General features: G+C 36.7%; 4 pseudogenes; 1 reads left to right on the top strand and 3 right to left on the bottom strand.

The window, feature by feature from the left end:
• Positions 1-5,417: 5,417 nt before the first annotated feature.
• LOC123940444 lies at positions 5,418-6,337 on the bottom strand (annotated as a pseudogene).
• A 20,164-nt stretch (positions 6,338-26,501) lies between these two features.
• LOC123940485 lies at positions 26,502-27,464 on the bottom strand (annotated as a pseudogene).
• An 11,650-nt stretch (positions 27,465-39,114) lies between these two features.
• LOC123940758 lies at positions 39,115-54,239 on the bottom strand (annotated as a pseudogene).
• An 8,774-nt stretch (positions 54,240-63,013) lies between these two features.
• On the top strand, positions 63,014-63,928 carry LOC123940757 (annotated as a pseudogene).
• The last annotated feature ends 8,161 nt before the right edge of the window (positions 63,929-72,089 follow it).

The following is a 72,089-nucleotide window of genomic DNA, read 5'->3' as shown; positions in this document are numbered from 1 at the left end:
CTCTCCCAATCCCACCTCCACCCAGCAACCCCCAGTTTGTTTTGTGAGATTAAGAGTCATTTATGGTTTGTCTCCCTCCCAATCCCACCTAGATGTCCATCAACAGATGAATGGATCAAGAAGATGTGGTATATATACACAATGGAATACTATGCAGCCATCAAAAGAAATGAAATCTTGCCATTTGCGATGACGTGGATGGAACTAGAGCGTATCATGCTTAGTGAAATAAGTCAATCGGAGAAAGACAACTATCATATGATCTCCCTGATATGAGGACATGGAGAAGCAACATGGGGGGTTAGGGGGATAGGAGAAGAATAAATGAGAACTTCCTTTTTAAAAGAACTAAAAAGAAGCCTAGAACAGAGATTATAACACATACCTAAATGCACTCAGTGAGATTGTGCCATAGTCTCTCAACAAACCAAACTTCAGGAATACAGTTCCAGTTTTGACTGGTGCTTCTTTGTGTGAATATAAATTTAAATTCTTTTGTTGTTTTTTTTTTTAATATGATGTTGGAGATTCTGTCAGAAATCTTCTGAAGGGTAGGAGGTATTAGAAAATGATAAGAAAAAATAGATATGTACATCCATGTATATAAAATGAGAGGGATAATGAGTTCTTTTAAATCCCCAGGTTAAGAAAGTGAATATATCTGCATAATGAGGAGAATTTCATGTATATTGTTGGTAGTTTCATGAGATGGTTTAGTCAACATCATCAGTGTTCCAGACAACTGAGTAAACTTACCAATGTGATATTATATTTTACACTTAAATAATCATTAGATAATACATATGTAATTTTATAGTTTCTTTTTAAAGAAATCAGCAGAATATCTTGTCCAAACTGTGTATTTTGCACAGATGTCTATTTTATCTTTTTCCCATATGCCACTGAAGCAACAAAAATTAAGTACAAAGATAGAAATATCTATAAGAGAGAATGGGATCTCATAGTGGACTAGGGGACTTTGGTGAATTCCTGGAAGGCATAAAGTACTTGGTATTCCACTGAAGGTTAAATTAGAGCAGAGGAATCTATAGACCAGACATGCACTAGAGGTTGAAGAGGAGGTCTGAGCTTCTGAGACACCCCCAATTTTCTGACCTGTAATCATAAAACCTAAAGTAAGACCTGTCAGGTAACATACCATACTCCTATACTCAGCTTGATGTGAACCTTCTCATTCAAGGAAAATACCACTTAGGGAACTGGACTGTTATGATGGCAGGAGATACTAATTGTTGCATTATCAATCCAGTCCTTGGGTTGTAATAGTGAATGAACAAGTAAAAATAAAGACAGTTAAAGGAAGCTGTCAGTACAGTGAGAATATTACACAACAACAAAAATTTTAAAAACTATAGACATAGCAATAATATGGATTATTCTGGGAGAAAAACCATAAAAACAGCTTTACTGTGATCCACTCTTCCCTTTCTTAAGTCTTGGTGATATCCCTCAGGAGCAGATGATCTTCTCTAATCTTGTGATGTGGACTTCCAGATTATAGAATAGCTACAATTTTTGAATGCTTATCTATTTTAAAAGAGGGAGTTGAGGGAAACTGGAAGGTGAGATGAACCATGAGAGACTATGGACTCTGAAAAACAACCAGAGGGTTTTGAAGGGGCGGGGGGGGGGGGTTGGTAGGAGGTTGAAGAACCAGGTGGTGGGTAATAGGGAGGGCACATACTGCATGGAGCACTGGGTGTGATGCCAAAACAATGAACACTGTTATGCTGTACATAAACAAATAAAAAAAAATCTTTTAAACACATAGCTGTTTAAACCAAACAACTAACTGAAGCCCAGAAGCCAATTCTAGCAATAAGAACAGAAATAATTCACCTTAAGTGTATGATATAGGCAACTGTCATTAAAGAAGCAAGAAGGTGAGCTAGGCTGCACCAGCCATCCCAGGGATGGTAATCTCCTGGGCTCGTTGCAAGATTGAAAATGAGTGATGTGAGGCGCCTGGGTGGCTCAGTTGGTTGAGCAACTGCCTTTGGCTCAGGTCATGATCCCGTACTTCCAGGATCGAGTCCCACCTCTGGCTCCCAGCTCCTTGGGGAGTCTGCTTCTCCCTCTGACCTTCTTCTCTCTCATGCTCTCTCTCACTCATTAATTCTCAAATAAATAAATAAAATCTTTTTAAAAAAAGAAAATGAGTGATGCACTCTTACTGCATTCTGTTCATTTGGGCTCAATTCACTTTTACAAATATTTTACAAATACTTATTTAGGACCTCACATGTGTATGCCTTCATGCTAAACACTGGGAAAAATAGAGACTAGGACATTGAATTCATAATAATAATCTTGAAATGCCTGTAGCCCAGAAATAAGTATTATACAAAGTCAAGTGTGACCTAACAAGAATAAGTTGCTAAATGTTTCAAACACAAAAACTAAATGTTTCAAGTAAGCATTATATCCTCTTCAAGATAATCAGGAAAGTTGTAATATTAGAGATAGACCTTGAAGAAAGTTCTTTCCCTGTGTAAGAGACCTGTATTAGCAAAAGCATGTATTTGAAAGAGTAGAAAGTATTCATAAAGCTTTCTGAAACTCATTTTGGGTATAAAACTAGGAGAATTAGGAGAATTTTGGAAGAAGAGACTTCAGAGTTAACTCAGGTTTTATTTGAAAGGACCTCAAATAACACCAGGATGGCAAACCAGAATATAGAGAGAAGGAATGAATGGATAGATAGATATGGAAAAATATACATGTAGTATATATAAAATCTACATATACAAATAAATATATAAAATGTATAATAATATATAAATCTAGACATACACATGAACACAAATTTACACATATGTATATATGGAGAGCTAGATATATACTGTACTTGCACATAATCTGGTAGCAATGATAACCCATTAAAATTATTGAAAAGATATGATTTAGTCAAAGTTTTTTAAGAAAAACAAGGTGACAGATTTTCCCGCTGGCCTGGGCTGGGAGTGCCTGGTCTAGCAGGAAAATCTCAGTCACCTTGTTATTCTTAAAAAACTTTAACTAAATTCTGCACAACAAAGGAAACAGTCAACAAAACAAAAAGGCAACCCACGGAATTGGAGAAGATATTTGCAAATGACAGTACAGACAAAAGGTTGATATCCAGGATCTATAAAGAACTCCTCAAACTCAACACACACAAAACAGATAATCATATCAAAAAATGGGCAGAAGATATGAACAGACACTTTTCCACTGAAGACATACAAATGGCTATTAGACACATGAAAAAATGTTCTTCATCACTAGCCATCAGGGAGATTCAAATTACAACTACATTGAGATACGACCTCACACCAGTTAGAATGGCCAAAATTAGCAAGACAGTAAACAACATGTATTGGAGAAAGGGGTACCCTCTTACACTGTTGGTGGGAATGCAAGTTGGTGCAGCCACTTTGGAGAACAGTGTGGAGATTCCTCAAGAAATTAAAAATAGAGCTTCCCTATGACCCTGCAATTGCACTACTGGGTATTTAACCCACAGATACAAAAATAGTGAAAATAAGGGCCATCTATACCCCAATGTTTATAGCAGCAATGGCCACAGTCGCCAAACTGTGGAAAGAACCAAGATGCCCTTCAACGGACGAATGGATAAGGAGGATGTGGTCCGCATACAGTATGGAGTATTATGCCTCTATCAGAAAAGATGAATACCCAACTTTTGTAGCAACATGGACGGGACTGGAAGAGATTATGCTGAGTGAAATAAGTCAAGCAGAGAGAGTCAAGTATCATATGGTTTCACTTATTTGTGGAGCTTAACAAATAACATGGAGGACATGGGGAGACGGAGAGGAGAAGGGAGTTGTGGGTAGGTGGGAGGTAGAAGGGGAGGTGAACCACGAGAGACTATGGATTCTGGAAAGCAACCTGAGGGTTTTGAAGGGGCGGGGGGTGGGAGGTTGGGGGAACAAGGTGGTGGGTATTTGTGAGGGCACATGTTGCATGGAGAACTGGGTGTGGTGCAAAAACAATGAACACTGTTATGTTGAAAAGAAAGAAGGGTCAGGGGTGGGAGGTTGGGGGAACAGGTGGTGGGTAATGGGGAGGGCACGTTTTGCATGGAGCACTGGGTGTTGTGCAAAAAGAATGAATACTGTTACACTGAAAAAATAAATAAAATGGAAAAAAAAAAGAATAACAAAGTGACTATGTTATGGAAGAAATAGTATCAGGATACAAAAGATAAGTAACCAAAGTTTTACAAAACACAGAATCAGGGCCAAGGCTTCAGGAGTATCAGTAGAATAGTGTGGATTTTCCATGTTAAGAAAGGAAGGACAGGATTGGACTTGAAGTTGGGTCACTCATTATACTTAGATTATGGGGTAGAAGAAAGTTAACACTTAAAAATTCTTAGAACAGAGAACATCCAAAATCTTGCTCATTTTCATGATAGAGACACCCTCTAGGTGCTCTGACATCATATTATCTTAACATTATTTCAATTTTGGACACATGCTTTTGAAGTCTACACCTCAACAACAAATTAAAAAATTACATATTACTGATGTATCTTACTAGCTTTATTCTTCAAAAGAAAGAAAAAAGGAAAGAAAGATTGACTATTTCCTTCCTCTTCTCCTACTTCTCTTTTTTTCTCCCTGACCATCCCACTTAAAATTCTGTAGTCTCTTTTCTTACCTTTCTGAATTAGCAGACTTTTACAGATTACCCTACAACATACAAACACAGCTAGAAAGGGCATGTAGAAGGCATCATAGACAATGAGAGGCAACATTCCTTTTCCCCCCTGCCTGGTTCCATTTCATTTCTCATAGACCCACACTGGGCTAAGACTATCTCTTACAATGTGGCTGGACACTCACTGTTTTAAGTCCCTTCTTATATTTTCCTCATGGCTCCCCCATTTCTTTTTACTTCCCTTAGTGCTTTGAGAATTGTTGAATACCCACATGAAGTGAAATTCACTATGCCCCAAATAAAGTAGAATGAGAGACCTTTAAATGGCTAGCAGAATTCTTGGGTCTTGTTGTTGATTCAACCATAAACCTGCCTCCACTGGTGTGTATGGTCAATGGGTATGGCAAAATGTGCATGGCCCACCCTCCAGGCTAGATGGCTATATAATTATCAAAGACATCATAATCAATTCCTGTTCAGAAGAAGTACAACCTACAGCACTGAATTATTTTATAAAACTACAAGGAAGAATATGTAAGCATATAAGATATTTTTATTTGTTTTATGCTTCAATGATTCTAGTATGATATGAACACTTTTAATAAATCATTAAACCCTAGGGCAATTATAATTGGAAATTCTTTTCACACTTGCCAAACAGAACCATATATAATCTGCATAATTTGTCATGCTTTTAATGAAAAAGAGAACAGATAAGAGCATGAGATCTAAACACTTCTCTTTAACATTTTTCTCATTGAATCTATGACTATTTTTTTATTTCTCAGGCTATAGATCATTGGATTTAACAAAGGAATTATGACAGTATAAAACAGAGAGTCCATCATATCTTGATCATCCGATTGTGCAGATCCAGGACACACATATCTGAAGAGAAGAGGGCCATAATATAAAGATGAGCTCCACAGGTGGAAGAGGATTTTTTAATGCCTTTCAGAGACTTCTTTCTTCAGATTGTTAAGAGAACACGTGTATAAGAGACTAGAACAATCAGAATGGTAAATACCTGTATTGACCCAGAGAAAATAAAAACCATCAGAAAATTAAGTGAAGGGCCGGTACAGGAAATCTTAAACAATGGCATGATGTCACAGTAAAAGTGATATATTATGTTAGAATTATAAATGATTAATCTGAATAAGAAACCTATATGAATTACAGAATGAACAAAACCACCTACAAATGATGAGACTAACAGCCAGGTGCAAAGACTATAGGTCATAATCACTGGATAAAGTAACGATTTGCATATGGCTACATAGCGATCATATGCCATTGTTGCCAAGAGAAAACATTCTGTTGTTCTACCAAATACAAAGGAAAAAAGCTGTATCATGAGTTCAGAGAGAGAGATCATCTTACTCTTAGTTAGGAAGTTGACCAGCATCTTTGGGGTCACTGTGGATGATATCCAAGCATCCACAAAAGCTAAACTCCCAAGAAATAAGTACATGGGGATGTGAAGGTGAGGGTCATTACATATGAGAGCATTTAGCCCAAGGTTTCCAACAATGGTGATGAGGTACATCACCAAGAACACCAGGAACAGGGGTGTTTGCCACTGTAGTTGATATGTGAATTTTGTGAGAATAAACTTTGTCATCAATGTTCCATTTTCAGGATCCATCTTGTTACAGGATGACCCCTGAAATGAAATGCGGTAAGTATAGAAAGAGCATTCATTAGGATTATATACAAAGAAAAGAGGAATAAAGTAGTTGAAATAAAGCCATAGAGTAATCAGAATGCTCTTACTTTTATTTACTGCTACTATAAAATATGAAAACTATTTGGGGAACTGAGGTAACAGAAAATGAAATTATTTCAGTTCAAAAAATGTACAGGGAGATGAACCATGAGAGACTATGGACTCTGAAAAACAATCTGAGGGTTTTGAAGGTGCGGGGGTGGGAGGTTGGGGTAGCCAGGTGGTGGGTATTATATAGGGCACGTATTGCATGGAGAACTGGATGTGGTGCATAAGCAATGAATTCTGTTATGCTGAAATGAAATTTAAAAAAAAGAAGAAGAAATTTCACTATTAAAAATGTACAGGCATTAACAGATTTAAAAAAAAAAAGAAAGACATTTCAAATATTTTTATTAAGTTACTAAATTTATGGGGATACCTGAGTGTGTTAGAGAATTTATGGAGATACCTGAGTGTCTTAGATAATTCTGGCACATGGTTGAGGGGAAAATAAGGGAAAAGAATTTTGTGAATTGTGACAAAATGAATTGAATGACATATGAAGGACCTTGAAATTTATTCCTCAGGCAATAGGCATACACCAAAAACTTTTAAGATAATCAGTAGCACCATAAATATTTTTTAATTTATTTATTTTAGAGAGAAAGAGAGAGATAGAGAGCACGGACATGTGAGGAGGGGGAGAGACAAAAGGAGAGGGAAAGAATCTCAAGCAGACTTTGTGTTGAGCACACAGTTGTACGTGATGTTTGATCTCTCATCTCTAAGATCATGAACTGAGCAGAAACCAAGAGTTAGACACTGACTGAGCCATTTAGGTGCCCAACAATAATTTTTAAATTAAATACCTTATAGTGAAGAGAATATGCTGCAGGGAGGGGAAACTGAGTCATGAGTACTACTTAATGAGTTTTTAATATGGTTCAGTGATTCTCAAACCAGATTACACAACAGAATTTAGGGGAAACTTCTTGTACAAAATATAGATTGTGAGGTATTACTCTAGACGTTGACTCAGAGGGTAAAGAATGAAGTCTAATAATCTGCATTTTACAAATCCCTTCTAGTTGATTCAAGTGTATGTAAAGTTCTTAGTTTATGTGTAATGCAATATTGGAAATGATGAGGAAAACAAAGAGATAAAAATAAATCAAAAGGTAGTCACTAGGGCTTGATGACATGCTAGATGTGAAGGAGAGAAGAGACACATGGAGACTGGGAAGATGTTGAGATTGAGAAGTTGAGATTGAGAAGTCAGATGCCTTATTTGTGGAGAAAGAGCCCTCTGTACATATAGGTGAGAGAGCTTAGTAGTATGAGTCTACTGAAGCTTAGTAGAAACAATGACTTGGGAGTCATTTTGGTAGCTGAAGGCATACTTACAGATGGTATACTTACAGATACTTACTCTCCACTGGAGAGCAGATAATAAAAAGAAGGAGGACATAGAAAGAAACTTGAGAAAAGACGTTAAAGAGGTTGGACAATAGATACATGTCTTTTTTGGATAGCTGGGAACTGATCCTCTTTGCCACACAAGTCTTGGTTTCAGCCAAATTCTACCACTCTAGAGGTCAAAAGAGCCAGAAACTTAGTTTCCCATCCCCATTATATCTAGTGTGACCGGACTTGATGTAGGTTTAAGCAGTCAATCACCTGATGCTTTCTCTAGAAATCCTGCTGGTTTTACTTGGAGTACTATTTCTCCACCAGTTTTTTCAGCAGAATAAAATTGAGTCAAACTCTGGAACTTAGTACAGGTGACAAAAATAACCACTACCAAAATTCCAGTGTTTAATTGTATTTTTATTTAGAATGGAGTCTCTTAAATGCAGTTCAAAATCTCAATTTAAAATTCTCAGAATTAATTTCTGTGATGTGTGTATTAAGTCATATGGTGTAAAAAGTATTGGAGGCACGTTTTTCTATAAATTTCTTGCTAATATGTTTTTAAAATACTCAATGAAATTGTTGCCAGAAGTGGGAGAAAGGCTAGAGGAGTTAATATGTACATGACTTACCTTAAAACTTAAATCACAGAATTTGATTAATTGAGAAGAATAGATCATCTAGTCAGCATAGTCAGAAATATTTATTATGTAGGACACATGACCTGATATTAAAATTCAGCTTAGGGGCACCTGAGTGGCTCAGTGGGTTAAAGCCTCTGCCTTCGGCTCAGGGCATCATCCCAGGGTCCTGGGATCGAGCCCCGCATCAGGCTCTCTGCTCAGCAGGGAGCCTGTTTCCTCCTCTCTCTATGCCTTCCTCTCTGCCTACTTGTGATCTCTGCCTGTCAAATAAACAAGTAAAATCTTTAAAAAAATAAATAAAATTCCGCTTATATAGTTTAACATTCGAGTTCACTAAAATTTATAAAGTCATTATAGTTATCATAGAAAGATAATAAATTATGGTAAGGTGAAAATTTCAGATTTACAAGTATTTTGCTTATCCAGATTAAGTCCTGAAAATAAGATCGACAGATAATTAAGAGTTTTACATTTTGTGCATGCCATTTTCGGGATCTAGTTAAGTTGATCTAAAGCTATTACAAATTATACAGTATTTTGAATTTTTATACAAAGAGTGAATGTTGTAGATACTATTTCTCTCTTACCCATATCTTATAACAAAATATGGAGTTCCTTTTGAGAGTTACACTTTCTAAAGTAGAAAAAATATAGTAACACTGGAATGACAAAACACAACTAACAACACTTATTCATTTTGGATGCTTCGTTTACCAAGTTCATGAAAATGTTGTTTATATCAGTTTGCTTCAAACACAAGAGTCAACCAATTGTACAACTGTGTGCTTTTGCCAAAAGAGGAAGGCACGAAGAGCTAAAAATCCCCTAATAGCTCCCACGGCTTCCATTTAGGACAAAACCAAGCTGTTCCTCTGGGCATTGTAGATCTGAACATGTGTGACAAGTCCAGGTGTCCCATTGGGCATTATGGATTCTGTCACTATATACAGTACTAATGCTAACAGCTGAAACTACTTTATGCTATCTTCCAGCACAGATGACACTTCTGACAGATTTGTGCAAATTTCAATTGATCTAAAAATTTTGATGTTCTGATTACTTTGATTAGTATGATCTTTTGAGCTAATCAACCATACACCAATTTAATGAGACCAAAGTCCTTAATTCTCTTCGTGATCTAAATTTAAATACAGTTGTCAACCCTCATACAAACTGCAGGTCACATTCCAGACCTACAATGAACTTTCCACTTTAATATGAAAGCACATGAAAAACCTTGTTAGGCATAGGGCAGAGGAGAAGAAAAGGAAAATAGAAAAAAGGACCACAGGGGAGGTGGCATATATGAGTGCTTCTCAAATGGTAATATAGGTGAATACTCTGTTGTTATTGTTGTTTTCTGAAAATGCAGATTCCACTTGAATAGGTCAAGAGTGAGGCTGAGAGACTTTGTGTCTAACAAGGTGATGCCCTGCCTGCTTTGCGATTGTCATTTTTATTATTTCTCAATATTAGTATTTCCCCTTTTCTCCCCTCCCCACATTGTTTTTAATTTAATTTTTTTTCTTTGTGGATATTCCATTTTATCCTGAAAATCCATTCTATTTATTCACAGACATTTGTTTCTTACTACCACTAAAACTTATATGGAATATTCTGAATGAGTCCAAATTTTAAACAAACTAATCCAAGTTTAGAACCCAGACATCAAGAAATGGGTAGACACTTGGCACATATTTGTGAAAGAAAACTAATAGTGGGCAATTGATCCAAACACACATACTTAAGTCTGTCAGACTTTTCAATAAATAACTATCTGTTGAACTAGACACTCTTTAGTCTCTCTAAGAAACCTCTCATTGTTGTCAGAACCTACGGTCATTTTGCCATTGTAGATAGCCAGTCAGCCCGAGCATTAATGCTCTTTTCAAAGACTTAAGCGATATAAAATAAGGAGGTTATCTAAGATCCTTTCCCCCAAATATGGGCATATAGATTTATTCAAGGTGAAGTATGGCAGCTGTTTAACCAAACTGTGTTTGTCTACAAGAATGGAAGTGAAAAATACAGTGGTTTACTTGAAATTTTAAGTTGGCAAATTGTAAGCATTCCAATTCAGCAAGATGAGAGGATTAATCTTATTTTACTTTACCATTTTTTTAAGCTTTCCTTAATGTCAGTAGGATTTTCAGTTTTTCAGTGCAACCAAAACATTTTGGATTTTTGCTCTTTGCCTTCCCGCACATCAGGCTTATTAAGAGTGTTTACTTTCTAACACCACTGGGGCCACAGAGTAAAATTTTCCAACTCCTATCTTATTTCTTGCATGTACCATGAAGAAGTTTCCTCCATAATGACCCTCTGGAGCCAGGAAAACTACCACAAGACCTAAAGCTTTGGGTGGTCTTTAACTTAGAACTAAGGTTTTTATTTCTTGTGGTGAAATGATGTGCCTTCCTTGTCTAAATCCCTTCCTGGTGTGTCTGAATGTTATTTAACATCTATTTCAAACATTTTTTAAAATAAATATGTCTATAAATATAAAACCTTAAAAACTCTTATTTATTTATTCCACTACTGTAGACTTGACACACTTTTAAGAATGTTACTTACTAATATCTTACTGTATCCTAAATCTGTCTTTTTTAAAATTTTTTATTTATTTCTTATTTTTTTATAAACATACAATGTATTTTTATGCCCAGGGGTACAGGTCTGTGAATCACCAGGTTTAAACACTTCACAGCACTCACCATAGCACATACCCTCCCCAATGTCCATAACCCCCCTCCTCCTCACCCAAACCCCTCTCCCCCCAAAACCTCAGTTTGTCCTGTGAGATTAAGAGTCACTTCTGGTTTGTCTACCTCCCAATCCCATCTTGTTTCATTTATTCTTCTCTATCCCCCTAACCCCCATGTTGCATCTCCAGGTCCTCATATCAGGGAGATCATATGATGGTTGTCTTTCTCTGATTGACTTATTTTACTAAGCATGATACCCTCTAGTTCCATCCATGTTGTCGCAAATGGCAAGATTTCATTTCTTTCGATGGCTGCATAGTATTCCATTGTGTATATATACCACATCTTCTTTATACATCATCTGTTGATGGACATCTACGTTCTTTCCATAGTTTGGCTATTGTAGACATTGCTGCTATAAACATTCGGGTGCATGTGCCCCTTCGGATCACTACATTTGTATCTTTAGGGTAAATACCCAGTAGTGCGATTGCTGGGTCATAGGGTAGTTCTATTTTCAACATTTTGAGGAACCTCCATGCTATTTTCCAGAGTGGTTGCACCAGCTTGCATTCCCACCAACAGTGTACAGGGATTTCCCTTTCTCCACATCCTCGTCGGCATCTGTCATTTCCTGACTTGTTAATTTTAGCCTTTCTGACTGGTGTGAGGTGATATCTCATTGTGGTTTTGATTTGTATTTCCCTGATGCAGAGTGATGTGGAGGACTTTTTCAGGTGTCTGTTGCCATCTGGATGTCTTCTTTGCAGAAATGTCTGTTCAGGTCCTCTGCCTATTTCTTGATTGTATTGTTTGTTCTTTGGGTGTTGAGTTTGCTAAATTCCTTATAGATTTTTGATACTAGTCCTTTATCTGTATGCCGTTTGCAAATATCTTCTCCCATTCTGTCAGTTGTCTTTTGGTTTTGTTAACTGTTTCCTTTGCTGTGCAAAAGCTTTTGATCTTGATGAAATCCCAATAGTTCATTTTTGCCCTTGCTTCCCTTGCCTTTGCCGATGTTCCTAGGAAGATGTTGCTGCAGCTGAGGTCGAGAGGTTGTTTCCTGCATTCTCCTCAAGGATTTTGATGGATTCCTTTCTCAAGTTGAGGTCCTTCATCCATTTTGAGTCTATTTTCGTGTGTGGTGTAAGGAAGTGGACCAATTTCATTTTTCTGCATGTGGCTGTCCAATTTTCCCAGCACCATTTATTGAAGAGGCTGTCTTTTTTCCATTGGACATTCTTTCCTGCTTTGTCGAAGATTAGTTGACCATAGAGTTGAGGGTCGATTTCTGGGCTCTCTATTCTGTTCCATTGATCTATGTGTCTGCGTTTGTGCCAGTACCATGCTGTCTTGATGATGACAGCTTTGTAATAGAGCTTGAAGTCCGGAATTGTGATGCCACCAACTTTGGCTTTCTTTTTCAATATTCCTTTGGCTATTCGAGGTCTTTTCTGGTTCCATATAAATTTTAGGATTATTTGTTCCATTTCTTTGAAAAAAATGGATGGTATTTTGATAGTGATGGCATTAAATGTGTAGATTGCTTTAGGTAGCATGGACTTTTTCACAATATTTTTCTTCCAATCCAGGAGCATGGAACATTTTTCCATTTCTTTGTGTCTTCCTCAATTTCTTTCATGAGTACTTTATAGTTTTCTGCATATAGATTCTTAGCCTCTTTGGTTAGGTTTATTCCTAGGTATCTTATAGTTTTGGGTGCAATTGTAAATGGAATTGATTCCTTAATTTCTCTTTCTTCTGTCTTGTTGTTGGTGTACAGAAATGCAACTGATTTCTGTACATTGATTTTATATCCTGACACTTTACTTAATCCCTGTACAAGTTCTAGCAGTTTTGGAGTGGAGTCTTTTGGGTTTTCCACATATAGTATCATATCATCTGCGAGGAGTGATAGTTTGACTTCTCCTTTGCTGATTTGTATGTTTTAATTTCTTTGTGTTGTCTGATTGCTGAGGCTAGGACTTCTAGTACTATGTTGAATAGCAGTGGTGATAATGGACATCCCTGCCGTGTTCCTGACCTTAATGGAAAAGCTTTCAGTTATTCGCCATTGAGAATAATATTTGTGGTGAATTTTTCATAGATGGCTTTGATGATATTGAGGTATGTGCCCTCTATCCCTACACTTTGAAGAGCTTTGATCAGGAAGGGATGCTGTACTTTGTCAGATGCTTTTTCAGATTCTATTGAGAGTATCATATGGTTCTTGTTCTTTCTTTTATTAATATGTTCTATCTCATTGATTGATTTGCAGATGTTGAACCAACCCTGCAGCCCTGGAATAAATCCCACTTGGTCGTGGTGAATAATCCTTTTAATATACTGTTGAATCCTATTGGCTAGTATTTTGGTGAGAATTTTTTGCCTCTGTGTTCATCAAGGATATTGGTCTGTAGTTCTCGTTTTTGGTGGGATCCTTGTCTGGTTTGGGGATCAAGGTGAAGCTGGCCTCGTAAAATGAGATTGGAAGTTTTCCTTCCATTTCTATTTTATGGAACAGTTTCAGGAGAATAGGAATTCGTTCTTCTTTAAATGTTTGGTAGAATTCCCCTGGGAAGCCGTCTGGCCCTGGGCTTTTGTTTGTTTGGAGATTTTTGATGACTGTTTCAATCTACTTACTGGTTTTGGGCCTATTCAGGTTTTCTATTTATTCTTGGTTCCGTTGTGGTAGTTTATATGTCTCTAGGAATGCATCCATTTCTTCCAGATTGTCAAATTTGTTGGCATAGAGTTGCTCATAGTATGTTCTTATATTTGTCTCTATTTCTTTGGTGTTATTTTTGTTCTCTCCTCTTTCATTCATGATTTTATTTATTTGGATCCTTTCTCTTTTCTTATTGATAATTCTGGCCAGGGGTTTATCAATCTTATTGATTCTTTCAAAGAACCACCTCCTAGTTTCATTGATTTTTTTCTTTCTTTTTTTTTTTTTTTTTGTTTCTATTTCATTGATTTCTGCTCTGATCTTTATGATTTCTCTTCTCCTGCTGGGTTTAGGGTTTCTTTCTTGTTCTTTCTCCAGCTCCTTTAGGTGTAGGGTTAGGTTGTGTACTTGACACTTTTCTTGATTCTTGAGAAAGGCTTGTACCGCTATATATTTTCCTCTCAGGATGGGCTTTGCTGCGTCCCACAGATTTTGAACCATTGTGTTTTCATTATCATTTTTTTCCATGAATTTTTTCAATTCTTCTTTAATTTCCTGGTTGACCAATTCATTCTTCAGAAGGATGCTGTTTAGTCTCCATGTATTTGGGTTCATTCCAAGTTTCTTCTTGTGATTGAGTTCTAGCTTCAGATCTTTGTGGTCTGAAAATATGCAGGGAATGATCCTAATCTTTTGATACCAGTTAAGACCAGATTTAGTACCCAGGATGTGATCTATTCTGGAGAATGTTCCATGTGCACTAGCGAAGAATATGTATTCTGTTGCTTTTCGATGAAATGTTCTGAATATATCTGTGGTGTCATTTAAGGCCTTTATTTCCTTGTTGATCTTTTGCTTGGATGATCTGTCCATTTCAGTGAGGGGAGTGTCAAAGTCCCCTACTATTATTGTATTACTATTGACGTGTTTCTTTGATTTTGTTATTAATTGGTTTATTTGGTTTTCTGCTCCCACGTTAGGGGCATAGATATTTAAAATTGTTAGAGCTTCTTGTTGGACAGACACTTTGAGTATGATATAGTGTCCTTCCTCATCTCTTATTATAGTCTTTGGCTTAAAATCTAATTTATCTGATATAAGGATTGCCATCCCAGCTTTCTTCTGATGCTCATTAGCATGGTAAATTGTTCTTCACCCCCTCACTTTAAATCTGGAGGTGCCTTCCAGTCTAAAACGAGTTTCTTGTAGGCAACATATAGATCGGTTTTGTTTTTTTATCCATTCTGATACCCTGTGTCTTTTGATTGGGGCATTTAGCCCATTAACATTCAGGGTAAATATTAAGAGATATGAATTTAGTGCCATTGTATTGCCTGTAAGGTGACTGTTACTGTATATTGTCTCTGTACCTTTCTGATCTACTACTTTTAGGCTCTCTCTTTGCTTAGAGGACCCCTTTCTATATTTCCTGTAGAGCTAGTTTGGTGTTTGCAAATTCTTTCAGTTTTTGTTTGTCCTGGATGTTTTTTAAGTCTCCTTCTATTTTCAACGATAGCCTAGCTGGATAGAGTATTCTTGGCTGCATGTTTTTCTCATTTAGTGCTCTGAATATATCATGCCAGCTCTTTCTGGCCTGCCAGGTCTCTGTGGATAAGTCTGCAGCCAATCTAATATTTTTACCATGTATGTTACAGACTTCTTTTCCCGGGCTGCTTTCAGGATTTTCTCTTTGTCACTAAGACTTGTACATTTTACTATTAGGTGACGGGGTGTGGACCTATTCTTGTTGATTTTGAGGGGCTTCTCTGCACCTCCTGTATTTTGATGCTTGTTCCCTTTGCCATATTAGGGAAATTGTCTCCAATAATTCTCTCCTATATACCTTCTGCTCCCCTCTCTCTTTCTTCTTCTTCTGGAATCCCAGTTATTCTAATGTTCTTTCGTCTTATGGTGTCATTTATCTCTCAAATTCTCCCCTTTTGGTCCAGTAGCTGTTTGTCCCTCTTTTGCTCAGCTTCTTAATTCTCTGTCATTTGGTCTTCTATATCACTAATTCTTTCTTCTGCCTCTTTTATCCTAGCAGTGAGAACCTCCATTTTTTATTGCACCTCATTAATAGCTTTTTTCATTTCAACTTGGTTAGATTTTAGTTCTTTAACTTCTCCAGAAAGGGCTTTTATATCTCCAGATAGGGTTTCTCTAATATCTTCCATGCTGTTTTCAAGCCCAGCTAGAACCTTCAGAATCATCATTCTGAACTCTTGATCTGACATATTACCAATGTCTGTATTTATTAGATCCCTAGCCTTTGGTACTTCCTCTTGTTCTTTTTTTTTTTTTTTTTGTGGTGAATTTTTCCACCTTGTCATTTTGTGCAGATAAGAATATATGAAGGAGCAAGTAAAATACTAAAAGGGTAGCAAAGACCCCAGAAAAATGTGCTTTAATCAAATCAGAAGACACCCCAAATCGTGCGGGGGGGGGAGAAAGGGGATAAATATAGGTTCAGAAAAAAAAAAAGAAAAAAATTTAAAAAAGAAAACAAATAAAGAAAAAATATAAAAAAGAAAGAAAAAATATATATTAGATAAACTAGTTAAAATGTTAAAAAAGAAAAAGCTAAAAGTTAAAAAATTAGCAGAAGAAGAAAAAAAAATTGAACAAAAAAATTAAATTAACCACAAGACTAAAGAATCAATGGGAGGAAGCCATGATTTCCATGCTTTGCTTTCTCCTCTGGAATTCCACTGCTGTCCTTGGTATTGAACCTGCTTTCCTTGGTAGATGAACTTCGTCCTGCCTGGATTTTTTGTTGATATTCTGGGGAGGGGCCTTTTGTAGTGACTCTCAAGTGTCTTTGCCAGAGGCGGAATTGCACCGCCCTTAGGTCGGACTAATAATCCGCTCGGGTTCGCTTTCGGGAGCTTTTGTTTCCTGAATGCTTTCCATAGAGCTCTGGAGGAACAGGAATGAAAATGGCAGTCCCCCAGTCTCTGGCCCAGAGGAGCTGAGAGCCCGGGGGCCCACTCCTCTGTGCACCCCCAGAAAACAGCACCCAATCACTCCCATACCCCCAGCCTCAAGCCGTGCTCCAAGCTCACCAGCCTGCAACCAGTTCAAGGTAACCCTGAGCTGAGAGCTCAGTCCTCGGCTCTCTCTCTGTAGCCAGCTTCCCCATTCTAATACCTGTGAGCTCTGTGAAACTCCGACACCCCTGATCCTTCTGTGACCCTACGGGACCTGGGGCTACACTGACCCTGCCTGTGCTTCACTCTGGTTTAACCTCTGGAGCAATGTTCTTAAGTGGAACTGACTTTTAAAAGTCCTGATTTTGTTCTCTGTTGCTCTGCGGCTTGCGGGGAGCTGGCCCCTCCCCCGCGGCCTATCTTCCTGTCGTTCTGGATTCACTTCTCCTCCATACCTAACTTTCAGTATGTGGTTGATTTTCTGTTTCTAGACTTGCTGTTCTTCTTCTCTTCGATCTCCCATTGGATTTGTAGGTGTTTGTAATGTTTAGATTAGCTATCTAGCTGATCTCCTGCTACCTGATGTAATCTCAGCCTGCTACTTCTCCGCCATCTTGACTCCTCCCCCTAAATGTCTTTTTAAAAAAAATAAAAATAAATGAGAAGAAACTCAATTGTGTATCATGTCTGAGTTTATTTAAATCTCAATATTTTAGGTTAGAGAAGTACAGGATTCTGAACGACTATCTCTGTGGTTCTTCAGAAAATGTCTTGTTTCTGGTGTCTGTATTATCTTCCAAAATACATGGGAACTCTTTGCCCACATTAGAAAATAAGAGCCTCTTTATCCATTATATTTCAGAGTTTTAAAAACGGGTTTTCAGAGTAGTTTTGTGACCTGTGTGTCCTATTTAATGTGGCTAGATTTTCAAAAAGACATATAATGGCTGTAGGTATTTGTGTTCTCTAGCACAGAAATAATCAAGTCTGCTTCTGACTTACAGCAGAGCCAGTACTACTCTGTAGCTGATTATTGCCTATGCAGTTGCTGCTTACTCCCTTTCCTCCTCTTACTCACTCTTCAAGTATCATGCCTTTCAGCACCTTCCCTGGAAGGCAGAAAACCTAACCAAAGATGCAAAGTGCTTGGGAATGGGGTTTTAAAATTACTGACTAACATGGCATTTTTGTATTAGGATGTTATTTATTTCGGACAGTGACCATACCTCTTGCCACCCAAAGCTGTCTGTGAAAGTCAGTCCAACATCAGTCTTTAATATGCACTGTGGAAAGTCAGATACAATTGGACTTTGTGAGTTATAGCCTTACTGGTAGTATCCCAAAGCATGGAAAGCTGGCACCATAAATCCTGGTATGGAATACATGTTGTGGTTGATATTCCAAGCACATTACAAAATAGCTGAGGTCATCTTCTCTTGCAAAGACTTTATTTCCTAGAAACAGGGGCTGGGTTGTTTCCTTTGATGTGAAAATTAGTTTTCCAGCTGTGTTTTGCTTCTAATTAGGTAGAACCATATGAAATTGCTGATGTTTGACTATTTTTGATTAAAACTAATAGTAGAAAATCAGTTTCAAATCAAATTTTATTAATCTCTTTTCACCTAATCTTTGATAGCAACCCCCAAAATTAAAACATAATTTTCAGATTTTTCTAAAATATGTTTTATGATAATTTAAGAAACATGCTTGAAAATCCTAATTTTATGTTTCCTAATCATATTAAATAAAGTGAATAAATATTTTTATATCCTTTTGGGAAAGGATTCATTTTTTTATTTTATTTATTATGTTCAGGTAGCCAGCATATAGTACATCAAAAGTTATTGTTGTAGTGTTCAGTGATTCATTAGTCATGTCTAGCAACTGCCAAAGTGTCCCTCAAAGAAAGTGACGTTATTGGCAATAGATGATTAGGAGGAGATTGGTGGAACCATTGGTGAAACATCTTACTGGTGTGCCTGGAAAAATGCAGGAGAAAATAGGGAGGAACTTGCCTCAAGTTAGAAAGAGCCTCAAACATTATCCTCAAAAAACATCGTTCAAAGGGTCCCAAATTTAATTGCTTATGAATGCAGAACAACTTAGTCACCCAGACATTTGAGAGAGAGCGAGAGTACTCATGCTATTGCTAGGAGTTAATGGGGCCTAAGAGCTGGTTGTGGTCAAGGAAAGATAGAAGAGGGCCTATGATAAAATGATGGTCATCCCAAGAGACTGTGTGCACACTGCATCCTCTGAAGAGCAACCATCAGAGTCTTTACACTGCATAGAAATCTCTCTCTCTTTCTCTCTCTCTCTCTCTCTCTCTCTCACACACACACACACACACACACAATATCCACCCAATTCTTAAACAAATAAACAGAGATATAATAAGACCCAAAGGTGAATGAGTATTCAGAGTTCTACAAGGTATATTCTTAAATGCCAAATTCTCAACAACAACAAAAAAGTCATGAGATAGGGAAAAAGTGTTACCTATACACCATAAAATTAGCAGAGAACACAAACTGCCTGTAAGAGAAACAATGTATTGGATTTAACAGGAAAAAAAAAAACAAAAATAATCATGATAAATGTGTTCATAGAACTAAAGGAAACCAGGATTAAATAAAATAAGGAAGGTATAAATGCAATGTTATGTGAAATAGACTATGAATGAAGAAAAAGTGTAAAGAAACAAGTGGAAATTCTGTAATTCAAAAGTACAACTGAAATTTTAACTCACTGCAGAGGCTCAACTGTAGATTTAAACTGATAGCAGGATGATTGGTGAATTTGAAGTTATATCTGCAGAAAATATGCAATCCAAAGGATGAAGGAGAAAAAGAATGAGGAGAAATGCACAGACCCGCAGAGAAAAAAAGTCAGCACTAATTGCATCAGCATGGGCTTTTCAAAGTACCAGGAAAACACATTTCTGATAAAAGACTTGTATAAGAAGATGCAAGTTGTTTGTTTTTATTGATAAACAATGAACAGAAAGCACAGAATCAATCCAATAAAAATTGGGAAAACGCCTTAACAAGCTTTTCACCAAAGAAGAAATACAGATGGTAAATAAGCATATGAAAATCTGCTCCACATTATTTGCTATTGGGAATTACAAATTAAAACTATAATGGCATAACATAAAAGAAATCTAAAAAAAAATTTTTTAAAGTACCTGTTGTAGGCAAGAATAAGGAATGATAGGAGCACACATGCATACCTTCACTCTGCCAACTGACAGGATCCAGAAGCAATGACATTGTAGAAACAATTAGCATACCTATGACCCAGACTTTGGTCCTTAATATCATTTTCCAGTCAATGGAATTAAGTCTACTTGAAGAAATAGCTGTTGTGGTGGCTAGGATAGGGTAGGGTAGAAATAAATATGTAGGATGAGCCTGGAACATCTTGTAATGCCAGAATATAGAAAAAAGAAGAAAGAAAGAAAAAGAGAGAGACAGAGAAAGAAAGGAAGAAAAGAGAGAGGGAGGGAAAGGGAGGGAGGGAGGGAGAGAAGAAGAAAAAAATAAAAGCTAAAGAACAAATAAACACAAAACTTCCCTGTATACAGAGTGATGGATGTATGCCAAAGGGACACAGGAGCCCATGCAAACAGCTCCCTCTGGCCAAAGCTAGAATGGTTTGAACACCAGTATAATTGAGTAGTATTTAATTTTATCCAAGTATAAAATAATTATCCATGATTCTATACTGATATAAATAGAGGATTGAATGTATAAATAAGTGAGGTGAATAGACAAATCTTCCATGCAGAATGATTCCAGATTATAGAGATAGTTTGCCCCACGGAGGTGGTCCATTTCTCTCTTCTCTGTAAGTGTGGCCTGTGGATAGTGACTTCTTCCTTACACAACACAGTAAGAGAAGGTGGAGAAAGAGCAGCTCCACCATGGAGAAACCTGACAAACTCTACCTCAACCAGGTGGTCCAGTTCAACATCAAAAGAGTTACAAGTGATGAGGACAGTATTTGCCACCAGTAGGATGAAAAGAAAATGGTGATTTACCTCTGTGGCTTTTCTCCTATAGAACTATCCCCACCCCCAGTCTAATCATGAGGAAAACATCAGAAGAATCCCAGTTCAGGGACATTCTACAAAATGCCTTATTAGTGCTTCTCAAAACTTACCAAGGACATCAAAAACAAGGAATGTCTGAAAAACTATCACAGACACCTGATGACTAAAGGGACGTGATGACCAAATATAAAGTGATATGCTGAATGGGATTCTGGATGAAATGACACTAGGTTAAACTATGGAAATCTGAATCAAGTATGAATTTGACTTCATCACAATGTATCAATATTGGCTCATTCATTATAACAAAAGTACCATACTAATGTAGGATATTAATGACATCAGAAAATGAATATGTCATATATGGTAATTCTCTATACTATATTATTTTCTATGAATCAAAATTATTGGAAGAACTTTTGAAAATGTATTAAAATCTTTGAACTAAAGTTTTTGTTTCACATAATGCAGCCAGAGAACACTTGGGGTAAAACAATTATCAGATTTCTGCTTTCAATGATAATAACTGATTCAAAAAATGAAAGTCATCAGATGCTAAAACTGTTGATGAAAAATTATTATGATAGCACTTACCCTCCCCAATGTCCATAGCCCCCTCCCCCTCTCCCAATCCCACCTCCCCCCAGCAACCCCCAGTTTGTTTTGTGAGATTAAGAGTCATTTATGGTTTGTCTCCCTCCCAATCCCATCTTGTTTCATTTATTCTTCTCCTATCCCCCTACCCCCCCATGTTGCTTCTCCATGTCCTCATATCAGGGAGATCATATGATAGTGTGTGTAAACCTGGCGATTCACAGACCTGTACCCCTGGGGATAAAAATACATTATATGTTTATTAAAAAAAAAATTTGGAAGGGGAGGCGAACCATAAGAGACTATGGACTCTGAAAAACAACCTGAGGGTTTTGAAGGGTCAGGGGTGGGAGGTTGGGGGAACAGGTGGTGGGTAATGGGGAGGGCACGTTTTGCATGGAGCACTGGGTGTTGTGCAAAAAGAATGAATACTGTTACGCTGAAAAAATAAATAAAATGGAAAAAAAAAAGAGCACAGAAGTGAAAAGCATGACAAGAATCATTAAAGAAGCCTAGAAATGGGGCGCCTGGGTGGCTCAGTGGTTTAAGCCGCTGCCTTCGGCTCAGGTCATGATCTCAGGGTCCTGGGATCGAGTCCCGCATCAGGCTCTCTGCTCGGCAGGGAGCATGCTTCTCTCTCACTCTCTCTGCCTGCCTCTCTATCTACTTGTGATCTCTCTCTGTCAAATAAAGAAATAAAATTAAAAAAAAATTATTATGGAACAAAAAATTCACATAACCTCAATGTATCACCCTAAAGATTAGATTTTAATAGCAAGGAAATAGTTTATCATAGTGCTGAGGGTACCACCTTAATGAAGTAATCAGTGAACAACATCTGTTAACAAGAAAAGCTAATGTGATAGGCGTCATGATGGGAGAAGAAAACAGTACACCCTGATAGCTGAATTATTTAATTTAATCTGATCAGGAGGGTAATCAGGAGGGTACATTGCAAAAATAGAGGTGGTGGGATACTTTAAATGATGTCTGACTCAAATATTTTAAAATTTCATTATGTCATGAAAAGAAAAAAAAAAGCAAGAAGTTTGTTTAAAATTACCGGAGATTACAGAATGATAATAAAGCAAATAATGGCCCTTAGTTGAACTCTTGATGAAAAAAATAAATTGCTAGGAAGGATGATTTTGGGAAAATTGGGAAAATTTTTAATATAAACATCATATTAGATGATGCTAAAATTCTTGGGGATAATAATTATATGATGCGGTGCCTGGATGGCTCAGTCAGTTAAGGTCTGCCTTCAGCTCAGGTCATGAACCTGGAGTCCTGGAATCAAACCCCAAGCACCTTGGACTTCTGCTTCTCCTCCTCCCACTCATGATCCCTCCCTCTCTCTCTCTCTCTTTCCCCCAAATAAATAAACAAAACCCTTAAAAAGTGATATGACAATGTAGGAAATCTCTTTGTTCTTTTGAGATGTATGTTTGAGAACTTATGGATAAATTGTCATAATCTTATATATATGTAAAGACATAAATATGTATATTAAGTATGTATATATACACATTTGCAGTGTATCATTGGGCAAAGGTGGTGCAAGTTTAACAATTAATCATCTTGATTTAAAAAAAATTCATGGACATTCTCTCAACTTTTCTGTAGGTTTGAAATTTTTAAGAATAAATATGGAGGAAAATGTCACTGATTTACATTTTTCTAGACCCTCTGCCCTATTTCCTATTCAGTTAACAGCTTAGTTTCTTGTAATTTTTCCTTTCTTGCTACTTTCACTTCTCTATGTTATCTACAATATGACTTAGTGGTTATGAACATGGATTTTGGATTTGATCTCTAAATTGATCCAGAGCTTACCTTAATATTTCTGTGGACAAATTTTGAAACCTCTTTGTTTCCCATTTTTTCAGTGGGGTTGTAGAAAATTAAAATATAGGAATAAAAGTAAAAAATGTAATAGATATGTTGAGTAGTTCAATGGATACCAGTGTAAACTTATTTGCAAATTAAAAGGGTGTCTATGAATTAATTTAAAATAAAGCAAAAATGACAGAGGAGGCAAGAGACATGAATGTATCTGTTAATATTTATTCAATTGTAATAACAGCATTACTTCCAAAAAAGTTTAATGATAAGAAGATCTACTGGATTTTGAAATGAGAAGGGATGGTTAATTCCAGAGACCCTGGGTCTGCTTCTCTGTGATTCCCTCAGTTATGCCCTCATTAGTGTGTTGACTTCATCTCCAAGCTGGTTTCTCTTTTATGGCAAAATTGTTGTAGACTGTGCCAGATTTCATATCCACACAGCATGACATTCAGAGGAAGAAAGATTACCTTTTCTTGTGGATCTCTTTTAAAATAAAGGAAACATATAACCCAGAAACTTTCACAAAATTACCTCTTTCGACTTCTTGGGCCCAAGTAAGCCATGGACACTTCCCTTAACAGACCTCTAGGCTTCAGTGTTGCTAAGGGTTGGAAGTAGGTGGCGCAAAAATACATAAACAGAATTTGTGGTACCCCTTGAAAAGGGAAAGGGACCAATGCATGTGACAACCAAAAGTATCTTCTAAAATAGACAGTGGATACAAAGGAACAGCATTCATAGAACTCAGGTTATCTGGATTCCTTTACTCTTTAAAAAAATGTATTTAAGACCCTGTAGAGTTTTGTGCTTGTGGGTTATAGCTAAAAGTATTTACAATATTAGAAATTAAAACCAAAAATTAAAAATATTCACTCACTCCTTTAAAAATAAAAATAACAAGAATGTCATATATTAAACTAAATGATTATATTAATATATATTAACAGAAATGGCTAATGAATGGCCAAATGTGTCAGGTACCTTTTCAAGTATTAGTGGTAGGAAATTAGTCACAACTATGTTGGTACTCACAGGAAGAAGACAGGCCTTCATTTCATTATCAGGTAGTCAGAGTTTACTATTTTTTCTTTAAAATGTTGCTTATATCTGTGCCCTCCACCCCTTTCATCCTCCAGTTCCAGCTCTTGCCATCTAATATATGAATTCTGGCAGTTAGTCTCATTGCTTCCAGCTTCATTCCAATCAATTTCCAGATTAGTTTTCTATGTGGTTCTAGGAAGAATTCAGTCTCTGATGCCTCTGAGATAAATTCAGATTCCTTAGGGTGGCATTTAAGATTCTCAGTAACCTGATTCCCTTCCACTCTTATTTCCCATATTCCACAGCAGCTTTTAAGGCCAGTTTTGTCAGCTTTCTGACTCTGTCCATGGTTCACTTCCTTCATCCCAGTTCCCAGTGTCACACTTATTTCCATAAACATTGACTGTGGTCATACTCATTCCTTTTTCTCTCCAAACATCACTTTCTAAAAAAATCATTTTTAAGGCACATCTTACTTCTGTTGCTGTATAAGTACTAAATATCCCATGTGACAAGGCTCTCCATTTCCTAAACTTCCAAGCAACATTGATACAAATTCTTGTTCAATCTGAATCACCTGGTTGAACTTGAGCAAGTCACTCAATGTTTCAAAGTATGAGGATTTTTATTGAGAAAATTCATGAAAAATTATATATAACAAGTTGGTAGATAATATCTATTTAAGGAGTAGCTTTTTTAAAAAATATTTTATTTATTTGACAGAGAGAAATCACAACCAGGCAGAGAGGCGGGCAGAGACAGAGGCAGAAGCAGGCTCCCTGAAGAACAGAGAGCCCGATGCGATACAGGGCTCGATCCCAGGACGCTGAGATCATGACCTGAGCTTAAGGGAGAGGCTTTAACCCACTGAGCCACCCAGGCGTGACTAAGGTGTAGCTTTGTGCCTAGCAAAAAACATGTTTTCAGTAAATTAATTTTCCATTTTAATTTGAAAAGGTAAGTTAACAATAAGAATATATGTTTAGATATTTAGAATGTTTACTATTTTATGCCTCATTTATGCTTATAGCATCTCCAACTTTTTTGTTAATGCTATTAATGTATCAGTAATTTATATTGGAATAAGTACAGGTGGGTGGAATTCCTAGTAACAAACATGATAAGTAATATCAAAGAAAGAAACACCTTCATTAAGTTTAATGTACTGAAAATTGCACTTCATTTTTGATGGACACTTAATCAAATTATATGAAAATATCCAAATCTACACACATTGACATATGAATACCATCTATTTCATCTAGAGATTGATAAATCACAAGTATACAGATACACTACCTCAGAAAACATGAGAGTAAAATTGACTAACACTAAAGATCAAAATAGTCCGTTTTTATTATAAATCTTTACTAGTATTCTTTTCTTGCCTTTATACTTCTAACTGTGGCAAATAATACATAACAAAATTTCCCCTTTTAAAGGTGAAATATTATTTTTTATTAAAATATTTTATTTATTTATCTGACAGAGAGAGAGAGAGATCACAAGTAGGCAGAGCAACAGGCAGAGAAAGAGGGGAATCAGGCCCCCTTCTGAGCAGAGAACCTGATGCTGGGCTGGATCCCAGGACACTGAGATTATGACCCAGGCAAAAGGCAGAGGCTTTACCCACTGAGCCACCCAGGGGCTGCAAGGGTGAAAATATTCTTCTTTTTGAGGATAGATATTCCATGTGAAGTAATATTCAAATATAGTCTCTTGAAAAAAACTCAAAAATTAGGAATCAAATATATACAGTGTACATCAGACAGATGGTATAGTTTAAGAAGGGATTAATTTTTGAGAACATGGAATGTGCCAGACTTTGTAAGATTATTCTTTGGAATTCCAGAAACTTGGCAGCAATATTAAATGGATGTGACCTTTACATATACTGATGTGTATTCCTAGTATTTGTTGTATATGTTGAAAATTGTAACTCATTACTCTTTGAAACACTTAGTTAATAGTCTAGCTAATTTTTTTGTGGCACAGCTTGTGACCTCAGGAATAATTATTTAATTCATTCTTGAAGGGAGCTAGTAGCTAAGATTTTGGAAAACATTGTAACAGAATCTCTCCTTGCAGAACTTATTTATTCGATTCCCAAACTAACGTGCATTAGTAATTGAATATTTTATGGACAAAGCAGTCCTTTTCTACTTTCTCAATATTCCATGATTTTGAAAAACATTTTTCTCAAATTTAAATTAATTTTCCACAGGGGATGATATTTCTTTTACAATATTATAAAATTTTCTTTATAACTTTCTTCATAGCATTTATTGCTTCCTTATTCATTACACTATAAGTAAAAGGGTTTAATAAAGGGATCACTAGAGTATAAAAAGCAGCACCAGATATATCTTCATCCTCTTCTTTAAGCGACTGTGGTGGAGTGTACAGAAAGAGAAGAGAACCATAGAATATTGAGACAGAGAGAAAGTGGGATGAACATGTAGATAGGCTTTGCCTCTTCCCTCTTTGGATTTCATTTTGAAAATCATAAAAAGGATACAGAGATAAGAAATTAGGACTATGATAACAGAGAAGACAAAAACTGCACCTGCAAAGATAAAGATCATCAATTCATTGATGTAAAGGTCAACACAGGAAACTTTGAATAATGGGAAAGTATCACAAAAAAAGTGATTAATTTGATTTGAACCACAGAAAGTTAACCCAAAGAAAAACCTTACATGAATTATGGGATGCAGGTTTCCAGCTATGTAGGCCCCAGTAGTCATCTGAATGCATACTTTCTTTGACATCACGGTGTGATACTGCAGAGGGCTACATATGGCCACATAGCGATCATAGGCCATTGCTGCCAGGAGAAAGCTGTCTGTAGTTTCAGCAAGGCAGAGAAAATAAAATTGTGCCATGCATTCATAAAGGGAAATCATTCTGTCCTTAGAAAAGAAGTTCTCTAACATTTTGGGGGTAATGGCACAAGAGCAACAGGAATCCATCAGAGTTAGGTTGCCCAGAAAGATGTACATTGGTGTGTGAAGACGACCCTCCATAAAAATCAATGTCACCAGGCCAAGATTCCCCACCATAGTGATCACATAGATAGTGAGAAACACCACAAACAAGAGGCTCTTCAACTCTGGGTGATCTGTAAATCCTATGAGGATAAATTCAGTGGTCAAGGAGTAATCCTCAGTCATATCCACCTTCTCTGTTGAGAGAGGAATTCTGGAAATATAAGATTCTAATTTAGAATGTTTATAAATTTCCTTCCAACTTTTTCTTTTTACAACAAAGAGAGGAGCTTCTTCAAACGTCCCTTAGTATCTCTGGATACAGACACACAAACTTCTAGGGGATAGTCATTCCCCTAACATGTCAGTTTTATAACCTCAATTCTGAAAATCAGCATTCCAATGAATATTTTTGTAATTGCAAGAAGAATGCTTACCATGGAAAAGGTTTGTCTTCATGAATTCATGTATAAATAGTGTACAAATCTTGCATACCCATATTTGGTTCATTGTTGACATAATTTCATTGTTGACAAAGAATTTCAGTGTCAACGTTTGTATTAATGATCCTTAAAATAAATTTGCCATCAATTTTCATATATACACATTTTTGTAACTGAGCAAATATACTTCATCTACTCTCCCAGTCTAGTGAATGCCTGAAAATAGCATTCAAGAAATATTAAATTCATATCTTAGGAATCGTATGAAGATCACAAAGGTTTAAGAATAGGACTTTCAGGGGTGCCTGGGTGGCTCAGTGGGTTAAGCCGCTGCCTTCGGCTCGGGTCGTGATCTCGGGGTCCTGGGATCGAGTCCCACATCGGGCTCTCTGCTCGGCGGGGAGCCTGCTTCCCTCTCTCTCTGCCTGCCTCTCTGCCTACCTGTGATCTCTCTCTCTCGCTGTCAAATAAATAAATAAAAATCTTTAAAAAAAAAAAAGAATAGGACTTTCATCCTTAAAGAAAATTACTTTGGCTCGCCAAAGAACTAAATATCTGTATATTTTCACCTCTTTCATCACTTTCTCTGGGATTAGATCCATTTCCATTAAAACTGTTTTTGTCCATCCCATCATTCCTTTTGAGTTTTCCCAGATATCTAAATCCTCTTGTTCTTTTGTAAAGTAAAGTTTACATATAATGTCACTTAAGAAAGTTTTAACTAAATGCCCCAGACCACACTGATTTTTACTTCCTGCATCCTCAAGCATATCCTATATATGCAACACAATCTAGAATTTCTCATGTATAATCTACATGGCTTTTTCCTTATATGCACACAGTTTCCTTATTAGAATTGTAGACATTTGAATTTAGTTATGACTTAGTAGTTGTTTATGCTATAGAAGAAAAAAGTATTGATTCCAGTCCTAGCTTCTCTCATACTACCACTGATCCCTAGTAATCTCTTTGGTTTCTGCAAATTGAGACTACTAATTTTGAACAACAGCCTACAATAGAAATTCTTGGAAATCTATCATTAAAATAATTTTTGTATCATTTTCTTATCTGAATTGACCCATATAATATATTCCTGCTTCCTAAGAAACTTACATAAGATTTTCTGATGTATAGCACAGTAGTTTGAAATCTAATCAAAATAAGTTTGCCTATATATTTTAGTTTTATACTACTTAGAAAAAGAGAAAAAAAAAATCTTAATAAGATTTTTGAGATGGGGCTCCTGGGTGGCTTAGATGGTTAAGTGTGTTCCTTTGGATCAGGTCATGATCTCCAGTTCCTCCAATTGAGCCCCATGTATGTCTCCCTGGTCAGTGGAGAGTGCTTCTTCCTCTCCTTCCCTTCAACACCAGTGTGAGCTCTCTCTGTGTGCCTCTTTCTCTCAAACGAATAAATTTTTTTAAAAAAAAATTTAAATATGATTTTCAAAGACAAATTTTGTTTTGCCTCAAAGGCTATATTCTATCATTACTTTGGGATCCATTAGGGTATTTTGACCAATGTGTATAATTATGTAAATTCTCTGGTCAAAATGGGTATATTTTTCCATAATGAAAACATCAAAACATAGACACAGGTTGAACATTTTATTTTCTTGTTTTAAAGTACTAAATATAAGCCATTTAATGATTCAGCTGTGTTAGAAATTACTATCAATGTACTTGCCTGAATTATTGAACAGAATCAAGCTGCATTCTTACCTGTATGTTGTGAACATTTACCTTATAATCAGAAAAGGTCAGCATGAACTGAGTTTAAATCTCATGCTAATTTGCCATAGCCTTCAGTTGTAAGAAGAACTAGGAAGGTGAGAAGCTGAAATCTGAGAACAGTGTAAAAAGGCTAACTAATTCAGATAAATCAATACTTAAGGATGCTAATAGCAAAAGTAAGTTAAATTTGAATACTTCCTTTTCCTGAGTTCTCTGAGAAGTCTTAAACATCAGGTTGTTGTTTTTTTTTTTTTTTAATGGTGGTATTTCTTGTAGAATTTCAGAATAAAAATTATGGTGTCAAAAACATTTGGGATTAAAAGAATGGAAATCTAGGAGACTACTAAGAGGTCAGTGTCCATAATTATGTTCCTTACAATGCAAAGTTGAACTTTCCCATCAAATGCTTATCAGACTTCCCTACGATGACATCAGTGTATTTCTATGGGGAGATTCCACTCCCAAAATATATTAATTCTGTGACATAAACTAAAGATGACCTGTGAGGGATTCAAGATGGTGGGGAAGTAGGAGGAGGTGCTGTTTCAACCTCTACCCTAAAGTGAGCTGATTACATACCAAAGAACTCTGATCACCCATGAAATCAGCCTGAGATCAAAATTATACACGTCTGGATCTCTACAGGAGCAGAAGATGCCAGTGGGCAGGTAAAGCAGAGTGGGAACGTTGGACTGATATTGGAAGATAAGCAAAAGGGGGAGGGAGCCACCAGAGGTGACTAATTGGAAAGTAATACACCAATACGAGAGTGCCCTGCATCTGGGGACCAGCATTAACTTGGAGTCTGGTTGAACGCACTCAAGAAAGAGCGAAGGATCGCAGGGGGAGGTTGTGGGAATCATGGCAGTTAGGGACAGGGGCTTAAGTCCCTGGACTCAGGACAGCCTCCCCTAGTGCGCCAGAGAGAGTGCAGCGGAGAAACCAGGTCTTGGTCCCTGAGCCGCCAGGGTGCCTGAGCCACCAGCGCACCCAAGAATGCGTGGGGTCCAACTCCCATGAGGGGCTGGGAGCTTCGCCAGACTGCATTCCTGAGATGCGCACTCCCCACACCCTCCCTGAGAGAGGTGCAGACAGGCACTAGCCTGGTGCTCTTAGACCCACGTGAGGGATCAGAGCATGAGACACGCACACCACATCCTCCACTGGGAGAGGTGCTCACAGGGGCTAGCCGGGAGCTCTCAGACCCGGAAAAACAAGGCACTTCCAGCCCGGGCCAGCTGGAAAATCTCAGTGTGTGATTGCTGCTTGGAACCTCTCTGGCAGTCTGCAGCTGCCCAGACAGCCACCGCTACTAAAGTTTTGGGTACAAGGAGGAGATCCTGCATCCCTAGGGACCTTGACTCAGAACCTACTCTGCCAGCAGCTCTGCAACACCCACAGGGGAGCAATCTGAGACTTCTCTCTGAGAAGGAAGTTGGGGTGCAGTTTGCTTTCCTCTAATACTCCAAAAACCATCAAAATCTGTCAAGGCAAAAGAAAACAGATGAAAGAACATAAAAACCTCTAGAGAACAAATGCAGAAAAAAGCGGTTTCCTCAGAGCCCACCCCCTTGAGGGGGGCAGGAGGACTTAACTCAGAGAACATCATTGACTGAAAACCCACGTAGCAGGCCCCTCCCCCAGAAAACCAACCAGGAAAGAAAAAAGAAAGACAACAAGAGAACAATCACCACTACTTCCTAGATACAACTTTTATTTTTAACTTGTTACCGCTATTCTGTTTCATTTTATTTTATACATATACATAATTTTTAACCTATTTACCATCACAGTGAGATGTCCAGTACATCAAATAACTTAATAACCTTCTAACCTGACCTTTTTGATACATACACCCGTGTTTTTCTTTTGCTTTTGTATTTTTTAATTTTTTTTATATTTTAGTTTAGTTTAGTCTAGTTTATTCTTTTTTAATATTTATTTTCTAATATACATATAGAGTTAAACTTCAAGTTAACCGCCTTTCCCCAATCAGTTCTACCCCTATAGTAAAACAATTTTTAATCCCCCATTACCTTAGGAAAGTTGAGTCCTATAACAAAGACATCAAGATACATCCAGGAAGAATCAAAATAACCTTCCTCACCCACACTGAGAATTTATAACCACTCTCCCATCTTTTCCTTCCACCAGTGTTTCTGTCTATTTGTGTTTGTCCTGATAATATACAAATATTATACTTGGGGTTCTTTTTGATGGGGTTCTTCCTTTTTTTGCTTTTATATATATATATTTTTTTCTCTTGTCATATATTTTATCAGTTTTTTGTTTGTCTGTTTTTGTTTGTATACTTCATAAATCTTACCTCGGGACACATTTGGGCTGAGCCTTCTTTTATCTTCCTTTTTTTTTTCCTGTCTCTTTTTCTTTTTCTTTTTCTTTTCTTTTTTCTCTCATTTGGGTGGGGAATCCTGATTTCTCAGAAGTGTTCCAGGGTGCACCTTGAATGCACCAGAGTCGATACATCCAGCCATTTCTGTTCAGTCATCTCTCACCAAAATGATTAGAAGGAGGAATGCCCAAAAGAAGAAAAATACAGAGGGTGGACCTTCTGCAACAGAGCTAATGGCTATCGTCATAGACAATATTTCAGAAAAGGAATTCAGGCTAACAATTATCTAGGCAATAGGTAGATTGGAGAAAGCCATGGATGACCAAGAGGAATTGATTAGGGCAGAAGTGAAAGCCACCAGGGATGATGTTCACAATGTTAGGGCAGAACTGAAAGCCACCAGGGATGATGTTCAAAATGCTCTCAATGAATTCCAATCTAATCTAAATTATCTAAAAGCTAGTGTAACTGAGACAGAAGATAGAATTAGTGATCTGGAGGACAAACAGATAGAGAGAAAGAATCAGGAGAAAGCCTGGAACAAACAGCTCAGAAGCCACAAAAACAGAATCAGGGAAATAAATGATGCCATGAAATGTTCCAACGTCAGAATTATTGGAATCCCTGAAGGGGAGGAGAAAGAAAGAAGTCTAGAAGATATAATGGAACAAGTTGTCTAAGAAAATTTTCCCAATCTCACAAATGGAAACAGCATTCATGTAACTAGAGGAAGAATGGTTTCCCCCCAAGATTATAGATTCTCAAAAGTCCTCTTGACACCTGATAATAAGAATGAAGAATTATAATTGTAGGCAGACCCTCCTGAAAGCAGCTAGGACAAAGTGGCTCCTTACATACAGAGGAAAGCCCATTAGAATAATGTCAGACCTGTCCACAGAGACCTGGAAATCCAGAAAGGGCTGGAAAAATATATTCAGGGCACTAAATGAGCAGTACATGCATCCAAGAATACTTTATCCTGCAAGACTGACATTCAAACTGGATGGAGAGATAAAGAGTTTCCAAGACCGGCTTAGAACGCTTAAAAGAGTATGCAACCACCAAGCCGACACTACAGGAAATATTAAGGGAGGGTTCTATAAAAGAGAAAAAATCCTATGAATATCATTGAACAGAAATATAGAGACAATGTACAGAAAGAAAGACTTCAAAGGTAACACGATGTCAATAAAAACGTATCTATCAATAATCACTCTCAATGTGAATGGCCTAAATGCACCCATAAAATGACACAGGGTTGCAGATTGGATAAAACGACAGGACCCATCCATATATTGTCTACAGAAGACCCATTTTGAACCTAAAGATACAACCAGCCTGTAAGTGAAGGGATGGAGAACCATCTTTAATGCCAATGGGCCTCAAAAGAAGGCCAGGGTAGGGATTCTCCTAACACATAATTTAGATTTTATTTTACTTTTTAAATATTTTATTTATTTGACAGAGAGAAATCACAACTAGGCAGAGAGGCAGGCAGAGAGAGAGGAGGAAGCAGGCTCCCCGCGAAGCAGAGGGCCCGATGTGGGGCTTGATCTCAGGACTCTGGGATCATGACATGAGCCGAAGGCAGAGGCTTTAATGCACTGAGCCACCCAGGCACCCCACATAAATTAGATTTTAAACTAAAGACTGTAGTCAGAGATACAGAAGGACATTATATAATTTTAAAGGGACTATCTACAAAGAAGATCTAACAATTGTAAATATCTACAACCCCAATACGGGAGCAGCCAATTACATAAGAAAACTATTAATCAAGATAAAGAGTCATATTGAGGTGAATACATTAATAGTAGGAGATCTTAACACACCTCTCTCAGTAATAGACAGATCATCGAAGCAGAAAATCAATAAAGAAATAAGAGCATTGAATGAAACATTGGACCAGATGGACCTCATAGACATATACAGAACATTCCACCCTAAAACAACAGAATACTCATTCTTCTCAAGTGCACATGGAACCTTCTCCAGAATAGACCACATACTCGGTCACAAAGCAGGACTCAACCGATACCAAAAGACTGACATTATTCCCTGCATATTCTCAGATCACAATGCTTTGAAACTGGAGCTCAATCGCAAGGAAAAGTTTAGAAGGAACTCAAACACCTGCAAGCTAAAGACCACCTTGCTTAACCAGGAGATCGAAGAAGAACTTAAACAATTCATGGAAACCAATGAGAATGAAGACACTTTGTTCCAAAACCTATGGGATACAGCAAAGGCGGTTCTAAGGGGGAAATACATAGCCATCCAAGCTTCCCTCAAAAAAATTGAAAAAATGGGGCACCTGGGTGGCTCAGTGGTTTAAGCCACTGCCATCGGCTCAGGTCATGATCTCAGGGTCCTGGGATCGAGTCCCACATTGGGCTCTCTGCTCAGCAGGGAGCCTGCTTCCCTCTCACTCTCTGCAAGTCTCTCTGCCCACTTGTGATCTCTCTCTCTGTCAAATAAATAAATAAATAATCTTAAAAAAAACTGAAAAAATTCAGAATACATCAGCTGTCTCTACACCTTAAAGAGCTGGAGAATCAACAACAAATCAGACCAACTCCACATGAAAGAAGGGAAATAATCAAGATTAGAGCAGAGATCAATGAGGTAGAAACCAGAGATACAGTAGAATGTATCAATGAAACTAGAAGCTGGTTTTTTGAAAGAATCAGTAAGATCGATAAACCATTGGCCACACTAATCCAAAAGAAAATAGAGAAAGCCCAAATTAATAAAATTATGAATGAAAAGGGAGAGATCACAACTAACACCAAGGAGGTAGAAACAAACATCAGAAGTTATTATCAACAGTTATATGCCAATAAGCTAAGCAACCTAGATGAAATGGATGCATTCCTGGAAAACTATAAACCCAAAATTGAACCAGGAAGAAATTGACAACCTGAATAGACTGATATCTAGTAACAATATTGAAGCAGTGATCAACAACCTCCCAAAAAACAAGAGCCCAGGACAGGATGTATTCCCTGGGGAATTCTACCAAACTTTCAAAGAAGAAATAACACCAATTCTCCTGAAGCTGTTTCAAAAAATAGAAACAGAAGGAAAACTTCCAGACTCATTTTATGAAGCCAGCATTACCCTGATCCCCAAACCAGGCAAAGACCCTACCAAAAAGAGAATTTCAGACAAATATCACTGATGAATATGGATGCTAAGATTCTCAACAAGATCCTAGCAAACAGGATCCAGCAGCACATTAAAAAGATTATCCACCATGACCAAGTGGGATTCATCCCTGGGTTACAAGGATGGTTCAACATTCACAAATCAATCAATGTGATAGAACAAATCAATTAGAGAAAAGAGAAAAACTACATGGTCCTCTCAATTGATGCAGAAAAAGCATTTGACAAAATCCAGCATCTGTTCCTGATTAAAATGCTTCAAAGTATAGGGATAGAGGGAATATTCCTGAGCTTCATAAAATCTATCTATGAAAGACCCACAGCAATTATCATCCTCAATGGGACAAAGCTTGCAGCCTTCCTGTTGAGATCAGGAACACGACAAGGATGCCCACTCTCACCATTCTTGTTCAACATAGTATTAGAAGTCCTAGCAACGACAATCAGACAACAAAGAGAAATAAATGTTATTCAAATTGGCAAAAAGGAAGTCAAACTCTCTCTCTTCGCAGATGACATGATTCTTTATATGGAAAACCCCAAAGCCTCCACCCCCAAACTACTAGAACTCATACAGCAATTCAAGAATGTGGCAGAATACAAAGTCAATGTACAGAAATCAGTGGCTTTCTTATACACTAACAATTTAAATACAGAAAGGGATATTAGAGAATTGATTCCATTTACTATAACACCAAGAACCATAAGATACCTGGTGATAAACCTAACCAAATAGGTAAAGGATCTGTACATGAGGAACTACAGAACACTCATGAAAGAAACTGAAGAAGACCCAAAAGGTGGAAAACCATTCCATGCTCTTGGATCCGAAGAATAAACATTGTTTAAAAGTCTATACTGCCTAGGGCAATCTACACTTTTAATGCCATTCTGCCTCTGCCTTTGGCTCAGGTCATGATCTCAGGGTCCTGGGATGGAGGCCCCCATCAGGCTCTCTGCTCAGCAGGGAGACTTCTTCCCCCTCTCTTTCTCTGCCTGCCTCTCTGCTTACTTGTGAGCTCTGTCTGTCAAATAAATAAATAAAATCATTAAAAAAAATAAATAAAGCCACCTACAAATGAAGAGACCAACAGCCAGGTGCAAAGTCTATACATCTTAATCACTGGATAAAGTAATGGTTTGCATATGGTTACATGCACTCAGAGAGAGAGATCATCTCTTGGCTAAGAAGTTGACCAGCATATTGATTTGGGCAGAAAGCTCATGAGAATTGGCCAGCATTGTGCAGCAATTCAGGCAGGCTTGCACAGTGTTTGGAGCATGTTCTGCCTAGGTGCTTGTTGTGACCCTCGGGGACCATGGGATGGGCCCACGTGGCTTCCCTGAGTCAAGCTCCCTGGGGAAAGAGTTGATCAAGGGGATCAGACTGAGAAGCAGGCTTCAGTTTTGTGGCCTTTTGGCACCCTAAGGTGGGCGTGTCCTCAGTGAGTATGCAGGTTTCTACCACTCTGAAGGTTCTGCATAGCTCCAAATGGCATGGATTCCTACTGGGTGGCAGGTGGAGTCCTGGGGTATGGCTCAGGGGTCCCCATTCTGGAGGGTTTGGGGGCCAGGGCTCTGGGGACAGAAACCTAAAAAAACTAACTTCGTGTTAGGAACTAGGGACATAGCAGGACCAATCTGACAATGCTGAGGTGATTCCCGGGAGCAAAGTGGAGGACAGGGGCAGACAGGGCTTCAAACTCTGGGTTTCTGCCCTGGGGGCAGCCAAATATGGGGTGGCCTCCAGAAGCATTCTCCAACTCTGAGGGTTTTGCGCAGCTCCAAATGGCACAGTTTCCTCCTGGTAGCTGGCAGAATCCTAGGGTTTGGCTTAGGGGTCCCCAATCTGGAGGGCTTGAGTGCCAGGCCTCTGTGGACAGAAGCCTGAAACTCCAACCAAGGGTTAGGATTAGGGCCTAGGTGCAGGTCAGGCTTTATCTCCCAGCACTGAAATGGGCTCCCAAGGGGACTGAGTAGAGGGAGGGGTGGGCCACCCTTGCACCTGGTTCTTAGTGTGCTTTCTTGCAAAGTTCCAGCCACAACCACTCAGGACCATGGACCAGGCCTAAGCGGCTCCCCTGAAGGCCCGTGCTACCTGAAGCAAGAATGCCAGGTTTTTTGGCCAATGATCATGAGTTTTATGCCCAAATCTATATTGATTTGGGCAGAATTGGCCCAGTGTTGAGAATTGACCCAGTGTTGTGCGGTGATTGGGGCTGCAAGCAGGCCTGGTGCTTAGAGCTCTTTCTATCTAGGTGCGTGTTGTGATCATCTGCAACCACAAGCCGGGCCCACTTGGCTTCACTGAGGTCCCACTCTGAGGCAAGATTTCCAGGGGCAGAATTGAGGGAAGGGCTGAACTAGTCTTCAGTCTCCAGGCTTGTGGTCTGGTGGGGATGCCAAAGGTGGGGGTGGTATCTCACTCTTGTCTTCATTGCATTTCCCCACTGATCAATTATATTGAAAATATTTGTGTGCCCTACTTGACATCTATATATATGGTTTCCTGAAGTACCTGTTCAAGTATTTTCCTTTTTAAAATTCAGTTACATATTTATTATTCACTTTTGAGAATTCTTTAGATACTCTTGGTGCAAAGCTCTCATCAGGTTTATGATTTGAAAATATGTTAAGGATCTTGATCTTCTTTCCTCCCATAAGACCAGTGTCTTATTCTGATTTCACCTAATGAGCAAGAAGTAACAATTACTGTAGACTGTAGTATGTACCTAAGAAAAAAGAGTCCAGAAGAATTTCAGTAACTCATTTCAGCATAACACAGAATCCATTAGGAGTGTTTTAGGAGACTTCAGAGTTAAATCAAGGTTTGGGGGGGATGAATTTCCAGTAATGCAAGGGAGAACAAGTATATATGTGAACACATATACCAAATATTAAAGATGTGCATAAAATAACTTTGGGACTGAAGTCATTAACTCTGGGGCAAATATAACTGCAAAAATTATTTAAAATCAGTCAACACAGGGGTGCCAGAGTGACTCAGTCAGTTAGTTGTCTGACTCTTGCTCCCAGCTGGGGTCTTTATCTCAGGGTCATTAGATCAGGCCCTGTGTTGGGCCCCACACTAGGCATGGAGCCTACTTTAAGACAGCAACAACAACAGAGGAAGCTTGGTGGCTCAGTTGGTTAAGCTAAGTTGGTTCTGCCATTGGCTCAGGTCATTATCCCAGGGTCCTGGAATGTAGCTCCACATTGGGCTCCCAGCTGTTTTGGGAGTCTGCTTCTCCCTCTGCCCATCTTCTCTACATCTGTGTGCTCTCTAGCTCTCTCTCTCTCTCAAATAAATAAATAAAATCTTTACAATTTATAACAACAACAAACTAATCAACACATAGCAAATATATAATCTTCCAGGGATATATACAATCTATATAATATTTTTGGAGATATCTACTCATATCATTCATTTTGTACATATTCTATATGAATAAATATATGGATATATAGAGTTCTAGATATGTATACCATTGGTAATCTGGTCGCTATGACAATTCATAAAAAGATGCTGAAGTGAGATATTATTTAGTCAATGTTTTGGAAGTAAGAGAATATTAACAGGATGTAGAAAAAGTAACAAGATTATAACAAATGACAGAAGTGAGGAGTCTTAGTGTGAGGACCTAAGATATAACAGTAGAATGCTGTAGGTAATCAGTGGTGAGAGAGGAAGGGCTGAGGTGAACCTGAAATCTGATCACTCATTAAATTTTTTGGTCTCTGTTCACTCAAATACAACCCTGACTCCAATGTGGGATAAATGTAATGTGAGTCTTTGGGGCACATAGTTGTATGGAAGTCAAATATACCATATTCAAAGTCTATTTAGAGAAATTACCCTATTTCAATGCTTAATGCATTTATGAAGCCACATTCAAACATGCAAACATGTAAAATGTTTTGTTTCCTTTTAAATTATTTTTATGTCATGAACACTTGATTAAAATTCCCTCTGTTTTGACTACATATACATATATTTGTTTTGTAATCTCACTTTAAGTCATTTAAACATTAGCACAACTATAACTGCAAAAACTGAACCCTAACCAACACAGAGCAAGTATGTAATCTGTACAGTTTGTCATTTTAGTGAAAAGAGAACAGATATTAATGTGAATTCTAAGAATTTCTCTTCAATATTTTCCTCAATGAATCTATGACTTTCTTATTTCTCAAATGGTAGATAATTGGGTTTAAAAAAGGAATTATGATAGTGTAAAATAGAGATTCCTTCACATCTTTGTCTTCTGATTGTGTAGATATGGGGCACACATTCATGAAAATAAGAGCACCATAGTATAAGGAGACAGGTAAGAGATGGGCTCCACAGGTAGAGAAGGCTTTCTTTATGCCTTGTAGAGACTTCTTTTTTAAGATTATAAAGAGAACTATTGTGTAGGAGACAAGAACTATCAGAGTGGTGAACATCTGTATTGACCCAGCAAAAACAAATACTATCAGATAATTGATAGAAAGGTCGGTGCAAGAAATCTTAAGTTATGGTATAATGTCACAGTAAAAGTGATTTACTATGGGAATTGCCTAAGGCTAATCTGAATAAGAAAGAACTATGAATTATGGCATGAAAAAGGGTACCTAAAAGTGACAACACTAATAAGTGGATGCACAGTGCATTGGACATAAACACTAGATAATGTAATGGTTTGTATATGGCCACAGAGAGATCATATTCCATTGTTACCAACAGAAAGCATTCCACTTTTACACTTACTGCAAAGGAAAAAAATTGTATCATGCATTCTGAAAGAGATATCATTTTGGTCTTGGCAAAAATGTTGACCAGCGTCTTGGGGGATACTGTGGATGATATCCAAGCATCCACAAGTGCCAAACTCCCAAGGAATAAGTACATGGGGATGTGAAGCTGAGGGTCATCCCATCTGAGAGCAATTAGACCAAGGATCCTCACCATGGTGAGAAAATAGATAACCAAGAACACCAGGAACAGGGAGATTTGCCACTATGGTTCATATGTGAGTCCTGTGAGAATCAAATCTGTCAGCAATGTTGTAGTTCCAAGTCTTTTTCCACGTTCCTTTTCCAAATCCTCACTGAGTGTTGCTGAAATGAAATTTAGTAAATGGGAAAATGTCACTCAATTTCTAACATGAAAATATGGAAAGGAGATGTGAAATAGATTATTCACATCAGAATACCATCTCAATTTTGTGTATTGCCTCTCTGTAGATTGGACTCCATCTTGAGGGCTTCAAAATACTGCAATTATTTCCATTTTTTAAATGTGCAGCTATGAAAAATTAGAAAAATGGAAGATATTGTAGTAAGTCCTAAATTTATAGGATTGGTGTGATTTGGAAATTGTAGAAGAGTAAAATGACTTGTGACCTACAAAGAAACCCCCATAAGCTTATAAGCAAATTTCTCTGCAGAAACCGAGTACACCAGGAGGAGGTATAATGATATAGTCAAAACACTGAAAGGAAAAAAAAAAAAAAACAAAAAAACTCTACCAACTAAGAACACCATAACTGGTAAAATTACCCTTCAGAACTGAAGGAGAAATAAAGACATTCTCAAACAAACAAAATCTAAGGGATTTCATCACCACTCAACTTGCCTTACAAGAAATGTTAAAGGGAGTTGTTCAGGAGGAAATGAAAGGACACCAAGAAACAACATGAAAACATATAGAAGTATAAACTCATCTTTAAGGGAAATGTGTAGCCAAATTTTGAATACTCCAATGCTGTAATGATGATACATAAATCATTTTTTTATTTCAAGTATAAAAGTCATAATATAATAATATTAAAAATATCTATAGTCACAATAATTTCTTAATGGATACACAGAAAAAGATGGAAAGTGTTAACATTGCAACAGCATAAAAGTGTGGGAACAAAAGAAACAAAAGTGCACTCTCATATGCATTTGAAGTTAAGTTTTATCATTTAAAATAGACTGTTAGATCTATAACATGTTTGACTTAATCCTCATGGTAACAACAACAACAAAAAACCTATAATAGGTACGTAGAAGATAAAAAAGGATCAAAGCATACCCCTACAAAAAATAAATCTCATAGGAAGACAACAAGAGAGGAAGAAAAGAATAAAGACACACACAAAAAAAATAAAATAAAATAAAATAAAAACCTCTCCATCCATTTTGAATGTCAGTCTTGCTGGATAGAGTATTCTTGGCGGCATTTTCTTCTCTTTTAGTACTCTGAATATATTTTGCCAGCCCTTCCAGGCTTGCCAGGTATCTGTGGACAGATCTGACGTTATTCTAATGGGCTTTCCTCTGTATGTAAGGAGCTTCTTTGTCCTAGCTGCTTTTAAGAAAGTCTGTCTAGAAGCATAATTCTTCATTCTAACGATTAGGTGTCGTGAGGACTTTCGAGAATCTAATATCTTGGGGGGGGAACCGCTCTGCCTCTAGTACATGAATACTGGTTCCATTCGTGAGATTGGGAAAATTTTCATGGACAACTTGTTCCACTATATCTTCTAGACTTCTTTCTTTCTCCTCCCCTTCAGGGATTCCAATAATTCTGACATTGGAACATTTCATGGCATCATTTATTTCCCTGATTCTGTTTTTGTGGCTTCTGAGCTGTTTGTTCCAGGCTTCCTCCTGATCCTTTCTCTCTACCTGTTTGTCCTCCAGATCACTAATTCTATCTTCTGTCTCAGTTACACTAGCTTTTAGATAATTTAGATTAGATTGGAATTCATTGAGAGCATTTTGAACATCACCCCTGGTGGCTTTCAGTTCTGCCCTAACATTGTGAACATCATCCCTGGTGGCTTTCACTTCTGCCCTAATCAATTCCTCTTGGTCATCCATGGCTTTCTCCAACCTAGCTATTGCCAGGATAATTGTTAGCCTGAATTTCTTTTCTGACATATTGTCTATATCAATAGCCATTAGCTGTGTTGTAGAAGGTCCATCCTGTGTATTTTTCTTCTGTTGGGCATTCCTCCTCCTAGTCATATTGGTAAGAGATGACTGAACAGATGCAGCTGGATGTATCAATTGTGGTGCAATCATTGTGCACCCTGGAACACTTCTGTGCAACCAGGATTCCCCACCCAAATGAGAGAAAAAAAGAAAAGAAAAACAAATAGAGAAGAAAGAGACAAAAAAAGAAAAGAAAAGAAAAAAGAAAAAAAGAGAGAGAGAGACAGGAAATAAAGGGAAGATAAAAGAGAAGGCTCAGCCCAAATGTGCCCCAAGGTAAGATTTATGAAGAATACAAACAAAAACAGACCAACAGAAAGACTGATAGAAGTATATGACAAGAGAAAAAAAAAATATATATATATAAAAGGAAAAAAAAAAAGGAAGAACCTCATCAGAAAGAACCCCAAGTATAATATTTATATACTATCAGGACAAAGACAAATACACAGAAACATTGGTGGAAAGAAAAGATGGGAGAGTGGTTATAAATTCTTAGTGTGGGAAACAACGTGTGTTGGAGAGGTTGTGGAGAAAGGGGAACACTCTTACACTGTTGGTGGGAATGTAAGTTGGTGCAGCCACTCTGGAGAACAGTGTGGAGATTCCTCAAGAAATTAAAAATACAGCTTCCCTATGACCCTGCAATTGCACTTCTGGGTATTTACCACAAAGATACAGATGTAGTGAGAAGAAGAGCCATCTGTACCCCAATGTTTTTAGCAGCAATGGCCACGGTCACCAAACTGTAGAAAGAACCAAGATGCTCTTCAACGGATGAATGGATAAGGAAGTTGTGGTCCATATACACGATGGAGTATTATGCCTCCATCAAAAAGGATGAATACCCAACTTTTGTAGCAACATGGATGGGACTGGAAGATATTATGCTGAGCGAAATTAGTCAAGCAGAGAGAGTCAAGTATCATATGGTTTCACTTATTTGTGGAGCATAACAAAGAACATGGAGGACATGGGGTGATGGAGAGGAGAAGGGAGTTGTGGGAAATTGGAGGGGGAGATGAACCATGAGAGACTGTGGACTCTGAAAAACAACCTGAGGGTTTTGAAGGGGTGGTGGTTGGCGTGTGGGGAACCAGGTGGATGGTAATAGAGAGGGCACGTATTGCATGGAGCACTGGATGTGGTGCAAAAACAATGAGTACTGTTACGCTGAAAATAAATAAATTAATTAATTAAAGAAAAATAAATCAGAAAGCAATTTACAAAATGGCAATAGTAAGCCCTTAGTTATCAATAATTATTTTAAATGTAAATGGACTAAATTCTATAATCTAAAAACAGAGTGACTGAGTTAATAAAAACTAAACAAAAAATAAGATCCAACAATATGCTACCTATAAGAAATTCACGGGTGTTGTGCAAAAAGAATGAATACTGTTACGCTGAAAAAATAAATAAAATGGGAAAAAAAAAAGAAATTCACTTTAGCTTTAAAAACACACACAGAATCATGCAAATAATAACCAAAAGGTCTACTGTGATAACAGATAGGATAGGATTTCAGAATAAGATAGAATTTCACTTAAAATCAGTCATAGAAGGAGAGGGAGAGGAGTGAGGGGATAGGTGAGCCTGTTGGTGGGTATTAAGGAGGGCATGTATTGCATGGAGCACTGGGTGTGGTGCATAAACAATGAATTTTGGAACACTGAAATAATTAAATTAAATTTAAAAATAAAAATAAATATATAAAATCAGTCACAACATAAAGTCACTATATAGTGATAAAGCGTTCAATTAATCAGGAGGATATAATTGTAAATATATATGCACCTATCATTGGAGCACATGAATATGTAAAACAAATATTAACAGAAATGAAGGGAGAAATAGCCCTTATGAAATAGAAGAGAACTTCAATACCTCACATTGGATAGATCATCCAGACCAATAATCAACAAGTAAACAGCATACCTGAATAACACAACAGACAAAATGAATGTAAGAGTTATATACAGGACATTCCATTTAGTAGCACCAGAATATATCTGCTTCTCAAGTGCATATGGAACATTCTGCAGGATAGATCCTAGGCTGGGCCACAAAGAATCCCTGGCAAGTTTAAGGATATTGGAATCATTTTAAAAAGAATATAGAATCATATGCATATTGTTTCCAACCACAATGGTAAGAAACAAGAATTAGTAATATTAATAAAACTAAAAAATTCAAAAATATGTGGAAACCAAAAACACACTATTGAACAATCAATGGATCAAAAAGAAATCAAAATAAAAAATCAAAAGCATCTTTAAATAACAAAACTACAACATGCCAAAAATTACAGGATAATGCAAAAATAATTCTAAGAGGGAAGTTTATAGTAATAAAAGTATACATTAAAAAAAATACTCTACCCAACATTAAATAGGAAAAGAAAAAAATTAACCCCAAAGTTAGGAAAAGGAAGGAAATAGTAAAGATTAGAGCAGAAATTTATAAAGGACCTAAATGGCAATGGAAAAGGTCAATAAGACTGAGTTTGTTTTCTGAAAGATGAATGACATCAAAAAACCTTTAGCTCTATTAAGAAAAAGAGAAATGATTAAATACAGTTGTAAATGAAAGAGGAGACATTATGGCTGACACTACAAATATACAAAGAATCATAAGAAGCTATGAGGATTGACTTATTTCACTAAGCATGATACACTCTAGTTCCATCCACGTCGTCGCAAATGGCAAGATTTCATTTCTTTTGATGGCTGCATAGTATTCCATTGTGTATATATACCACATCTTCTTGATCCATTCATCTGTTGATGGACATCTAGGTTCTTTCCATAGTCTGGCTATTGTAGACATTGCTGCTATAAACATTCGGGTACACGTGCCCCTTCGGATCACTATGTTTGTATCTATCATATGATCTCCCTGATATGAGGACATGGAGAAGCAACATGGGGGGGTAGGGGGATAGGAGAAGAATAAATGAAACAAGATGGGATTGGGAGGGAGACAAACCATAAATGACTCTTAATCTCACAAAACAAACTGGGGGTTGCTGGGGGGAGGTGGGATTGGGAGAGGGGGAGCGGGCTATGGACATTGGGGAGGGGAGGCGAACCATAAGAGACTATGGACTCTGAAAAACAACCTGAGGGTTTTGAAGGGTCAGGGGTGGGAGGTTGGGGGAACAGGTGGTGGGTGATGGGGAGGGCACGTGTTGCATGGAGCACTGGGTGTTGTGCAAAAAGAATGAATACTGTTATGCTGAAAAAAAAATAAATAAATATTATTAGTATATTAAAAAAAAAAAAGAAGCTATGAGGAACAATTATAAGGAAACAAATTGAATAGCATAAACTGATGGATAAATTTCTAGAAACATACAATCTACCAAGCCTGAACCATTAAGAAACAGAAAATGTAGACAAACCAATAACAAGTAGGAAGATTGAATCAGTAATCAAAAATCTCCCAACAAAGAAAAGCTCAAGAATAGGTGGTTTCACTGGGGAAGTCTACCAAACATTTAATGAATTAATGTCAGTCCTCAAACACTTCCAAAAAGGAAAAGAATGTGTTCAAATTCGTATTTTAAAGAATTATCTTGATATCAAAATCAGATAATAATACTAGAAGAAAAGAAAACTACAAGATAATATCCCTAATGAATGTATATGTAAAAATATACAACAAAATTCTTACAATTTAACAGGATCCATTAAAAGGATAATATATCATGATCAAGTAGGATTTATCCCTTGTATACAAGGATGGTTCAACATACATAAATCAATAAATGTGATATATCACATCAAAAGAATGAAAGATAAAGATCATATGATTATTCAATAGATGCAGAAAAAGCATTTGACAAAATTCAACATCCTTTCATGATAACAGCTCTCAACACTTTGAATATAGAAGTAGCATATCTCAACGTAATAAAAGCCATATATGACAATCTCACAGCTAACATTCTATGCAACAGTGAAGAGCTGAAATTTACCTTCAAAAATCGGGAAAACACAAAGTTGCCATTCCAACCACTTCTATTCAACATAGTACTAGAAATTAGAAATCCATGCACAGTAATTAGATTAAAAGGAAAAAATGAATAAATAGGAAAGGAGGAAGTAAATTTGTCCTTGTTTGCAGATAGTATAATCTTAAATGTAGAAAACTCTTAAGAACGCCACCAAAACAATTACAAGTAACCCACAAATGAAAGTTGCATTTTAACAAAAATCAACATACAAATATCAGTTGTGTTTCTATTCACCAACAACAAAATAGCTGATAGAGAAAGAAAATAATACTATTTACAATATCATTGAAAACTAATAAGATACTTAGGAATAAATTGAACCAAGGAGGTAAAAAATCTGTACCCTGAAAACTGTAAGACATTGATGAGAGAAACTGGAAAATATGCAGATAGATGGAATAATAGCTCATGCTCATGGATTGGAAGAATTAATATTGTTAATATGTCCATGCTACCAAGAGTCATCTATAGATGCAATGCTTATAAAAATTTCACTGGCATTTTTCAAAAAAGAAAAAGGAACCCTAAAACTTGTATGCAACCACAAAAGAATCCAAAAGTTAAAGTAATCTTGTGAAAGAAGAATAAAATTGGAAGGATCAGGCTTTCTGATTTCAAGCTAAAAATCTATAATAATCTAAACAGTATGGAACTGGCATAAAAATAGTTACATAAATCAATGAAACAGAATTGAAAGCCCAGATATAAAATCACACATAAGCAGTCAATTAATATTTGAAAAAGGAGCCAAGATCTTTTCAGTAAACAATGCTAGGAAAATTGGATATTCCCATCAAAAGAGTAAACTTTAACCATTACCTTACACAACTGACAAAAATTGAGTCCAAATGAATTAAAGACATAAATGTAAGACCCTAAACCATGAAGCTCCTACAAAAAAAAAAAAAAAAGAAAAAGATTCTTCATGGTGGTCTTGGCCAATGCTATTTTGAACGTAATGCCAAAAAGCACAAGCAACAAAAGCAGAAATAAACATTACTTCTAACTAAACAGCTTCTGCATAGCAAAAGAAATGATCAGCAAAATGAAAGGGGAAATTATGGAAAAGAAGCTAGTAATAATAATCTGATTGAAAATGGACAGAGGTCCTGAATAGACTTTCTCCAAAGAAAATATACAGATGGCCAACAAGTCAATGAAATAGATGCTCATGGTTGTCTGGGTAGTTCAGTCGGTTAAGCCTCTGCCTTCAGCTCAGGTCATGATCTTGGGGTCCTGGGATTGAGCCCTAATTGGGCTCTCTGCTCAGCAGGGAGCATGCTTCTCCCTCTCTCTCTGGCTGTCTCTCTGTCTACTTGTGATCTCTCTCTCTCAGTTAAATAAGTAAATAAAAATTTTTTTAAAAAAAGAAAAGCATGCTCATCATCAGGAAAAAGCAAATCAAAACCACAACATGGGGGGTTAGGGGAATAGGAGAAGAATAAATGAAAGAAGATGGGATTGGGAGGGAGACAAACCATAAGTGACTCTTAATCTCACAAAACAAACTGGGCATTGCTGGGGGGAGGTGGAGTTGGGAGAGGGGGAGGGGGGTTATGGACATTGGGGAGGGTATGTGCTATGGTGAGTGCTGTGAAGTGTGTAAACCTGGCGATTCACAGACCTGTACCCCTGGGGATAAAAATACATTATATGTTTATTAAAAAAATAAGAAATAAACTATGCATTAATCTTAAAAAAAAACACAATTAGATATCACCTCACAACTATCAGAATGATTATTTTCTGGGGACAAGAAAGAAGTTTTGGTGAGGATATGGAGAAAAGGAAATTTAGTGCACTATTTGTAAGAATGTAAACTGGTACAGCCACTATGGAAAACAGTATAAAAATTTCTCAAAAATTAAAAGTAGAACTACTATCTGATCCAGCAGTCCCATATCTGGGTATATATCCAAAGAAAATGAACTGACTATCCTGAAAATATAGTATAGCTTAATCCCCATGTTTATTGCAACATTACTCACAATAGCCAAGATATGAAAACAACCTAAGTGTTCATCAACAGATGAAGAAAATGTGGTGTTTGTGGGTATGTATATGTACACATACACATGTATACATGTACAGACACATACATACATACATATGATGGAATATTACTCAGCCATGAAAAAGATGAGGCTCCTGCTATTTTTGACAACATAGATAGACCTTGAGGACATTATGCCAAGTGAAATAGGTCAGAGAGAGAGAGACAGACCCTGTATGATCTCACTAATATGCAGAATCTTTAAAAAAGTTCACAATGGTCCTTTCTTCTCTACATCTTCACACTTTTATATCTTGTCTTTTTGATCTTTATGAACTCTTAAGAATGAAATGAAGAGTGAACGCATACAGTACAGATGTTCAATGAGCATCATGTTAATACTTTAAAAAGTTGCTTATTTTAGGAGTCATATATTTTTCTGCTAATAAAAGACAAGTGTTCTAAATTTACTGCTCCATTCTCTGATGATAAATGATAAGACCCTATTCGAAAAATATTTTAGAAGTCATTAACATCTTTATTTTGTCCTTTGATATAAATGTGATATTTAAGTAGAAAGCAATTGTTTTCAAAAGGAAATTGAACACTAAAGATAGAATTTTGAAGACATATTTGGGATGTGTCCACATATCTTGATATGATTTTCTAGGTAAAAATTATATGAGAAGCATGTTAATTTTTTCATGTCTGCATATATTATTTTAAAATCTTGGAAACAGAATTTTATCACCTACATGAAAATATTCCAAAGAAGCTCAGTGAGGTTTGATTTATCTTAAACACAAAGAAAAATTGAGCACATACTCATTAGTTTGCAAACACAGATGATTACAAGGGAATATGGTAACTTACTAGGTAAATATTGGGAAAATCCTTTTAAAAATTAGCAGTTAGTTTTCAAAACAGAAATCCATCATTTTGTAAATGTATTCAAGGATGCACTCTTTACAGCAAATGTGTATTTGTGAGGAAATGAGGATCTAATACAAAACATGGGGGGGCAGGAGAGATAGTAATGTAGAAATAGAAAATGTTATCACAGAAGCCTGATGAGGGAGTTTGAGTGTGGTCAGCAGTTCCATATAATATAGTTAGTTAATTAAGATAATAGTAATTGACAAATGTGCTTTGGATTGAGTGACTAGGAAATGAGTTTGATCTTGATGAGAGATCAGTGTCATCAAAATAGAGGGGGAAGATGTAGAACCAGTTACCACCTGAACCTCCTAACTCCTCTTCTCATCCTAGCATGCACCTAGACTCTGGTTACTTGCCCTGTCTCATTCTTCATTCCTTAAATATGCCTATACATTGAAACTCCCATGATTTTACCTTTAATTATGCTCTCCTTTCAGCCTATAAATCCTTAACGCACATTTTCTGCTTATTGAAATCTAATTTATCTCTAAAGAAACATAGGAAATGTCATCTCTTTGTAATGTTTTCTCTTAGTTCTCTAAGTTACTTCCTCTTTTTTACTCCCATATAGCTTGCTTATAGTTCTTTGCATTTTTATAATATTTAACTCAGACTCAGCTGCTCTATATACATTTGTGGAAGTGATTTTACTCTCTGAATTAGCAGCTCCATGATGGCAGGATTATTTCTTACTTATCTATGATGGTTTCTTCCCAATTCTACCCCTACTGTGTGTTTCTCTCTAATCAATGCTGACTCAGTGACTTGTTTATTGTAATTATCACCCGATAAGTGTTGAATTTAATTGAAATTCTGTAAACATTTTAATAAACACTCTTTGAAGGCTGCTATTATCTGTTATACATACTAAGATATGTGTAGTGTGAAAAGTCAGAAAGAAAATTAATCCACCTAAGAATAAACAAGATTTCCATATGGAGAAGAGCTGGCCAAACCTACAAGGGAAGCACAGGTAAGAACTCTTTGTGTTACAAAGACAGTCAGCAATTTGCATATCAAGAAGTTGAGAATGTCTTCATGGAGGGAATCAGACCTCTTATAAAGACAAAATAAGACTTGGGTAGAGGAATAAGTCAAAGAGGGCATTTTAGATAAGAAGTAGATTCTGAGTAAATATTCTAATTTAGGATGTAGCTCTAGTGTATCAATGAATTGAGAAGTGATTGGTATGTTCTTAAAGGTGGATGGTAAAAAATAAAGTCATGGTTATTATAAACCCAGTGTATGAAGTCCTTGAAGTACTGAGATAAGGGACAAAAATTTGGTTTGAGAGTAATGAAGAGCTAAAAATATTTCCAATCCATAAGAGCATATGTACAATAGAAAAATATGTTTATAGAAAACAAATTAAAAAGTTCTCTTATGCTGTAAGAGGGAAATGAAACAATAAAATATCAGAGTTGTTTCAGAGGATGAATCTATAGGATTTGGTCATATTAATCAAAGGGAATGAAGAAGACTGCAACTCTGGTAGATTTCACATTTTTGCCTCTTTACCATAAATCCTAATCTCTCTCCTAACCTTGGTTTAACTCCAACTTCTTCCATTATTAATCAACATGATTTTTTTTCTCTTCACTATCGTTTTCAAATAAAGAACACTTGAGAGAGAGACAGAGGAAGAGATTGTGCAAAAAAATCTAAAATATACTTGGGCTGACTTTAGTAAAAGCCATTTGATCTAACGTCAGAATGCCAAAGGATATCCATCTTTAATTGACACCTTTTGGTTTACTTCTGTTTTGGGAACCGTATCTCTCATGCTAAGAGTCTTTACAGAAATACCCAGATGCTAGTGCCAAGGAATCCCTCTAGAATCAATGGAAAACTTTAACTTTACCCTAAGGCTAACATAATTAATGTCACTGACCTATTGGTAAAGTGTGCTATATCATACTTTATTCCCAAATGTTTTAAAGACCAAGATATTTATTCTTAATTTCTCTAATAACAAGTATCACATGGCCAGTCAGCTATTATAAAATGTTTGTCAGTGAACTCAAAAATATGAGAATTGATTTCCAAATTATTTAGAATATTAAAATACAGAAATACACATTTCACTAAAAAATCAGCATTTTAATTGGTAATACATTTTATCAATTTAATAACTAAATTTTTGGTTTGTCTCTAAACTGAAGATACTTTGGAAAGCCATAATAAGACACAGTACAGTGGATCATTCTGACCTATTCTGAGTTCAAATGTATTATTGTGTTATCAATAAATATACAAGTAAGGGTATAAATGATTTTGTAATATAATCCTGAGAGATAGAATAAAATTGATTTTTATTTCAGCTGAATAATTTACATTTTAAATTAAAGGGGAGAAAATGAACTTGTTTCACTTAGCGTAATATCCTCTAGGTCCATCCAGGTCATTGTAAATGGCAAGATTTCATTTTTTGATGCTGCATAGTATGATCTTTATCCATTCATGTGTTCATGGACTTTTAGGTTCTTTCCATAGTTTGGCTATTGTGGACATAGTGGTATAAACATTTGGGTGCATGTGCCCCTTCAGATCCCTGCATTTGTACCTTTAGGTTAAATACCCAGTACTGCAATTGCTGGATTGTAGCATAGCTCTATTTCAAACTTTTTAGAAACCTCCATACTCTTTTCCAGAGTGACTGCATCAGCTTACATTCCCACCAACAGTGTAGGAGGGTTTCCCTTTCTCCACATCCTAAACAACATCTGTCATTTCCTGACTTGTTAATTTGAGCCATTCTGACTGGTGTGAGGTGGTATCACTATGGTTTTGATTCTCGTATACATTCATATTAATAAGATCATTTGCAGTATGTTCTAAAAACATATATATTTTTTTCTTACCTATAAATTAGGTAGGTGTACCACTATACTAAACTATTATGTATTATAAAATATGAAAAGAGAAATTTAAAAAGAATTAGACTAAAGAAATGGTATGAAAATTTTTAATTTTATTTATTAATAATATTAAAACACTGTTTTCTTCCCACTAACACTATTATATAATTAAATAATAATTCATTTAAAAAAAAATGTGATATGTGGCTTATTATTTAAATTCAAGCTTAGCACTGTAATATTGCAATTCAAGAACTTGATTAAATCTCTTTCCAAACATCTCTCAATGTTCTACAAAGTTGAAAAATACTGTACAGAGATAGATTCTCCAGTGGGAGAAGAATGCAAGTTTTGAGTGGGTCTCACAACAAGAACGTCCTCTTCAGCCAGTTCACACTGACTGAGAACGCCCATAATATAAGAAATATTTGAGTTTGAATTTATGGAAATAAATTAGATATAGAATATCCAGGATTAGAATTTATGAAAAACTCTAAGAGGAAAAACATAATACATACCCTTCTGGTTTTAGAACAAGAATTTGTTTTCTACGTAGAATAAACTTTTCAAAAAAAAAAAATCTTCTTGGTCTGCTATGATTTCTGGAAGAGGAAAACCTCCTAATCTTGGGACAATATGTGAGCGAAAGGCCAAAATTGATTTCATGAGCTAGAATTAGTCAGACTAGTAAGTATAAGATTGAGTAGGGAGGGAACAAGGTGGTGATGAGCAGACATTTCTGCATAGAAGACAACCAAATGGCCAAAAGACACATGAAAAAAGTGCTCAAATCCACTCCGCGTCAGGGAAACACAAATCAAAACTAGAGTGGAAAAAAAAAAAAAACTGCACTCAGATACCACCTCTCACCAGTCAGAAAGGCTAAAATTAGCAACTCAGGAAAGGACAGGTGTTGGCAAGGATTTTGAGAAAGGGGAACCTTTCTACATTGTTAGTGGGAATGCAAGATGGTGTAGCCCCTCTGGAAAACAGTATGGATGCTTCTCAGAAAGTTGAAAATAGAATTACCCTATGACCCAGCAACTTCACTACTGGGTATTTACCCCAAAGTTACAAATATAATGATCCAAAGGAGCATGTGCACCTTAATGTTTATAGCAACAAAGTCCACAATAGCCAAATGATGGAAAGAACCTAGATGTCCATCAACCGATGAAGGGATAAAGAAGATGTTAAAAAACAAATATAGTGCAGCCATCAAAACAAACAAACAAAATCTTGCCATTTTCAAGGAAGTGAAAGGAACTAGAGTCTATTACGCTAGCAAAATAAGTCAATCAGAGAAAGACAATGATCATATGATCTCACTGACATGAGGAATTTGAGAAACAAAACTGAGGATCATAGGGCAAGGTATGGGAAAATGAAACAAGATGAAACCAGAGAGGGAGACAAACCATACAAGACTCTTTATCTCAGGAAATAAACTGAGAATTGTTAGAGGATAAGGGGGTAAGAGGGATGGGGTGAGTAGTGATGGACATTGGGGAGGGTATGTGCTATGGTGAGTGCTGTCAATTTGAAAGAATGATGAATCACAGACCGCACCCCTGAAACAAATAACAAATTATATATTAATTTTAAAAAGGTGAGTGGGCTCAGAGTAATTCATTGGGAGATGAAAGCGGTACATCCAAGGATCTGGCATGAAGAGAGTCTGAGAACAAAATAGGCTGCACAAGCAGGTAACTGAGACCTCCATGTAATTCTCCCCCATTGAACGAACCTCTTGCCTTTTTTCCACATGTCTCACCTCAAAAGCCTGAGTTTTTTCTTAATTAATCAGCTTGGTATGTTGAGGCAAGGCAAGATGTATTCCTGCTGAAGTCTAGATCCACCCAGCATGACTTTAAAAGTTGAAAATAAGCAGAAATCTTCCCTTAAAGTAGTGTCCTGATTACCTATATTCATTGTACAGAAAGAAGTGGTCCAAGGTGAAAATGTATAGTAGAGATAACAGCTTGGATGTTGGTGAATAGCGTAGAGGCTGACAGATTAAAAGGCCAGTGACCAGAAAATCTGAGTAAAGGGCATACAGATGGAGGTACTGGAATGGATATGAAGTGTGGACTTCTTTATCTTACATGTAAAGGTATACCAGAGAGCATCTATCATCAAAAAAATACTAAACTAACAAGAACACTGAATGACAGCCAGTGGAGGCCATCTAATATTGTTCATCTGCCACCCCAGTACTGGCTTAATGGGCACATGACTGAAGTGTTATAGTGGCTGAGATGGAGGCATTCATGTGCCTAATAGCAAAGGCTCCAACTTTTCAAGGCTAATCCAGCTGCTGTTCCTGCCAGGTTCTAACTTGCCAAAACAGACCATTCCAGAGTCCCCCATCAGACAACATCCACTTTTCAGCTTTGAACCTGTTCCTTTCTGAAAGGTGCAGTAATTCATCTTCATTGGATTCAACATAATCCAAATATGGGTCATCTTTAAAATCTACAAGGCTCATGAAGAATTACTCTCTGAAGCTGGTAGAATGGGGCATTATGTTGCTCTTGAGCAGGAAATCTAGGTTGCACTAAATGAGGTATCATCCTTGGCAGGAGTGGCACAACAATTCTATTCTATTTCACACCTCCTGGAAGCTGCTGGCTGAATGAGTTGATAAAATGGCCTTTGACAGATATAACTGACATCTTAATTATATCTGTCTATATATATATATATTTATAATTATATATGCACTCTCTGTCAGAAGTTGGTGAACACTATATGGTGCCAAGACTTCAGAAGTTGGAACAGCTCAATCCAGGACTTGTCAAGTGATCTGCTTGGGGAATTTGCAGTCTTGTTCCCACATCCCTGAGCTGTATGGGGTTAGAGGTTCTGGTACTCAAAGGGGATATGTTCTTGCCAGAGAAAGCAACAAGAATTCCATTCTCAGAAAGATACATCTGCCAGCCAGTCACTTGAGATATTTTTTTCCCAATAAACCAGCAGCCAAGGACAGGAATCCATAAGGATTACAGGGTAATTCACTGCTATCAGGAAGAGATAGGGCAACTCTTATGCAATGGGAGCTGGAAAAAGTATGTTTAGCAATGAGGTGGTCCATAGGCATTTGTAGGTACTCTCTTGCTCAACAGTAAATAGACAAATACAACCACTGGGACTGGAAAGGTCATTGAAATGAAGGGCTCAGATTCCCTGGCTATCTCATTCCAGAGCAACCCACTATTTTAGATGCCTGGACCAGGAGAGGTATTAGGAAATGTTGTAGGTAGTCAAAAGGAGGGAGAAGATGGATATGAGTGCAGTCACGTGATTTAACAGTGGGAATTGCAGGTGTCCCATTAACCTTCATTTTGTAAGATTCTCCAGGTCAAGAAAAAGACTCAAATTTTGGTGGGCTTATCCCTAGAAATTATTAGAAGAAATAAGTAACTATGGACAGTATAAAATGTGGCTAGTAATGGATCTATGGTTCAGAGCCAAGATCTCCAGCAGTGAGAGGGCCAATAGCTGATAGTTCTCAACTGAATCTCTTATCAGGAAATGGGCTTATCTGAAGATAATTGTCTTATGAAGGTCATATTCCTTCCTTGGAAGCAGCCTATATTTAATGACTGTTGCATGAAAAATATAAATTTCAGGTCCCTGCCTTGGGCATGGGAAATCCCAAATCCCTACTTCTTCAACAGATTGGCTAAAGTCTTTATTGTGACTATAGTCAACTCCTCGTTCTTACTTCTTCCATTCCATCAATAATTAGTGAAACTCAGAGCATTCTCCACCAAACTTCTTACATGCACTTCTCCATCACAGAGTTTGTTTTTGTTTTTCTATATCTCAACCAAGTTTTTACAGAATCCAAAGAAAATCACAGCAGCAGACTACACAACAAAACCTACCTCTCAGAGACAAACAATCTGTTAAAGAAAAAGTGTATCACTATATCAACAGAAAAGACAATTCCCAAAGTAGCAACTTCTTAAACTATAGTATACCCTCATGTAACTGTCTCTCAGAACAATGTACTGCTTAAAATATAACCTAGGAGAAATTATACTAGTAACCAAACATGCTTAGATATAGCCTTAAGAAAAATATGGCCTGGCAATAATCCTCTGGGGGAGAAGACGATATACATCCTAGAAGCTGAACAGCTGGGAACACCTGGCCCACTCAAGGCATAATGCCTACTGCTTCATTTTCCCATTATCTCCTCCTCCCCACAGAATGCCAGCAGTTAGTCAGATAATCCTTTTGTTCGGGCTTGCTCACTATAGGGTATGTACTTCCTAACCAGACATATTTGGCCTTCCTTCTTATGTATTTACAAGACTCATGGTCAATGTGTAATCCATCTTCTTTGGTTGTTAAAGACTTTCTAATAAATATGAGACTGAGGAGTTGTTCTGGACGACCATCTTTTCTACTGTCGCCCCTGCTCCCTTTCTCTTGCAGGTGACTTGTTTGTGCCTCATTCTTCTCCCATGTGCTGTCAGGAGGCATCACCCTCACTCTTGCTAAAAAGAATATCTTTCAGGGCACCTGGGTAGCTCAGTGGGTTAGGCCTCTCCCTTCGGCTCAGTTCATGATCTCAGGGTCCTACAATCGAGCCCCACATCAGTCTCTCTGCTCAGCAGGGAGCCTGCTCCCTCCCATGCCTGCTTCTCTGCCTGCTTGTGATACCTGTCTGTCAAGTAAATAACTAAAATCTTTAATTAAAAAAAGATTATCTTTCATTACTGATCCAGGAATATAGTAGGCATTTAAAAATAGGAATGGGAGCATTCACATATAAGAAATCAGTTGCTTTTTTATACACTAACAATGAAAGCATAGAAAGGAAAATTATAGAATTGAGTCCATTTACTATACCACAAAGAACCATAAGATACCTTGGAATAATCCTAACAAAAGATGTAAAGGATCTGTACTCAAGGAAATACAGAACACTCATAAAGTAATTGAAGAAGACCCAAAAAAGATGAAAAAGAATTCTATGCTCATATCAGAAGCATAGACATTGTTATAATGTCTATTCTGCCCAGAGCAATCTACACTTTCAATGCCATCTGGATCAAAATTCCACCGACATCATTCAAAGTGCTGGAACAAACAATTCTAAAATCTGGGGCAACCACTCTGGAAAACAGCATGGAGGTTCCTCAAAATGTTGAAAATAGAACTACCCTATGACCCAGAATTGCACTACTGGGTATTTACCCTAAAATCTGTATGGAATCAGAAATGACCCAAGATGCCAAGGAAATGTTGAAAAAAAAAAAGAAAAAAAAAACTAAGCTGGGGACATCATGTTTCCTGATTTCAAGCTATATTACAAAGCTGTGATCACTAAGACAGCATGATACTGGCACAAAAACAGACACATAGATCAATGGAACAGAATAGAGAGCCCAGATTTGGATCCTCTACGCTATGGTCAACTAGTCTTCAACAAAGCAAGAAAATATATGCAGTTGAAAAAGGACAGTCTCTTCAATAAATGATGCTGGGAAAATCAGACAGCTATGTATAGAAGAATGAAACTGGACCATTCTCTTACACCATACACAAAGGTAAACTGGAAATGGATGAAAGACCTCAACATGAGGCAGGAATCTATCAAAATCCTAGAGGAGAATATAGGCACTAACTTCTTTGACATTGGCCATAGCAACTTCTCTCAAGACATGTCTCCAAAGGCAAAGGAACCAAAGCAAAAATGAAATTTGGGCCTTCATCAAGATCAAAAGCTTCTTTACAGCAAAGTGAACAACCAACAAAACAATGAGGCAGCCCACGGAATGGCAGAAGATATTCACAAATGACACCACAGATAAAGGGCTCTTATCCAAGATCCATAAAGAACTCCTCAACCTCAACACCCATAAAACAGATAATCATGTCAAGAAATGGGCAGAAGTCATGAACAGACACTTCTCCAAAGAAGACACACAAATGGCTAACAGACACATGAAAAAATGTTCATCATCATTTGCCATCAGGGAAATTCACAATAAAACTATATAGAGAAACACTTACCACAGTTAGAAAGGCCAAAATTAACAGGACAAGAAACAACAAGTGTTGGAGAGAATGTGGAGAAAGGGGAACCCTCTTATACTTTTGGTGGAAAGGCAAGTTGTTGTAGCCACTTTGGAAAAGACTGTAGAGATTCCTTAAGAAATTAAAAATAGTGCTACCCAATGACCCTGCAATTGTGCAACTGGGTATTTACCTCAAATATACAGATGTAGTGAAAAGAAGAGCCATATGTACCCCAATGTTATAGCAAGAATGGCTGAAATCACCAAACTGTCAGGATGCCCTTCAACAGACCAATGGATAAAGAAAATAGAGTCCATATACACAAAGGAATAGTACACAACAATCAGAAAGGATGAATACCCAACTTTTGTACCTTGAGTGCACAAAAGTTGATACATCCAGCTGCAGCCGTTCAGTCATCTCTCACCAAAATGACTAGGAGGAGGAATGCCCATCAGAAGAAAAATACACAGGATGGACCTTCTGCAACACAGCTAATGGCTATTGACATAGACAATATGTCAGAAAAGGAATTCTGGCTAACAATTATCCAGGCAAGAGCTAGGTTGGAGAAAGCCATGGATGACCAAATGGAATTGATTAGGGCAGAACTGAAAGCCACCAGGGATGATGTTCACAATGATAGGGCAGAATGGAAAGCCACCAGGGATGATATTCAAAATGCTCTCAATGAGTTCCAATCTAATCTAAATTCTCTAAAAGCTAGGGTAACTGAGACAGAAGATAGAATTAGTGATCCGGAGGACAAACAGAGAGAAAGGATCAGGAGGAAGACTGGAACAAACAGCTCAGAAGCCACGAAAACAGAATCAGGGAAATAAACGATGCCATGAAACGTTCCAACGTCAGAATTATTGGAATCCCTGAAGGGGAGGAGAAAGAAAGAAGTCTAGAAGATATAGTGGAATAAGTTGTCTATGAAAATTTTCCCAATCTCACGAATGGAAACAATGTTCATGTACTAGAGGCAGAAAGGTTTACCCCCAAGATTTTAGATTCTTGAAAGTCCTCATGACAGCTTAAGTTAAAATGAAGAATTACAATTCTAGACAGACCCTCCTGAAAGCAGCTAGGACAAAGTTGCTCCTTACATACAGAGGAAAGCCCATTAGAATAACATCAGACCTGTCCACAAAGACCTGGCAAGCCAGGAGAGGCTGACGAAATATATTCAGAGTACTAAATGAGAAGAACATGCAGCCAAGAATACTTTATCCAGCAAGACTGACATTCAAAATGGATGGAGAGATAAAGAGTTTCCAAGACCAGCAAGGCTTAAAAGACTATGCAACCACCAAGCTGACAGTGCAGGAAATATTAAGGGGGGGTCCTATAAAAGAGAAAAAATCCTAAGACTATCATTGAACAGAAATATAGAGACAATCTCCAGACAGGAAGACTTCAAAGGTAACACGATGTCAAACAAAACCTATCTATCAATAATCACTCTCAATGTGAATGGCCTAAATGAGGCCATAAAATGACATAGGGTTTCAGATTGGATAAAACGACAGGACCCATCCATATGTTCTCTACAAGAGACCCATTTCGAACCTAAGGATACACCCAGACTGAAAGTGAAGGGATGGGGAAGCATCTTTCATGCCAATGGGCCTCAAAAGAAGGCTGGGGTAGTGATTCTCATATCAGATAAATTAGATTTTAAACTAAAGACTGTAGTCAGAGATATAGAAGAACACTACATATTTCTTAAAGGGACTATCCACCAAGATGATCTAACAATTGTAAATATCTATGCCCCCAATATGGGAGCAGCCAATTACATAAGAAAACTATTAGTCAAGATAAAGAGTCATATTGATATGAATATATTGATAGTAGGAGATCTTAATACACCTCTCTCAGTAATAGACAGATCATCGAAGCAGAAAATCAATAAAGAATTAAAAGCATTGAATGAAACATTGGAACAGATGGACGTCATTGACATATACAGAACATTCCACGCTAAAACAACAGAATACTCATTCTTCTCAAGTGCACATGGAACCTTCTCCAGAATAGACCACATACTGGGTCACAAAGCAGGACTCAACCGATACCAAAAGACTGACATTATTCCCTGAATATTCTCAGATCACAATGCTTTGAAACTGGAGCTCAATCACAAGGAAACATTCAGAAGGAACTCAAACACCTGCAAGCTAAAGACCACCTTGCTTAAGAATACTTGGATCAACAAGGAGATCAAAGGAGAACTTCAACAATCCATGGAAACCAATGAAAATGAAGACACTTTGGTCCAAAACCTATAGGATACAGCAAAGGCAGTTCTAAGGGGGAAATACATAGCCATCCAAGCTTCCCTCAAAAAAATTGAAAAATCCAGAATACACCAGCTGTCTCTACACCTTAAAGAACTGGAGAATCAACAACAAATCAAATCAACTCCACATGCAAGAAGGGAAATAATCAAGATTAGAGCAGAGATCAATGAGGTAGACACCAGAGATACAGTAGAAAGTATCAATGAAACTAGAAGCTGGTTTTTTGAAAGAATCAATAAGATCAATAAACCATTGGCCACACTAATCCAAAAGAAAGATAGAAAGCCCAAATTAATAAAATTATGAATGAAAAGGGAGAGAACTCAACTAACACCAAGGAAATAGAAACAATCATCAGAAATTATTACCAACAGTTATATGCTAATAAGCTCAGCAAACTTGATGAAATGTATGCATTCCTGGAAAACTATAAACTCCCAAAATTGAACCAGGAGGAAATTGACAACCTGAATAGACTGATATCCGTTAACGAGTTTGAAGCAGTGATCAAAAACCTCCCAAAAAACAAGAGCCCAGGACCTGACGGATGCCCTGGGGAATTCTACCAAACTTTCAAAGAAGAAATAACACCAATTCTCCTGAAGCTGTTTCAAAAAATTGAAGCAGAACCAAAACTTCCAGACTCTTTTTATGAAGCCAGCATTACCCTGATCCCCAAACCAGGAAAAGGCCCTACCAAAAAGGAGAATTTCAGACCAATATCACTGATGACCATTGTGCAGAACATAATTCTTGACACTGATTTATTGGTAGTCTCCAGGATTTTCATTCCTTTAATCCCAAAGGTTTCTGAGAAAAAGCATATATCCTGAAATTATATGATAGTTAACACCACGCAGACACACACAAAATCAATATGGTCTTATAAAACTCTTCTCAGAACATTCAGGTAAAGGAAGTATTCAGATTTATATTTACCTTACTATTAGTGTCCAGAAGTATTGATTTATCTGATTAGCTAGCATTTTTTAATTGTTCTCACATTGTACCTTCTCACATTTCTACGTCTCTCCACTGCTGAAGTCTCTGGCAAATTAGCATGAGATTTAAATTCAGTTCATGCCAACCTTCTGATTATGAGGTAGATCTTCAAAACATCCTGGTAAGAATACAGCTTAATTTTGTTATATAATTCAGGCAAGTACATTGAAAGTTATTTCTAACATAGCTGAATAATTAAATGGCTTATCTTTAGTAATTTAAAACAAGAAAATAAAACATTTAGCCTGTGCTTTTATGTGGATGTTTTGAGTATGGAAAAATAAACCCATTTTTACCATAAAATTTACATAATTAGACACATTGATCACAATATCCTAATGGATCCCTAAGTAGTAATATAAGATAGCCTTTGAGGTAAAACACAATTTGTTCTCAAAAATCATATTTGTTTTAAGATTTTTTTTTAAATTTTATTCATTTAAGAGAGAGAAACAGAGAGACAGAGCTGAAGCAGAGGGAGAGGAAAAAGAGGAATTCCCATGTGCTGAGAGCCAGACGTGGGGCTCAATCCCAGGACCTGGAGAATCATGACCTGAACCAAAGGAAGATGCTTAAATATCTTAGCCATCCAGGCAACCCATCTCAAAAATCATATCAAGATTTAAGATTTTCTCTTTCTCTAAGTGTTATAAAACTAAAATATTCAGGCAGCCTTATTTTTATTAGCTTTCAAACTACTGTGATATACTTACATAAATTTCTTAGGAAGCAGGAAAATAGTAGCTGGGTCACTTTCACTAAGAGAATAATGCATAAGGTTTTTCATGATAAATTTCCAAGAATTTCCTTTGTAACCTTCTCTTCAAAACTAGCAGTCTCAATTTGTGGAGACCAACGAGGTCACTAAGGATCAGTGATAGTTTACTGACAACAAGTTCACCTATCTCAGGTCTTTGAAGCTAGTACTGGAATAAATCATGTTTTTTTTCCCTCAATAGCATTAAATACCTCTTACAAGAAGTAAAAGTCATAGCTAAACTCAGATGTCTACAATTCTAATAAGGAAATTGTACATGCATATTTTTTAAATGCCATGTGTATTATACATAAACAATTCTAGATTGTATTGGGTATATAGGATATGCTTAAGGATGCAAGAATTGACAATCAGTGTGGTCTGCGGCATTTAGTTAAAGCTTTCATAAGGAGCATAATATGTAAACTACGCTTTACATAAAGATGCAAAGGGTTTAGATATTGGGGAAAAATCAACAGGAATGATGGCATGGACAAAATCAGTTTTTATGGAAATGGATCTAATACTGGGAACAGGGATGAGAGAGGTAAAAATACATAGATATTTATTTCCTTGGGTATCCCAAGAAATTTTCTCTAAAGATGAAAGTCCTATTGTAATCCTTTGTGATCATCATAGAATTCCTAAGATATAAATTTAACATATCTGTTGTATGCTCTTTTCAAGCATTCATTCCACTGGGAGGGTATATGAAAACTTTTGCTCAGTTAAAAAAAAATGTGTATACATGAAGATTGATAGTAAATTTATTTAGAGGATCATTAAGCAAAAATTGACATGATATTGTTAGTCAACATTGAACAAATATGGGAGTGCTAGATTTGTACACTATTCTTGTAGGAATTCATAAAGACAAACCTTTCCCTGTGTAAGCATCTTTTGTGGACTTACAAAAATACTCATAGGAATAGTGATTTTCAGAGTTGAGCTTATAAAATTGACATTTTGAGGGGAATGATTATTCCCTAGAAGTTTGGGTGCCTGAATCCAGAGATACTGAGGAGAGTTTGGAAAAGCCCATCTCTTTGTTAGAAAAAGAAAAATTTGGAAGGAAAGTTATAAACACTCTAAATTAGAGTATTACATCTCCAGAATTCCTATCTCAACGGAGAAGGTGAATATGACTGAGGATAATACTCCTTGACTACTGAATTTATCCTCATAGGATTTACAGATTTCCCAGAGTTGAGGAGCCTCCTGTTTGTGGTGTTTCTTATTATCTATGTGATTACTATGGTCCCCACCATCTTGGTCTGGGTGGCATTGATTTTTATGGAGCATCTACTTCACACACCATTGTACATCTTTCTGTGAAACCTGACTTTGATGGATTCCTGTTGTTCCTGTGCCATTACCCCCAAAATGTTAGAGAACTTCTTTTCTAATGACAGAATGATTTCCCTTTATGAATGCATGGCACAATTTTATTTTCTCTGCCTTGCTGAAACTATAGACTGCTTTCTCCTGGCAGCAATGGCCTATGATCACTATGTGGCCATATGCAGCCCACTGCAGTACCACAACAGGATGTCAAAGAAAGCTTGCATTCAGATGACCACAGGGGCCTAAATAGCTGGAAATCTGCATTCCATAATTCATGTGGGGTTTCTCTTTAGATTAACTTTCTGTGGGTCAAATCAAATTAATCACTTTTTTGTGTGATGTTTTTCCATTATACAGACTTTCCTGTGTTGACCCTTATATCAATGAATTGATGATATTTATCTTTTCAGGTTCAGTTCAAGTGTTCACCATTGGTAGTTTCTTAATATCTTACTCCTATATTCTCTTTACTATTTTCAAAATGAAATCCAAAGAGGGAAGAGCAAAGCCCTATCTACTTGTGCATCCCTCTTTCTCTCTGTCTCCATATTCTATGGTTTTCTTCTTGTTGTGTACATTCGATCACATTCAGTTAAAAAAGAGGATGAAGATATACCTGGTGCTGTTTTTTATACTCTAGTGATCCCTTTATTGAATCCTCTTATTTATAGTCTAAGAAATAAGGAAGTAATAAATGCTATGAAAAAAATTATAAAGAATATTTCATAACATTCTAAAAGAATATCTTCCTCTGTGGAAAATTAATTTAAATTTGAAAAAAAGTGTTTTTCAAAATCATGGAATATTGAGAAAGTAGAAAAGGACCACTTTGTCCATAGACTATTCACTTACTAAAACATGATATTATAGGAGTCAAATAAGTTCATCAAGGAGAGATTCTGCTACAATGTATTGCAAAATCTAAGCTCTAGCTCCCAGCAAGGCTGAACTATATAATTCTTCTTCAGGTCACACTCTGTGTTACAAAAATATTAGCTAAACTATTAGCTAATTGTTTCAATGGGTAATGAATTACAATTTTCAACAAATACAGCGAAATACTATGAATAGAAGTCAGTTAGATAAAGATCACCTCCTATTAAATTCATTTAAAACAATGACTCTTGGAACACTGAAAAATTTTAAAAAAATAATATTGTTGACAAATTTCTGGAATTCCAAAGCATAATCTTACAATCTCTGATATATACAGGCTCTCAAGAATTAATCCCTTCTTAAACAACACCAACTGTCAGAAGTAAACTCTATACATTTGATTCGTAATTTTCCTTGAGTTTATCAAGAGAAGATATTTGAATATTAGTTCACACAGAATATTCTCAAATCAAGAATATGTTCACCTTTAAAAAGGGAAATTTTGTTATATATATTTTACCACAATTAAAAAAATATTGAAACCAAGAAAAGAATGCTAGTAAAAATGTACACTAAAAAAAGACTATTTTCATCTTTAGTGTTAGTCAATTTTACTTTCAAGTTCTCTGAAATAGAGTATCTGTATACTGGTGATTTAGCACTCCGTAGTTGCCAAAAATGGTATTTATGGATTGGATGTATATATGGATTTGGCTGTTTTCATATAATTTCATTAGGGTGTCCATCAGAAATTCAGTGTATTCCTGAATAAACTAAATTAAACGAAGGCGTTTTTCTCTCTGATATTATTTATCTCATTTGTTACCAGGAATACCACCAACCTGTACTTATTCCAGTGTAAATTATTGATACAGTCACAGCAATAACAAAAAGTTGGAGTTTCTATAAAGCATAAATGAGGCACAAAATAGTGACAATTCTAAATTCCTAAACAAAAATATTTATTGATCATTTATATATGCAAATATGAAAGAAAACCATATGTTACTGAGTACATGTTATCTCCTAGGCATAAAACTACACCTTCCATGTATATTACCTACCAATTGGTTAGAAATGATTTTTCATGCATCTTCTCAGTAAAATCCTCATACTTTGAAACATTGAGTGGCTTGCTCAAGTTCAGCCAGGTGATTGAGATTGAGCTAGAATTTGTATCAATGATGCTTGGGAGTTCAGAAAATGGAGATGCTTGTCCCCTGGGCTATTTAGACCTTATGCAGCATCAGAAGTTAGATGTGCCTTGAAAATGATTTTAAAATATAATGTTTTGAGGAGAAAACGAATGAGGATGACCACAGTTAAAGTTTATGGAAATTAGTGTGACACTGAGAACTGAGGTGAAGGAGGTGAACCATGGATAGAGTCAGAAAGTTGACAAAACTTTTGTTAAAAGCTGTTGCGGAATATGGGAATTAACGCTGGGAGGGAATCAGAACTGAGAATCTTCAAAGTAAACCCTTAAGAATCCGAATTTATCTCGGAGACCTCAGACACTAAATACTTCCTAGAACCAGGTAATATGATTGTATTTTTCAGAAAAGTAATCTGGTGATCAGAATGATGCTAGAAGCAATGAGATTAACTTTAAGAATTCTTATACTAGATGATGAGAGTTGAAATTGGAGGATAAAAGAAGAGGAGTGCACAGATATAGGCAACACTTTAAAGGGAAAATAATGAATTATAACTACTGGATAATAAAATGAAGGCCTATCTTCTTCCTGAGAGTACCAGCCATGTTATAACTGATTTCCTTCACTAATATTTAAAAAAGTACCTAACACATTTGGACATTCATTAGCCATTTCTTTAATACATTTTAAGATAATCATTTAAGTTAATATGTAATAGGTTTGTTATTTTTATTTTTAACAAGTCAATAAATATTTTTAATTTCTTGGTTCTAATTTATAATATTGCAAGTACTTTTAGATATTACCCATAGACAAAAGCTCTACAAGGTCCTAATTACTTTTTAAAGGGTGTAAATGAATCCAGATACTCGAGTTTCATGCATGATGTTTCTTTATATCCACTCTCTGTTTTAGGGGATATTTTCAGTTGTCAGATTCACATGCATTGAGCCCTTTCCCTTTTCCAGGGATACCACAAGATCTGTTTACATATTGCTGCACCACCCACTGCTAACCCTTAGTAACACTGAAGCCTAGAGGTATGCTAAGGGAAGAGTCTGTGACTTATTTGGGCCAGTGAGACCAAAGAGGGAATTCTGTGGAAGTTTCTGGGAAATATGTTTACTTTGTTTTAAAAGAGATTCACAAAAATGTAGTCTTCCTCTGAATGTCATGTTTTGTGGATATGGAAGGTGGTGTAGTCTACAACCATTTTGCCATCAATAGAGACACCAGCCTAGAGGTGAACTTAATACACAAAGGAGGGCATAGCTGAGGGAATTACAGAGAAGCAGACCCAGGGTTTCTGGAATTAACCATCCCCTCTCATTTCAAAGTCCAATAGATCTCCTTCCTGTTAACCTTGTTTGGAATAAATTGCTTTTAATGCAACAGAATAAATATTAACAGATACACTTATGTCTCTTGTCTCATCCTTGCCTTATTTTTTTTCATCTTTTTTTAAAGATTTTATTTATTTGTTTGGCAGAGAGAGACATCACAAGTAGGCAGAGAGGCAGACAGAGAGAGAGGAGGAAGCAGGCTAACCATGAAGCAGAGGAGCCTGATGCGGGGCTTGATCCCAGGACCCTGGGATCATAACCTGAGCCAAAGGCAGAGGCTTTAACCCACTGACCCACCCAGGTGCCCCCTCACTTTTGCTTTATTTTAAATTAATTCTAAGACAACCTTTTAGCTTGTAAATAACATTTCATCAGTATCAATTTAACTACTCAGCAGATCTATTATATTTTTTACTTTGACTTCTATATTTTAATTTCCTACAGCCCCACTGAAAAAATGGGGAACAAAGAGGTTTCCTAATTTGTCTATAGAAATACTAAGGTGGAGCTCAGGGATCAAATTGAGGGATCCAATCCAAAGTCCATGTTGTTAACCAGTAAGTCATATTATACACAACATAGAGAAGTGAAAGTAGCAGGAGAGGAAAACTTTCAAGAAACTAAGCTCTTAAGTGGATAGAGAAACAGGGCAGAGAGTCAAGAAAAATATGAATCAATGACATTTTCCTCCAGATTTGTTTTGAAAAAATTCAAACCAACAGAAAAGTTGAGAAAATGCCCATGAATTTTGAAAATCATGATTAGTAATTATTGACATTTCACCACATTTGCCTAACAATCCACCTGAAAAATATGTATAAATACGTATTAAATACAGATATATATATGTGACTATACATATATATGAGATGATAGTTTACCCAAAATTCTTCAATATATATCTCAAAAGAACAAAGACATTTCCTCCACTGTCATATCATTTTTTATTACTCAGCTTTATTTTATTTTTTTTTACTTTTTTCATTTTTAATTAATTTATTTTTTTTCAGCATAACAGTATTCATTATTTTGCACAACACCCAGTGCTCCATGCAATACGTGCCCTCCCTATTACCCACCAGCTGGTTCCCCCAACCTCCCACCCCTGACCCTTCAAAAACCCTCAGGTTGTTTTTCAGAGTCCATAGTCTCTTATGTTTCACCTCCCCTTACAATTTTTTTTTATAAACATATAATGTATTTTTATCCCCAGGGGTACAGGTCTGTGAATCGCCAGGTTTACACACTTCACAGCACTCACGATAGCACATACACTCCCCAATGTCCATAAACAAACTGGGGGTTGCTGGGGGGAGATGGGGTTGGGAGAAGGGGAGGGGGTTATATCATATCATTTTTTAATGATTTTACTTAATTACTTGAGAGAGAGAGAGCAAGAGGGAGCACAAGTAGGAAAGGGAGAAGCTGGAGCCCTCAGTGCATGTGGCTTGATCCCAGGATCCCAGGATCATGACTGGAGCTAAAGGCAGAGACTTAACTGATTGAGCCACCCAGGCATCCCATCATATCATTACCACCCCCAAGAAATTTAACATCACCTAACATGATGTTCACACTAAAATTTAACCCAAATTGACCTTCTTCACAATTTATTTTTTCATCAAGAATTCAATTCAATGCCACTATTTGGTGTATTATCATTTTTCAATCTCCTGTAATCTAGAACAAACCCCTTGCTTTTTTCTCCTTTCATGACATTTAAAAATTTTTAAATCTTTGTGTCAGACATAATGTAAAATATCCCACCATATCTATCTTTGTGATGTTACCTCATGATTAGATTAGGTTAAATAATTCAGCCATCACAAGTGTGTTGATTTAAGGTGAGTCCTATGGCATTAGCTTGTCTTGTTAACTGAAGCCATTTACTGATTACTTCATTATGGTAGTACCATCACCATCTGCTCTACAATAAAGATAACCTATTTCCTTCCTATGAAAATCTAATCCATAGGGTGGTACCTGGAAACCATGTGAATTTCTTGTTCCCTAATAATTTTTCATCAACAGTTTTAGCATCCAATGACAATAATTTTTTGAATCAATTATTATCATTGGAAGAGAAATCTGGTGATTGTTTTTCCCCAAGTGTTCTCTGGCTGCATTCTGAGAAATGAGAATTTTTTTTTAATTTGAACATTTATAGATTTATAGAAAATAATAAAGATAGTATAGGGAATTCCCAATTCTGACACACCCATCTTCCTATATCATTAATAACCTACATTGGCATGGTACTTTTGTTATAATTAGTGAGCCAATATTGATACATTGTGATGAAGTGAAATTCATACTTGATTCAGATTTCCATAGTTTAATCTAGTGTCCTTGCATCCAGAATACCATTCAGTATATCACTTTATATTTAGTCATCACGTCCCTTTAGTCATCAGGTGTCTGTGACAGCTTTTCTACATTCCTTGTTTTTGAAGTCCTTGGTAAGTTTTGAGATGTACTAATCAGGCATTTTGTAGAATGTCTCTCAAATGGGATTCTTCTGATGTTTTTCTCATGATTAGACTGGGGGGATAGTTTTTGAGGAGAAAGGCCCCAGAGGTAAATCACCATTTTCATTACATCCTGTCAGTGGCAACTACTGTCCTCATCACTTGTAACTCTTGATGCTGATCTTGACCACCTGGGTGAGGTAGTGTTGTTAGGTTCCTCCGTGGTGAAGCTGCTTTGTCTCCACCCTCTCTTACTGTGTTCTGTGTAAGGAAGTAACTATCCACAGTCCACACTTACAGAGAGGAAAGAAATGCACCACCTCCCTGGGGCAAAGTATCTATATAAACTGGAATTCTTCTGCATGGAAGATTTATCTAGTCACCTCACTTATTTATATATTCAATCTCTATTTACATAAGTATGGAATCATGGATATTTATTTTATACTTTGATAAAATTACACAGTACCTTATTAATTTTGCTGCTCAAATCATAGGAGCTTTGGCCACAGGGAGCTGTTTCCATGGGCTCCTTTGTCCCTTTGACATATACGCATCATTGTGTATACAGAATGGGTTTGCATTTGTTTGTTGTTTAGCTTTTGTGCTTTGTTGTAGTTGTTGGTGGTGTTTTCTGGCATACCAAGATGTTCCAGGCTCATCTTGCATATTTACTTCCTGCCCTAGTCACTGAATTGGCTATTTCTCCAAGATCTAATTCCTTTGACTGGAAAATGATATTAAGAGCAGAAATGGGCCATAGGTATGCTAAATGTTCCTGCAATGTCATTGCTTCTGGGATTTGTCAGCTGGTAGAGTGAGGGTATGTATGTGTGTTCCTGTCATTCATTATCTTGACAGTAACTGGTATTTATTATTTATTTATTTATTTATTATTTTAGCCAAACTTTTACATATGCCATTATTGTTTTAGTTTGCAATTTTCTACGGCAAATAATGTGGAGTAGATTTTCATATTCTTATTTACCATCTATAGTTCTTCTTTGATAAAATGCTTGTTCAGTGGGCGCCTGAGTGGCTCAGTGGGTTAAAGCCTCTGCCTTTGGCTCAGATCATGATCCCTGGGTCCTGGGATCGAGCCCCACATCTGGCTCTTTGCTCAGCGGGGAGCCTGCTTCATCCCCTCTCTCTCTCTCTCTGCATGCCTCTCTGCCTACTTGTGATCTCTGGCTGCCAAATTGATAAATAAAATCTTTAAAAAAAGGTTGTTCAGAGCTTTTGCACAATTTTTATTGGATTGTTTGTGTACTTTCTGTTCATTGTTTATCAACAAACGACTTGCTTTTTTTTTTTTTATACAAGTCTTTAATCAGAAACATGTTTTCCTGGTATTCCCAAAAGCACATGATGATGCACTTAGTGCTGGCTTTATTTCTCTGAGGGTATGTGCATGTCTCCTCATTTTTTCTTTCCTTCGTCCTTTGGATTGCATACTCTGTTGATAAAACTTCAATTTCACAGACCTTTCTTCTGTCAGTTTAAATCTACAGTTGAGTTTCCTCAGTGATTTTTTAAAATTTGAGTTGTGAACTCCCATGAAATAATCATAAAGATCAAGACATGGAATATTAGATTCACATAAGAGGTTTCCTGTGTATATTTTTCAATCCCAACCTCCTTCCTTTACCTCTTGTCTCCAAAAAAAAATGGCATTCTTCTTTCCTCATTCTTAATTCTTTACTTTCTATTCATTTTTTCTTTTTTTTATTTGCTCCTATTTCAGTGGCTATAACATTCATTATGAAACTGAATACAAGTGATGACAAGAGACATCCTAGTGTCACTCCTGAACTCAAAAGGAACCATACACTGTTTACTATTAAGGCCATAATTATTTAAGTTATTGGCACTTAAATTTTTTATGAAAGAACATCTTTTTAATTCCAAATTTTTTAAGTTTTATTTTTCACAGAAGATGACTACATTTATTATGCCTCAATCAGAAAGTATGAATACCCAACTTTTCTGTCAAGATGGATGAGACTGGAAGACATTTTGCTGAGAGAAATAAGTCAAGCAGAGAGAGTCAATTGTCATTTGGATTTGCTTATTTGTGGAGCATAAGAAATAACATGGAGGGCATAGGGAGATGGAGAGGAGAAGTGAGTTGGGGGAAATTGGAGGGGGATAGAAACCATGAGAGACTGTGGACTCTGAGAAACAAATTAAGGGTTTTGGAGGGAAGGGTGGTGGGAGGTTGGGTGAGCCTGGTGGTGGGTATTATGGAGGGCATGTATTGCAGGGGCACTGGGTGTGGTGCATAAACAATGAATTCTGAAACACTGAAAAGAAATTAAAAATAAATAAATAAATTTTTAAAAAAAGAAGATGATTAAAACTGACCAAACTGGTTTTTTTTTTCATCTGTTTAAACTGCCATGTTATTTTATTTTAATCTACTAATGAGACAAATTACACTGTTCAATTTTCAAGCACTAAAGCATCCTTAAATCCCTGGAAGACACCACTTTGGTCATATTATATTTTTCATAGAATGCAAGATTCAGTTTGCCAATTTGAAGAATTTGTGGCAGTTTGGTTTATGAGTCAGACTGTCCTACAATTTTCCTTTCTCATGTCCAGGTTGTGGTAAACTCATATATGTATTTTGGAGTCTATACTCTCTGGATTTTCTGTTTTTAACTAGGGAAGTATTCTTGAGAAAGATTGTAAGCTTCCAAATCACATCATGTTCCTTTATTTAGTAACATTCATTAGTAACTGAGGCAGCGTGCTTTGCATTAACAGAGAGCTTTCTATTTAGAAATTAGTGCTGGCAGTTGTTTGAGAGGTTCTATTGATAGTCCAAAGGACCTGTGACTGATCTTTCCCAATCTGATCCATTCTTACTAGAATGTATCTTTGACGTTGCCAATTATATGACAGGCATTTAAGGTATTAAAATATTTGGTTTCCTTTAGTGATGAGAGATGGCTCTCCCAAAATACTCTAACGGACCAACCATTTTCTCTTGAAATAACTGTAGTTGTTAGTTTCCGATGAATATATTTTCTGATGACTCCGA

The sequence above is a fragment of the Meles meles genome, chromosome 4 (genome assembly GCF_922984935.1).
Source record: "Meles meles chromosome 4, mMelMel3.1 paternal haplotype, whole genome shotgun sequence".
NCBI classification, from domain to species: Eukaryota; Metazoa; Chordata; class Mammalia; order Carnivora; family Mustelidae; genus Meles; species Meles meles.
This window is presented reverse-complemented; position numbering and strand designations above follow the sequence as displayed.